At 37.0% G+C, this 72,089-nt stretch overlaps 2 protein-coding genes across 2 annotated transcripts; one reads left to right on the plus strand and one right to left on the minus strand.

Moving 5' to 3' along the window:
* The first annotated feature begins 12,538 nt into the window (after nt 1-12,538).
* LOC142617120 (polyadenylate-binding protein-interacting protein 9-like) lies at nt 12,539-23,946 on the plus strand. Its single transcript, XM_075789823.1, has 10 exons — nt 12,539-13,309; nt 14,112-14,222; nt 14,345-14,389; nt 18,167-18,239; nt 18,340-18,452; nt 18,548-18,607; nt 18,807-18,857; nt 18,966-19,034; nt 23,523-23,584; nt 23,667-23,946. Exons 1-10 carry the CDS (start codon nt 13,040-13,042, stop codon nt 23,722-23,724), a joined length of 912 nt encoding a protein of 303 aa, XP_075645938.1. The 5' UTR covers nt 12,539-13,039; the 3' UTR covers nt 23,725-23,946.
* A 12,243-nt stretch (nt 23,947-36,189) lies between these two features.
* LOC142616180 (exopolygalacturonase) lies at nt 36,190-39,606 on the minus strand. The gene is made up of 4 exons (XM_075789046.1): nt 39,463-39,606; nt 38,227-38,535; nt 36,850-37,365; nt 36,190-36,417 (listed from the first exon to the last, which is right to left on the minus strand). The coding sequence occupies exons 1-4, from the start codon at nt 39,604-39,606 to the stop codon at nt 36,190-36,192; spliced, it is 1,197 nt and encodes a 398-aa protein (XP_075645161.1).
* Between the last annotated feature and the right edge of the window lie 32,483 nt (nt 39,607-72,089).

A 72,089-nucleotide genomic window follows, 5' to 3' on the forward strand; every position in this document is an offset into this window, starting at 1 on the left:
TGCTTGGAACGCGTATGAGGCCCCGGGGTTGATCCGAACTTCATATGTCATCATTTAAGGGTCAATCCAACCGTAGTGCCGAGGAGGCAACCACCTCGGAGGTCCTCAAAGGAACATTCGGAAGCCGTCAAAGAGGAAGTGCTCAAACTCAAAGCGGCAGGGCTATCAAAGAAGTGTTTTATCCCGAATGGTTAGCCCATACCGTGGTGGTGAAAAAGAAGAATGGGAAGTGGAGAGTATGTGTAGATTTCACAGATTTAAACAAGGCTTGCCCAAAGGACTCATTCCCGATGCCTCGGATTGATCAACCGGTTGACGCTATCGTTGGACATCCTCGGATGAGTTTTCTTGATGCTTTCCAAGGTTATCACCGGATACCTTTAGCCGTTGAGGACCAGGAGAAGACAAGCATTCGTCACTCCTACGGGAAATTATCATTATAAGGTAATGCCTTTTGGCTTGAAAAACGCAGGGCTACCTACCAAAGGATGATGACGAGGATGTTTGAGGCACGGCTAGGAAAAAATATTGAGGTATACGTGGACGATATGGTAGTAAAGAGTAAAGAAGTTTCTGCACATCCGGAAGATCCGAGCAACACTTTTCGAAGCTAAGAGAGTATAAATTGCGGCTCAATGCCTCTAAATGCTCTTTCGGTGTGGGGTCGGGCAAGTTTCTAGGATATATGGTGACTCACCGAGGAATTGAAGTGAATCCCGCTCGTGTTAAGGCAATAAGCAGCTTACACCCACCTCGGAATCCTAAAGAGGTGCAAAGGCTAACAGTATGACCGTCGCTCTCAACCGATTTATATCTCGGTCCGCGGACGGATGCGAGGCCTTTCTTTCGGTTATTAAATAAATGGAAGGGTTTTGAATGGACCGAGGAGTGTGCAACGGCTTTCCAACGGCTAAAAGAATATCTCTCGCGACCACCGGTTATGTCTCGACCGCAGGTTGATGAGATTCTCGTTTGCATATATTGCGGTGGCTAAACATGCGGTTAGTCCGGTTCTTATCCGAGATGACAATAACATCCAGAGACCGGTGTACTATGTAAGCAAATCTCTGCATGAGGCCGAGCCGAGTTATTTGCCACCGGAAAAAGCTATCTTGGTCGTGGTACATGCTACACGAAGACTTCCCCATTACTTCCAGTCTCATACAAGGTTGTTGTTCTTACACAACTCCCTCTCAAATCAATTTTGCGAAGTGCAGATTATATGGGAAGAATTGCCAAATGGGGAACTATCCTAGGAGCTTTCGATATCAAGTATATGCCTCGCACCTCTATAAAGGGGCAGGTCATCGCGGACCTTGTGGCGAGTTTGCCGAGCCTTCGTTAGAAGACTATCAAGAAGGCATGGGTAAAAAATCGCAGGCATGATTTCGTGTGAAGGGCCTCCGTTATGGAAAGTCCATGTTGATGGAGCAGCAAATCGAGAGGGGATCGGGTATCGGATTAGTTTTGATCTCCCCAGAGGGTATTACTTTTGAGAAATCCCGAGATTAGGATTCTCGGCCACCAACAACGAAGCGAGTATGAAGCGGTCCTCGCAGGGATGAACATGGTTCATAAAATGGGAGGAAAGGCGGTGCAAATGTTCTCGGACTCACTATTGGTGGTAGGCCAAGTAGAAGGGAAGCTAGAAGCAAGGGATTCCGAATGCGAGAATACCTAACCCAGGTCGGGTTTATGCAATCTAAATTTGAGTCTTTTCTACTATTGCATGTATCCGGATGTGGCAATACCCATGCCGACTCATTAGCCACGCTCGCGACGTCCTCGGCACAAAGTCTACCACGAGTTATCCTCGTTGAAGATCTGTTGAAGCCCACCGGGACGGATGGTAACTCCACTCAAATTCTTCAAATTAGGACAGGACCTAGTTGGATGGATCAAATAGTAACATTTCTCGAAATGACATCCTACCTGGAGAAAAAGCCGAAGCGGATAAGGTTCGCGAGAAAAGCCACTCGTTTCTGGTTATCCGAGGACCAAAAATTGTACAAACGTTCCTTTTCGGGACCATATTTGCTATGCATACACCCCGAGGCAACAGAGCTACTTTTGGAAGAGCTACACGAAGGGATTTGCGGAAGTCACACGGGAGGAAGGTCTTTAGCTCACGGCGCCCTTACTCGGGGCTATTGGTGGCCAAATATGCGAGAGAGAAGCGCAAGATTATGCAAAGAAATGTGACCAATGTCAAAGGTTCGCTCCAAATATACATCAACCAGGTGGAGTCCTAAATCCTCTATCTAGCCCATGGCCTTTTGCCCAATGGGGCTTGGACATTGTTGGACCCTTCCCCAAAGCAACGGGAAACCGACGGTGGCTTCTCGTGGGAACATTACTTTACCAAATGGGTTGAAGCCGAGCCATTATCAAACATCGAGACACGGAAGCAAAAAAGTTTGTATGGAAGAATATCGTTACCGGGTTCGGCATCCCTCATACTCTCATTTCAGATAACGGTTTACAATTTGATAGCAAAGCCTTTCGGAAATACTGCTGTGATCTGGGCATTACGAATAGATATTCCACTCCGGCTTATCCCCAAGGAAATGGGCAAGCCGAAGCTGTCAACAAAGTAATAGTGAGCGGACTCAAAAAGAGGTTGGGTGACGCCAAGGGGAGGTGGGTGGAAGAACTGCCACATGTCTTGTGGACGTATAGAACTACACCACGAAGATCCACAGGTGAAACACCCTTCGCCATGACTTATGGAGCCGAGGCAATAATCCCCTTAGAAACTGGGTTCCCAACTCTGAAGAAAAGCTCCTTTATTTCATATAGCAATGATGATCTATTAATGAGAAACTTAGACTTAGTTGAGGAACGGCGAGAAAGCGCCATGGTTCAACTAGCTTATTATCAACATAAGCTCAATCAGTGATATGATTCTCATGTGAAACTTCGACCTCTTGGACCAGGTGACTTAGTATTAAGGAAAGTTTTGGGCACGATGAAGAATCCTGCGTGGGGAAAATTGGGGCCCAACTGGGAAGGACCTTATCGTATTACTTCGGTCGCAGGAATAGGGGCCTACAATCTGGAAGATTTGGACGAGAATGTTGTACAACGTCCCTGGAATGTAAATAATCTACGAAGGTACTATTACTAAATAAAGGGCACTTCGGCCGTTCTTTGTTGTAAACTACATTATATTCGTTATCTTCATTCGTCTAAGTATCAAGCTGAAACTTGGTATGCCTGGATCCTCGGACCACATACCTCGTCTAAATTGATATTCTTTACTAAGTGTTAAACAGAACCTAAGTTACGTCTGGTCCTCGGATCATCTACTTTGGGAAAATTAACACTTTAAATTTATTCATCTAAGTATCAAGCTGAAACTTGGTATGCCTGGATCCTTGGACCACATACCTCGTCTAAATTGATATTCTTTACTAAGTGTTAAACAAACCTAAGTAACGTCGGTCCTCGGATCATCTACTTTGGGAAAATTAACATTTTAAATTTATTCATCTAAGTGTCAAGCCGAAACTTGGTATGCCCTGGATCCTCGGACCACATACCTCGTCTAAATTGATATTCTTTACTAAGTGTTAAACGAACCTAAGTTACGTCTGGTCCTCGGATCATCTACTTTGGGAAAATTAACATTTTAAATTTATTCATCTAAGTGTCAAGCTGAAACTTGGTATGCCTGGATCCTCGGACCACATACCTCGTCTAAATTGATATTCTTTACTAAGTGTTAAACAGAACCTAAGTTACGTCTGGTCCTCGGATCATCTACTTTGGGAAAATTAACATTTTAAATTTATTCATATAAGTGTAAACAAGAAACATGGTATGCCTGGATCCTCGGACCACATACCTCGTCTAAATTGATATTCTTTACTAAGTGTTAAACAACCTAAGTTACGTCTGGTACTCTGATCATCTACTTTGGGAAAATTAACATTTTAAATTTATTCATCTAAGTGTCAAGCTGAAACTTGGTATGCCTGGATCCTCGGACCACATACCTCGTCTAAATTGATATTCTTTACTAAGTGTTAAACAGAACCTAAGTTACGTCTGGTCCTCGGATCATCTACTTTGGGAAAATTAACATTTTTAAATTTATTCATCTAAGTGTCAAGCTGAAACTTGGTATGCCTCGATCCTCGGATCAATTACTTGGGAAAAATTAATACTTCTGTTCTTTTTTTTTTGACATAAACATCAGATATTTGCATAGACCATATGTCTTATCTTTACATAGTTCAAACTAGAGATCCAAAATGAAGAATCAAATACTCAAAAAAAACATCACTTAATGCAGTTCCCGGCATAATTAAACCCTCCTGGAGTATCAAATTTCAATTCAAGTTGTTGCTAGTAACTTTGGTAAAAGACAAGAAGATGATATTTATGGAATGATATGATCAGCATAAAAACAAAAAAAAATATATGTATAAGAATCATCTAAAAACAAACATTCATTCTTGTATTAAAATTCCAAAAAAAGTACTTTTGCACCTATACTTAGGTATTACACTTGGAGACAAAATAAAAATAAAGAAAGGAAAGACAACAAGCAAGTCACTGTTTCAGCTTAATCTTCAGAGGGCCTTTGGAGTCTTGAGGAGATGGAAGCTGAGCCGAGGACTCAATGGCAATTCCTTTGCCTTTGGGATCATCTATCAAGGTTATTGGGTTAGCTTGATCACCCAACTCATCCTTTGAAGATTCCCGAAGATCACTTGAAGGCTGTACGTCTTCAATTGCCTTTTCTTGTGCAGGGTCAAGTTGTTCAGGGGCATCTTCAGGAAGAGTTGAGTCTTCAGCCAAATCACCCCCTTATCCTCGGATGATCCCCGGCGGCTTCTTGTGCGGTGTCGGGAATGGAAGAAGAGCGAATTGCAGGAGGATAGTAGACACTATCTGCTATCCAAATAGTTCAAGAGTCATCAACCACACCTTGGGAAAGTGCCTCATTCCACACTTGGAGGCGTAGTGCCTACATACCTCGGGAACCTGAGCCTTGAAGGTTTCAGTGACCTCCTTCACGCCTATATCATAACCGTCTTGTTCGGCTTGGTCCCTCGAGTTCTCGGCCTCTTCCTTTGCTTTCTCAGCCTTTTTCTTCTCCTCAATGGCTTCTTCTTTGCCCTTGATGGCTTCTTCTTTGGCCTTCTCAGACTCGTGCAGATCTTTCTTAAGATCCTCTACGAGCCTTCGTGCTACTAAGAGGTTATCCTCAGCTTGGCGAAGCATTAGGCACTGATCCTCGGCCCTGTTTAGTCGTCGTTTTCGAGATCAGCCTCTAAGCCCGCCTTGGCACTCTCAACCTTATCCAAAATTGCAGTGACCTCCTGCAGTTTCTTCTTATGAAGGTCCGAGATCTTTTGAGCAGTTTCACGCCTGGACTCCTCGGCCCTCAGAGACTTGTAGGAATTAATGGCAATCTCTTCCGCCCTATGGGCAGATTGAACGGCCTACAAACAAAACATATAAACCTTAGACGTATAGATATATATAGGAAATAAAAACAAAAGTCAAGGTTTTAGAGAAAACTCACCATTGCAAGCTCCTTCTTCAAAGTCATGAAGACGGTGTGGTCCCTTTTCTTTCTCAGCTCAATCATATCCTCGGGGAGTAACAGTGCTTGCTCCAAAGCATCTGCGACGCATGCCGCTGTCCCTTCATCGGAATTTCTAATGGACGCATCCACGGTAATGACCTCATCGTCCATAGAAAGGTCAGGAAGCCATACAGGGGCGCGTACGACCGCCTGTTGGTCGGTTCTTCTTTCCGACCTAGTCTGTATGGTGCGGGCTTGCTTTGCACCCTTTTCAACCTCGGGCTCCTTGGATACAGAACCCTTTCCTACCTCCACAACTTCCTTCCCTTTCGGCTGATCCCTTTTTCTTTTGAGATCAGCTATGTTGGCACGTTGAGTTTGGGAGGATGGAGGAGGAGGAGGAAGCCTAGCTTCAGGGCGTTTGTCAGCACCCTTTTCTTGAGTCCGAGGGCGCACCTCTTTTGGAGGTTCTTGGACTCTAGGGTCCTTGTCAGCGCCCTCAAAGACATCTTTCAGGCTGGGTTTAATCTTTCGTTGAATGCCCATAACGTCAAGTTCTTCAGTAGTAACCTTTGAGATTTGGGTAGAAGTGCCGAGGATGGAAGTTGAGTCTTCGGGAGAGTAGAGTTGATTAAAAACCTCGAACTCGACCTCGGAATCTGGTACGTCAACTTCTTCTTCTTATTCTTCTACATTTACAGTAAGGTAGGAAGATGCGGCTTCACCGAGAGGTTAAAATTGTGGAGAAAGGAACTGTGGGAATCCCAACGTGATCAAATGGTGGCGGTTGGATTGGTTGGGTGACCAAGGTACCTTGAGGAATGGTAGTCCCCCCCGGTAGCAAAAAACCCTCCACAGCAACGCTAATCCGAGGAAGACGAGGATCGCGGGCTTTAATCACGCACTTCGGCGCCTGAAAGGCTTTTGATATTGGAGTGTAGCCGAGGATCAGATGAGCCGCACGAAGTTGACCGTCGGTGTGCACGAAGATCTCGGCTTGTAGGATCCTATCCAATCGCCCGAAATCCACAAGGTTAGGATGACGATCCGCTGCGTGTGGATCTGCAGAGTTGTCCAAGTAAAAGTGGGTAAGAGTAAGTAAAAAGACGAAAGATAAAAGTATGTAAAAGAAACTTCACCTGGAGTCCCTTCCCTTGTCGGACAGGGGAGGCCGTCGTGCCAATTTCTTGATATGATCAGGAAGTCATTTTTTAGGCCCTTATTTGATTCAGGCAGACATTGAATTAGCCGACTTCGGGTGTCTAGACTTTAGGTAATATTCATCTTTTTTGCTTAGGTGATGGAGGTTATAAACCCAGTTCACGTCGTGGTGAGTGAGCCCTAGGTTCATCTTCTCATTTAAAGCGTCTATGGAACCTAAGATCCTAAAGACATTTGGGGCACACTGGGTGGGAGCCAACCTAAAAGCCCTAAGATAATCCCTAGTCACAAGTTCCCATGGGGATTTTCATTCCCCCTTCGATGAACGCAATCATCGGGATTACAACTTCCCCGTTTTTCTTTTTGTATAAAACTCTTCCTCGTTACGGTACCTAATGGATACATCCGAGGGAATTTTGTACTTAACCTTAAACTGTTCTATTTTTTCGTTTGAATCCACCGGGACGCAAATCTACCCATTCTTTTTGAAAAAAGGGGGGTGTGTAGAAAAAATAACTATGCCGAGGATGAAAGACACAGTGAAAAAGAGAAGATGGGAAAGAAAAGAAACAAAAGAAACAAAACAGCTGATAAGGAGGGGCAGAGTATTGAAGAACTTACTTTTAAAAAGGAAGAAAGCACGGTCACCTCGGACGGGGTACTTGATAGACGAGAGAGAGAGTACGGGGAGATGAAAAGTGTGGCAGGTACGTTATGAGGTTTCTGTAGTGTGAATAATTTTGAAGAAAATTAGTAATTATATGTCATAAGATGTTTTAAAGCGGGCGAATTCCCGCCTCAACCCAGGAATCGCTCTCGACCGTTGGATATGTGTCATATTAATGAAACGTGGGGGACATAGAAGCGCCAACAATCAATTCGGGGGCGTTTCGCATACCGAAGCATTGGGAACACGCGATGGGTGATTCAGAAGTTATTTCTGTCAACAATGTTGCCAAAAGTCTCAGGTAACAGGTCTTTTTAAGTCGAGATTCTATTTTTCTCCCGAGGTGAAAAAATAAAGAAACTCGAGGGGCTATTGTAGGGGTATTGGGCCCAATAGTATATGAAGGATGGCCCAACGAAGTATTTTGGGCTGGAAACCCAAAATCCGAAGACATCAAAATGGTCGTGGACTATTTACATATCCAAACACGTCCGAGGAGTAGATTTGTCCTCGGGTTTCAAGGCCGAGGACATAGAAAGAGAAGTTTGGTATCCCCGGGTTATATTATAATGAGTCCTACAATTCTGGGGATCCACGGTATACTTGGAGGGCGAGAGAAAGCACGCTGCAATGTCTAAAAATAAAGCCGCTACCACCGCCCATACATTAAAAGCTCGTAAATTGATACGCCGATCGTATAGATGGAAGGATGGGACACGAACATCGAGCTTGGAACTTGGTCCCTAATCCCAGCGGGCTTTAGGGAAGAATGGATGGGACAAGTATCCAAAAAGGGGGATTGCAACCAGAAAAGTGGAAGGTGATGAAGGGAAAGGAAAGGATATAAATAGGAGGAAAGGCATACGAAGAAGGGGAGGACTTTTCTGAGTAAAAGAGATAGAGCCAATAGTAAATGATAATCAACACTTGTATCCAAACTTGAGAAATATCATTAGAAACCATCCTCGGACACAATCCGAGGACGATTTCTCAGTCTTACTCTTTGCAAACGATTCTTTGTTCTGTTCTATTGGGCCCAAAGCCCGTTCTTTTTGTAATTGTCTAAACCATCCTTGAAATCTAAATTACAAGCCCATCCTCTACAAATTCATTGTAAAGAAAGGCCTTTCAAGCCCATTTTTCTCCCAGTCGTAGTTTGGGAACTTGAATTGTGTCCTTACACCAATAATTATCATTAAGAACTTACTTTATTATCTTATGAACGGAGTCTTGTCGTTTTTTGTTCGTTATTATAAATGAAGTCAAATTTACCTCTATTTATAGGCCTACATTTTTAGGAAATTTGAATCCAACCATTTTGGATCTTATGCATGGTTGTCAAAATCTTGATTTGGATCATACGATCCTACGATTTTATGATTCTATCTGCCCAAAAAACAATACAGGTCTTTCAAAGATCTTTGCGATTGTTCAAGATTAGTAGGATCGTACGATTCTAACGATTCCAAATGATTTTAGTTTCTTGTAATCTTCTTTAATTTAACAGAAGGCTCAGTTGGACTTAAATGAAAAATAAAATCTCAATAGACCAAGTTTTTCCACTCTAATGTAGAGAGAGTGTCAGTTGGACCCAAATAAAAAATATTCTAATAGAGTGTCACTTTTGAGATTTTGGGCATCTTTAAAGAATGCTTACAAATGGATATAGTGATGTATGGTAATTATATCAATGAATGTATAATTTATGTGATTATTTAACATACCAATGTGTATTTTTTGTTTTTTTTTTCTCAAATAATGTAGAATCATACGATCCACAATTTAATCCTACAATTCATGATTCCACCTACCTCTCACGATCCTACGTAGGATTCCAGTTTTGACAACCTTGATCTTATGACACTTTATCAATATGACTATTTTTTTCAAATCTATTAGCAAATGAGGCGATTTGAAGATATGTTTCAAAAAATGATCGTCAATCGACAATATTTATTATACAACCCATCTCATGAATTTTTTAAGTTAAATTTTAATTAAAACATAATGTTTACACAATGTTATTTGTTAATAAATTTGGACAGATTAAGGATGGCATTGGGGTGAGACGATGTTGAAGGATAGGATCTTCACCCCTACCATGCATGGATTTGTCTTGCTCCATTCCCACCTTACCTCACATGAGAGGGCAAACTGCATTGCTTCATTCTCGCCCCTTGGGGCTCTAATTTATGTTAATTCGTCTCACCCCTCCCCACACCTATTACAATTTGTTTTTATTTATTTTTTTTATAAAAGTTATTTTCATTAATATAAATATACTTGAAAATACAGAAAAACAAATGTCTTTATACTCATGCATTCAAATACTTAGTAATACAAACTAAGTCTTTAACATTAACAGTGTTGAGCAAGGCAAGACAAGACTGAAAAGCCCAAACCCACCCCTGGTGTGCCCCGGGGTGTGGGGCAAAAGTCTTGCCTGATCTTTGCCCCACTACCTAATTTAAGAATTTATTTGACAATTTTAAAAAAAAAGTATAGGGACTAAATTAAATTTTAAACTTTATTTTTTCATTAAAAGGATGATGAAGTACATGATTAAAAGAAAAAATTTTAAATATTTTTTTAATGAATGGCCCAAGAGAAGTGGTTAAGAAGCATTTAATACTTTATTAAATAATATTTTTATATTTTTTTTTCAAAAAATAAAGTCAGACTGTTATACATACATACATATATTTAAAAAAGTACACATAACTATAATGAATTTATGTGTGTAAGCTAATGAATTATTGACATGTGTATTTTATTTTTTGAAAAATTGTGCACTACAGTTTATAATTGCGTATTTATTAAGGCTACTTATTAATCATACCCTCAAAATGTTATTATTCATTAAAAAGAAGATAAAAGTTTCAAATAAAAAAAATTGTAGGTACTTAAATAATAAAGGCCAAAGCCCACTAATAACAGTAGTACCTTGTCATTCAAATCAAGTTCAAACAATATAATTTATTTAGAGAGTGAGAAAAAACTCCAAGTGCAATTCTAAGCTAAGTTTGAGTCTATGACCGAATAGCCCCAAATAACAGGTAAATGTAACTTGAGTAATAATTGAGAATAATATTCTCCTTGGGCTGGTCCGATGACCAGTTTCTTATATATGATTAGTACAAGTGTTTTACCAGATCATACACTATTCACCTTCTCGTTTTTCTATATCACAAAGAAAGTGTCTTTTTTTTTTCCTTTTCTAGGAGGTTCCTTTTCTTTTATATCCTCCCTCCTTGTATCATGACCCTCCACCTGTATGCCTTAAAGCATTCCTCAGGATATTTGTCCCATCAAAGCTCTACTGATGGTGGTAGAAAGGGCTGCTACTTGTGAAGTTATTGTTCATGTGTCATTTTTCACATTAATGCATTTGATATGGTTAGTGTAAGGCATTCAATGCGGAGGTGAGAGATATATCTTTTAGGAAACTTCCCCCCACGTCCTTTGCTCCCACTATGGTCCTTTCTTCTCTTCCTAGGCCTTCGTAAGATATTAACTACCCTATTTTTGCTTCCATCCTTGAGCCGGCGGAATCCTTGGAGCTTACTTACCTCCTCGGGCTAGCTTATGGAAGCTTTTCCATGGTCTAATCCTCTTCGCTCCTTGGAACCCCCACAAAAATAATTCCCGAATGAAAAAGTTAATGAAAATGGAAAAGTTAATGGATACCCTAAGGTGGTGTTTGGTTTGCTGTGATGTTACATTACGCCGTAATATTACATTATTATAATTTTACATTAATGTAATTTCAATACAAGAATGCAACATTACGTTGTTTAGGAAGATGATGAGATTAAGATGATGTAATATATTTTGTAATTTTAAATTATGTAATGTTATAAAAAATAAAATAAACTAAAAATTTTAATGTCACATCATCGTAATGTATATTATATCAAGGGCACATACGCCATCTAAAAATATTAGTTTAAGAAGTATTTGTAGACACTCATTTTTTTACAACTTTTTATATTTTTCATGAAATATTATCAAAATTTTAAAAAAATAATCTGTTAGCATTAACAAATGTATTAAGGACACCTGTTAACTAAACTAAAAAAGAATCGGGAAAATTTGGAAAAGTATTTTAGACCATAATTCACACGTGGCATTAAGAATTCCAACGCATGGACCGGACGCTCAACAGTGGAGATATTAGCCCCACAACCAATTGTCAAAGCTTTGTTTTAGGCAAGCAAATGTCAAACACGCCAAACAGAAAGTGATAAAAACTACACCTAATCTTAATTTGTATGCAGACTACATAATTAAATAGTATTAACAATAAAGTTCATATAAAAAAATAACAAAAAATATTCTTCTAAAAAAAAACTAAAAAATTCGAAATATTAAGATTCAAGTTTTTAACCAAGAGTTTAGCAAAAAGAAAAAAAAGTTATTAACCAAGAAAAGCACCCACCCTAGTTGGCATTAAACAAAAACTACAGCGAATAAATCCAAAATTAAAAAAGATAAAAGGAAGGCAAAGAGATAAATATGCAGAAATGGGAATCCCAATTCCCAAGTCCCAACAAACTCCCGAAATTGCATAATCTATACTAAAAGTGCCCCTTTGACTAAAATCCAAAGCAAGTTGTCTGAGTGTTTTTAGCAAATAATTTTAATTTGTAGATTTTTTTTAAATAAGCGCATTTTAACAAACATTTAATATAAAAGCTATAAGAAATTTATATCTTTTTTGATAAATTTTATACAAATAAGTTATCGAAAACTACGGTACCAAACAAGCTTTAATAGTTAAAAATAACTGGTCAAATGCTAAAGTTACGATTTTTTACAAATTGTTGATCTGGTAAGTGATTATTAGTATGTGAAATAGTGATGTTAGTCATAAGTGTAGGTAAGTAGTGAAATTTTAAGTGACAAATTATCCTTAATGAGCAAAAAAGTAATTTCAATAATAAATTCTACAACTAATAACAATTCTATTTATAATTTGTTATGGAAACTTTTCATATAAAAATCCTATAAAATAGGACATAAACATTATCCAATGATTTATTTTTGTTAACAAAAGCTAATGCCTAAGTCATCTTTTACGATAATGTCCTCCTTTTCTTCCCAATTTTAACGTCACCCAGTCCTCACTCACTTTAATACTCTCTCTCTCTCTCTCTCTCTTTTTAAAAGAAAAAAAAAAAAAAAAACCAGAAACAAACTAATAAGAATCAGAAGAAGAAAACAAAAGAAAGAAAGAGAAAGATATACAGAGGTTGCAATCAGCAATAACCAAAAACCAAAGCAAAACTGTTTGCCTCTCTCTCTCTTTTTTGATCATATTCTTCTGCAAAACCCTCTTTTGTTTCTCTCTCTACAATCTTTTCCTTTACTTAAGCATATATATATTTTTTCTTCTTTTCCCTTTAATGAGTCTCCATTTTTAGACCTCCCTTTTCTATTCTTGTTCATAAAAATCTCAAACCCAAATCAGATTCTCATTCTCTCACACTCCCAAATCCATAAAATTCTTTAAACCCATTTCCATTTTCTCTCAGAGACCCCCGAAAACACAGTGTACTTATTAATTTATTAATTAATTCTCTCTGAATTTTTTATATACATATAGTTATATATATATATAGTATATTACTGTGGGATTTTTTTTTTGTGTGGTGGGTGTGTGTGTGAATCTAATGGCTGCGGTGGCTGAAGTGTCTGGTGAGGCAGTGGCTGCCAAGACCTTAGACACCAAACCCACATCGGAATCTGAAATCAATGTGCAAGTGCAAGAACTTGTTGCTATGTTCAAAAAGTTGAATCCTTTAGCCAAAGAGTTTTTTCCTTCCTCATACCCAAACCATCAAAATAGCTTTTATTTTCTGAATAATGGTCAATTGTCTCCCGACAATTTTGCTGACACCAATAAGCCTTCTGGCAATGATTTCTTTCCCAACAACCGCAGGGTAATCATCATCCTCATTTGATCTCTTCTTTGTGGTTTTTGGGTTTTGTATCATTGTATGAATCATTGTTTGGATTGTCTTTGTTTTTTCGAGAAATGGGTTGTTGTTGTTGTTGGTTTTGCTTATTTACTGTTTCTTTTGTTTTGTTTTGTTTTGTTTTTGGGTATAGTGTGAATTGAGTTGAGTGTCTGAATTGTTAGATTAATGGGTTTTTGGATTTTTATTTTTTATTTTTATAAAATTATTATTATTATTATTATTATTATTATTATTATTATTTCTGTGATTTGAATTGAGTATGAAAATTGGTATGCACAAGTTATGCTTACCACTAAATAGGTTCTAGCATTGATACTGTTATATCCATTTTCTTTTTAGGAAGAAAATTTGGAATGGTATACTTTTTTAAGAAGAAAGAAACTGAATTGAACAGAATTCTCGGTTTCAATTGATCGTTTGAATTATATTTTGGTATTTGTTGATGGTGGTGTTGAGTAGAGTTTCTGGGTTTTGTTATGTATTAATTTTAGTATAGGTGGTATCTGAGCCAATTGTGTTTTTAACCTATTTGTGGTCTGAGAGATGAGACTGAATATGTCCAATTGTGGTCTAATTACGTATTTCGATTGAGAAGCTGGAACACTTAAGCAAGGAAGGGTAGTTTTTTCTATCTGATTTTATTTTGGTGATGATAAAACTTACCTGTTGGAAATAAAGAGAGAAAATATTGAGAAATAGGTTTTGAAGAAGTTTCTTGCCATAAACATTGACATTTGCTAAAATTTCAACTTTTCATTTCCAGAGAAGAAACAACTATAACCAGGGGAGGAGAAGGTTGAATGGGAGAGCTTTCAAAGCTCAACGAGAGGATAGCATTAGACGAACAGTTTATGTTTCTGATATTGATCAGCATGTAAGTGAAAATTTTGGGAATTTCTAATCATCTTGATGGTTGAATATATAAATATAAGGTCTTTATTTTGTTCTAATTTTTGAATAATAACTTTAATAAATCCTTTTATTATGTCAATTTAGGTCACTGAAGAGCGGCTTGCTGCCTTATTTAGTAGTTGTGGCCAGGTAAGTTGCAATGCTCATTTGAACACTGATCAATCCATTGTTTTTTCAGTACTTTAATATATTTGAACCTAGGAGCTTCATTTTGATTCTTTGATAATATTTTAATTTACACCTAGAGAATTCTTTTCCGTTATAACTTTGAATTCATTTTAATTTTTAATTTTTTTATTTCATCCTAAAGAACTATGCCAATGGGCTCTAGCTCAAAAGGCATTTCCTTCTCCCATAAGAAAGATTGGAGGATAAGGTTATGGATTCACAACCCACTGCACGTGTGTGCAAACTTATCAAAAATAAACAGAAGAATTAAATCATGTCAGGGGGAGTTGTCACAATTTGGCTATGTGATCCCCTCAAGCTTTCACATTTTAAACTTTTTGTCAATTAGTTCATCACAAAAATTTTGTGGAACATATTTGGCAACTATATATGTTTTCTTGAGTCCATTGTTCCTTTGAATGCAATGAGAAAATTTACACGCTTGACCCATTGCAGCTGCTGCCTAGTGGCTACCCTTAGATGCCCCTTGATCCATTGGTAGCCCCAGCACGAATATCATTATTAATACAGCAGTCTCTGATACTACTTCTGGCATGTAGCCATTGTAAGGGCCATTTCCTAGCATGCTACCTAGGCTTGCAGCTTCTAGCAGGCTGCTTGAAATGACACTCCCCCATTCTTTGAAACTGTCTTCTATACTCTACTAAGCAAGTAAAATTTTTTACTCTACTGTTTGGCTGTTTTTATTTCACTTTTATTTCACACTCTTCTTAATATGAGATATGCTGACCCTAATTTTTTTGTAATAAGGCTTGGTTGTTGTTATTGTTATATTCTTAACATAAGCTATATGAATTTGTTAAGGGAGCTGGTGCCATGAGCCTTGTAGCTCAATTGGCGCTTCTTGGTGTTTCCAACGGAGATGTCTAGGGTTCAAAGGTCCCCTTCCCCTTTGTAACTATAAAAAACTTGTTAAGGGAGCTGGTGGTTTTCGTTTTTTGGTAGTTGAATTCTTATGAGTATAATGTAGAAGTATTTGTGATTGTTATGATGAAGTATCTACCTGACTCTCAATATGTGTACCTGGGCATGCACTAAATTGTAGTTTTTGAAGTATTAATTTATGTAATGGAACAAGTATATGTTAAAAAAAATCCATTAGAAGATGAATGGTAAAGCTGTCACTAGAAAAAGTAAATACTCTAGTTGTGATCATCACCTAGAAGTCTAGAATGGTTATCTGAATATGGAGTGTTGGGATCTGATGCATGGCAGAGATTGGTTCTCTCCATGCCCTTTTTGGGTCTAAGAATGATTCTTGGGGTTTTTATTTTTAACATGTAAAATCGGAAGTGGCCGTGTTGCTATTACTACCTCATTGATAGGGCTAATGTACTCTATCAATGGTCTAGCATTACTTGCAGTCTGAGCTGTGGCTGTCCACCGAATGATTAGTATGGATGTCTTTGAAGGGCTTTAGTAATTTTATAAGCTGTTAAATCTGATAGTTTCATTAATTAAAAGCCAATAAGCTACAACTCAAATGGCACTTCTTTCCCTTGTAAGAGTAAGGTGGAGGGTGAGGTTGTGAATTCAAGACATACAGGGTGTGTGTAACTTACCAATAAAAAAATAAAAATCATTGATTAGAATAAGAACCAATCACGGTTGGGATGTTTATAATTATCTTTAACTGCTCAAATAACATAATGGCTTAAAAAAAAAGCAAGCCACATATGGTGATATATGACTGTTGAAAAAAAGAAGTGTATATATATATATATATATATTCTTTTTCTGCTCTATCTTTGTTTGTTATATACTTTCCTTGGTAGGTGCAATTTGATAAAAACAAAATTCATCATGTTTCATTACTGTTGTGCTATGATGCACTGACGCAGCAAAATGGCCGCCGAACCCGTGTCCGATGCGGGGTGCGGTGGGCGACGCTGCTGCCTGCGCGTCAGTGCTGTGTCTTTCTTTTTTTTTTTCGTTCCCGATACGCTCGCCACCTCGTTCTGGTTTCCTGAAGAACAATCCCAGCTCATCGCAGACAACACAGAATCGTAGATCAGGCTTCTTCTTCTCTGTTTCCTCTTCACTCTTTCGTTCTTTGTTTTTGTCTTTTTGAGTCTTCTGACTTTCATGAGTTTCATCTCCTGCTCTTAGTTTCTCTGCTTTGTTTCTCTTTTATCTTTCTTTTTAGTTTTGTGAGCTTAGTCAGTAGTCACGTGACAAAGCATTGAAAAGTAGCAAAGAGAGTTTGAACTTTGAAACTCTCCAACTTTTTTATTAAGTCTAACCCTTCCCCCAAACGTAAATGTACTATCTTTCTTTCTATTTTTAAATTTTTTTAACTTGTGGCTTTTTTTTTTTCATTAGCTACGTACATACTATATTATTGTTTTAAACTTTTAATATTCTAAAAAGTGATAGTTGTTATTAACTTATTATTATAATTATAATTTAGGTAGATATTTAGGCATAATATTGATATATTAATATACTAGTTGAAACATAGACTTATAATTTTAATATTTTCAATAAATTATATAAGAAATATATATATATATATATAAATAAAATAAAATAAAAAACCAGTAATATTGATTTTTTATTTGGTATATGTTTATATAATGTGAAAAAGTATGCTTAGTAATATATTAAAAATATTTTTAATAATTTTTTAATCGCCGCACCCCGCTGGACTCTACTTTTTCAAAAATTGTTGAGTCCTACACCTGCACCCGAATCCGGAAACGCACCCATGCTCTTTGGTATCTTTTGACTATTAAGTCTTGCCATCTCTTTGTTACCTTTTTTACTTTTACTAAATTTAAATTTACATTCCATGTACTTTGATTTAGTCTAGTTTCATCCCACTAAAACTATATCATTTGTAAAAAGAACCTTCATCCCTTCTCTATAAATAGAAAAAAAAAAAAAAAATAGAGATTAAACCAAACAAAATAAACCAGTTTGGTTTGTTCTTGATTAAAATGGTTTCTCTTTCCCCATTCTTATTATTAGTGATAATTCTTGTTTGCAATCTACAATAATCACGACTCATATCATACTTTTATTTGTTTTAAGTGACTGATGTTAACTTCTTTATCACCTGGTTCTATTTCCCAATAGTTTTGATCATATGACTTCATGTATTTTGTTCTTTTTAAACCTTGTGCCTTCATAAAAACAAATTAACCTTTTAGCATCTTTATATAAACCAATATCATAATTTGAATATCTGATGAATGTTTTCTAATTCTTCTGCTACATTGTCCAAAAGTGTGTAATTTTAAATCTCTAACATAGAGCGCTCACAGCCCTCAAAGCTTCTTGTTTGGAGTGTGGTCTTTTGTCATTTTTCTTGTTCTTCCCTTCCTGTTTTGCTTGATCGTTGTAACCTTGGTCCTTGATTTGTGCCCCCTTAGTACATTCCCAATGTACTCGGGTTGGCTGTTTTTCTTAGCTTAATATAATTTTTCGTTACTTATCAATTTTTTAAAAAAAAAAATCTTTACAAAGTATTTCTAGTAGCTTTCCTCTGCCTGTATTATGTGTGGTCCATGTGGAGTAAAATGCTTTGGTTTATGCCTTTTCCTATAAGAACAATAGTAATATGTCTTTCTCTCTGAGTATGTTTTGTATTTATGAGAGAACTAGGTTTTTTGATAATTGCATTTTCTTTAACTATATGGTTAATTTGGTTGAAGAGATAGTAAAATCACTTTTCTCAGTTATATTTATCTATTTATTTATTTTAAAATTTTGAAGGTTAATGATTGCCGAATTTGTGGTGATCCGCACTCAGTTCTACGTTTTGCATTTGTGGAGTTTGCTGATGACCGTAAGTTGATTGTTCTGGCCCGCAAGTCTTCCTTACTGGTGTTCTTTTTCCCCCACCAAAACATACTGATATAATGTGAATATGGGATTTATGCCAACAGATGGTGCAAGAGCAGCTCTAGAACTTGGAGGGACGATGCTTGGGTACTATCCGGTTAGGGTTTTACCTTCAAAAACTGCCATCCTTCCTGTGAACCCTACATTCCTTCCCAGGGTATGAATCATTAACTCTATCTAGTTGTGTTAATTTCATAGCTCTATGAAGTTGTTTGCTGTATTGGTGTTTTGATGACTGAAATTTAACTGCAGTCAGAGGATGAACGGGAAATGTGTGCCAGGACAGTCTATTGTACAAATATTGATAAGAAGGTATTCCCTTTTGTTTTATTTGGAAGTATTAAGTTTTACATTCCTGCTGATACTTTTTTTAACTGCGTCTCTGTTCTGGATGATGCCCATCATAGTGGTCATATGCATTATGCATGCATATGTAGTGATTGTAGTTGATTTACTTGATTCCCAGTCAATCTTAATTTTTTCCCAATAAAAGGTTCATCTGTGTTTGCAGGTTTCTCAAGCTGAAGTGAAGAACTTCTTTGAAACAGCCTGTGGTGGTGAGGTTGGGACAATACTTAAAACACAATTGCGTTTTAATGGATTAGAAAACAATCAAAACATGATGTATAAAGTTACGTGATTGATAGTTGACATCATTTCAAATTTACAGGTTACTCGCTTGAGGCTTTTGGGAGATCATGTTCATTCAACTCGTATAGCTTTTGTTGAATTTGCACTGGTAAGTTTTTGTTTACAACCTTGAAGTTATTCATGTTTTAGAAGTAATTAAAAAAAAAAAAAATTTGCAAAGGTCTCTCTCTCTCTCTCTCTGTGCCTGGTTAAAAACATTATTAAATATTGACAATCTGATATCTGATGATCCATATCTTTTTTAGGAATAAAATAAAATAAGCATGCTTGGGCATGCTTTGTGCTTCTTCAAAAAGCTCCAAAAAAGTGTGCCTAAAGCATGCTTCATTAAGTGAGCTTTTTTTTTTTTTTTTGTGGCTTAGCTAAGCGTTAAGAGCTTGGGGCTTCGAGTTGAGCTTAAGCATGCCTCAAGCGTGCTTTTAACAACACTGGGTTAGAGAATTACCGTACCCTTTGCAGTGAGCATGCTTCATTTTTATAAGTTAAGTACAATGAGTTCATGATTGTTTGCGCATGTGAATAGTGGGCAGTTTAAACAATAGGATACTTATTAACATCTTCAAGGTTTATATCAGTTGTTTGTTGTCCAAATTTGATATATCTCTGTCTGTTTTAATTTGTTTTGGAGTACTTCCCTATACATAGTCAAGAGTTATCCCACTAACTAAACCATTTTGACTTTTGGAATTCATCTTAATGGCCCAACATATTTATGAAGAAATGAAGTGGGTGGTGCTGAATTTAGTTTAACAGTTTGGGAGCATGGTCAATTATCACCTTATCCTACTCTTCAGGATACCGCTTTGATATCCAAGATAAAACGGCATATCCAACAATTTCTTAGGAAATTCAACGGTGGACGTATATTCTTTGGGGCATCAACCTGAAAAGATGTCTTTATTGAAAAACCTTTCACAAAAGTAATTTGATCTAAGTGGCCTGTTGGCTAAGTAAAAAAGGGAAAGTTATGTTAAGAGGATATTTGTGAGGTCTTTCTGTGGTGACACTGGACCTGGCTCCCAGCTGTGCGCTTCAACACCATCCTCTTTTGTATTTATTGCAATATACTTGACCAAATGATAACTAGTGAAATAATCAGTTATGGTTTTAAGTATTAATAGGTCATGGTACAATCCTCTGGTGGAGGTACTACCATTTCAACAGGAAATGTATGTCTTTCGTAATCCCAAAGAACTTTTTCTGATGTGGAATTCCTTCTAATTTCTTCCCTTATCTGCATTTCTGAAAGGTACCATATAAAGGGATATGAGAAATTTATAGATTATGAAGCTTTGGTGCAAAAAGAGGCTAGAGTTGTTGACTTAAAGACTGCTTTATCACATTCTAACTTCTAATTATGAGCTGCAAAATAAGCCCCATTGAGTCCAATTCAGAATGAGTGGTATGCTACATTCTGGTTTCTCTTTTGCAAAAACAGTGATCCTCATTCTAGGTAACATAAGGGTGTTTTTATTTTATTTATTTTTGTGTAACAATGTCAGTTGTGGGTAGTTATTCTTTATTTTCGATTTATGAATTAATTGATCATTGTAATCTGCATGCTTGATTGTAGTGTCCCCATATATCTACATCCTGTATATTTGCGTGACTGTTTTCTGGTATCAATGAAGTTTCATAATTCCATTATTAATAATATAAAAAAGGGTTTGTGTGTGTTGTCCTGTTATCAGCTAACATCTCAAACCATGAGATTGAATTATTTATTTTTATGTCAAAAGTTACTTTCATTTTGGCAATGCTATCTTGTTGAACATGCCATGGATACTTCCGTAGAACACTATTTCATAAATTAATGTCTCTTTTTTTGATTATGAAGTTGCCCATGACCCTATTGTGTCTTTTTTTTTTTTAATAAAAAAAGAAGAAAATAACAGAAAAGAAAAAAGTTATAAGTTACACATTCAGCCTGTGGGTCTCGAACCCATATCCTTACCTTCCATCCCATTTTTAAGATAGGAAGAAGTTTTCATTTGAGCTAGAGCTCATTGACATTGTGTCTTTGGACCATGAACTCATCTTAAGAATAGGGGGAGAAAGTGCAATTTGAGCTATAGATCATTGGCCTAAATCAATGACATTTTGCAATGCATTTGTCAAAGTTATAGTGTCAGACCTTTCTTTCTTGCTTTGGACTCCGATATTCTTGTCAGTACATTCTTGCACTCATTCTGTAGGTTTCAATTACTTTATCAAAATGTCTTGCTTATATTACGTTTATTTTTAGTCATGAATTATATGTTTAGTTTATCTGCTGGCAAGATGGAACATGTCATGTTCATATGTCAAGACATGTCTATCATCAACAAAAAGGGGACACTTTGGTTTGAAATTAGTCACTCACTTAAAATTTGTGGAAATGTGAAATCTAATCAAACCTGATGTTACATTTATCATTAAAAAAGAAAGCATACAAACTACTTTTTTTCCATGTCAATCTTCTTCAAACTGATTCTAATATTTGGTGATTAGGTTTACTTTTCGACACTGGTTCATTAACATAGTAGTCATATTATGACATAGGTATCTTGATTTGTGCTTGTTGCAACTATTTTAATTGGATTTCCTGAATTTTTTGTAAAATGGAGAGATGTTTGATGTTTTCATATCTTATGCACGAATATATTCCATAGATGGGGTGTGGATTTAGTAATTACTTGGCTTAGAAACCAAAGGATAATGAAGATTAAGGTAGAGGTTCTAGTTAAGAGGAGATAAGGACTAGAGAGGAAGTTGCCCTTATCTATGTAGTAAATAAATTATGTGGAGAGAATTTATTGCCTTCTTACAGAGGACATATTTCATTTTAAGAATTGTGCCTGCACTTCCCTTTATCATGAAAACAATTAGTAATAACAATTATACACAATTCATAGTTGCTGAATGATGATTTCCTTTTCTGTGATGTACTGGTACCAAATACTGTCATAGATGGAATACTTGTAAATGAAAAGTCGTTTACAGTTGTGCTTACGGAAACACAAAAATCACCCCTTCCCCCCCCCCCCCTCTCTCTCTCTCTCTCTCTCTCTCTCTCAGGAAGAGAATTATGGAAGTAATTGTGCATTTTCTCTGTGTATGTTAAATATATTCGGGAATGAGTTACATGCATTGTTTACTTGAAAAAGACTGGAAACCAAAATTAGAGGATTTTTCTCTCTTTTTGTATATGCTTTTGGGCATCCTGTGGGATGTCGAAAATCTGCATTAAATAAAAACAGCAAGCTTGCTTGTTGCTTTAGAAATGTCATTTTTTATATGCACTCTACACTTCTATTTCACCTGCCATAGTTGGGGGGGGGGGGGGGGGGTTGTTGCAGACATTTTCTTTACATAAATACTTGTTTTCCTACCTAAGAATAAAGAAACACTGCACATTGTTTAATGTTACTTAGGTATGAAGGATCTGTATGATGCAAATGAGCTCGAGGTTATATGACACCTCCAGAAGAATGGGGTCTGGGTGTAGTCATGGGTACTAATTGAGTGTGTGTATAGCTTACTAATAGAAAAATAATAGATCCATGAGATAACATCACGGGGTAAGAAATAATGATGTTTACTTGTGATCTAATATGCTTGATGAGACCTATATAAAAAAAAAATTATATGCTTGATGAGTCCCCTTTTTGTGTGAATTATTTATGATGAAGGGACGGTGTTTCATCTTTATGGGTGAGGTGTATACACATTCCTGCATTTAGAAACCAAATTAATATTTGAGAAAAGGGAGGAAGATCATAGCAGAACCAACACTTTTTTTTTTGAAAGAGGATTTCTATAGTTTGTGCAATATAATTTACTGTATGTTACATGAATCATTTCTAGTTTTTGTGGTTATTATACATTGTTTTTTTTTTTTTGGCCTTTTTTTTCTTGTTAAAATTGGGTCATTCAACACCCCCCTTCCCCCCCCCCAAAAAAAAAGAAAAAGAAAAAGAAAGAAGAGATCTATAGTTTGTCTCCATAATATCTGAATTTTTTATTTACAGTGACATTGAGCTATCAATTCTAGATTACATGAGACACATTTGCAAACAGTTTTTTTTTATGATTTATGCTTTTGCTTAATACTCCCTTTGTTCCAATTTGTTTGTCCAAAATTCCATTTTGGCAAGTTTCAAAATATTGTCCAGTTTCTAAAAATAAAAGTCATATATTTATTAATGTTCCTATCATACCCCTACTTTAATTTTAAAACTATTTGAAAAGAAAACTAACAAACATTTAAAAAAATTAATCTAATTAGGGCACCTTTTTAGTTGGCTCATTAAGAATAACTCTTTTTTTTTAATAAAAAAAAGCTAATAAATTTATTTAAGGATAGTTTTGTAAACTTATACATTTTTATAAGGCAGATAAGACAATAAATGATGTTCTTTTAAAAGGTTTGATTTTTCAAACAGGACAAACAAATTAGGACGGAGTGAGTAATTAATTAATTTTTTTAATGATTTATTGATGTGTTTGAGTCATCTAAAACTTTATGACATAATGCTGTGATTGCAGTAAATGGCTCTTGCTTAAATCTGACACGTTATTTTATTTTCCTGAGCAGGCGGAAAGTGCCACTACTGCACTGAGTTGCAGTGGGATGATAGTAGGAGCCCAACCCATCAGGTTTGCCCCTGGACTGGATTGTTCTTTCAAGCCCTTAACTAAGTTTGATGTCACTTTATCTTGTATATTGTTGATTTTGTAGGGTAAGTCCATCAAAGACACCTGTGAGGCCGCGAGTTACTCGCCCAACATTGCATTAACTAATCGTCATTGTCCAGAACACATGGATGGAATTGGGTCAACTTCCCAGTTGAGAGAAACTTGTGTTGAAGGGGTGGTGAAACTTTAATTTTTTTTTTTGGTCTTCAGTATTTCCATCTTTTCTGTCGCAACAGTTACTTTTTCTGTGACTGAACATATCGTGATCCTGCCTCAATTGAAGTTTTACTAGACCGGGTCTCGGTCTGAGAATTTTTCCTTCATCCATCCTCTTTGTTTTGACAATTTCATCTATTAACTTAATAGTGTTAGTTTCTGTTACTAATGTGTTGATTGCAAGCCTTGCTAATACTTTGCACCGGTAAGCCCAAGCTTAAAGTACTATTACTAAAAAGTTTAACAAAATTGCCAAGAGCCTTTTAGCTCATTTGGCTCCTCTTGATATTTCTTACTGAAACATTCAGGGTTCAAATCCCCCACTCCTAACTATTAATGTAAAAAAAAAAAAAAAAAGAAGTTAAACAAAATGAATGTACTATCACTACTAGTTAGTGAGGATTGTCATCATAGAGGCAAGTCTGTATGAATATGGACCTGCCATCAAAGAATTGGGTTCCATCCCAGCCCTAGTAAACATCCCTTGACTCTTTTTTTGCTTATCTGGACCATCCAAGTTTCTGGTGCATGTAGTATATGCGATTAGTGATGTATAACGTTTCCCTATCTGGGTGTAAGTTAAATTAGTTAATGCAGTTGATTTGTGTTTTTCTGAGATATATTGATATGCTTTGCGTTGTATATATGTTTTAGGGGAAATTACATTTTACCCTTTTAAATTATACCACTTACCTTTCTAAATTATGAGAATACACACTTTACTCGCTTAAACTATTACTTGCATAACACTTGTTCTGCTAAACTATGTGAGTGCACACGTACCTTTCTAGACTATTACTCGTGTAACACTTTGCAACCCATTCCATAGGTAATAATTTAGGAAAATAAGGGTGCATTTTCATGGTTTAGGGGGTAAGTATAAAAGGGGTCATAGTTTAGGGAGATAAAGTGTGCATTTTTATAGTTTGTGGAGAAAAGTGTAAATTGAAGCATAGTTTAGAATGGTAAAGTGTAATTTTCTCATATTCGGTATAAATTGTGTTGGGCTGTGGGCGATTTGGTACACATCATCTCCAATTTGCCTGGACCTTGGTAAAAAAAAAAAAAAACAAAACGTTGTCATTGCTTGAGAAATGTTTCACCATTCCATCATGTTCACGTGTATGGGGAATACCATGGTCTTGCCATTCATCAACAAATATATGAACAAAGTTGGAGCGAATGAATCTGAACTCACAGGTTAGATATCAAAGCTTCTTTCCCTTCTTGGTCGCCACACCCTCATCAAATCAGTGACTGAATCCATTCCTGCTCTTTGCATGCACTATTCATCTCTTCCTACAAAATATTGTTCCTCCCTCTTGATATGGATCACTTTCTTCCCTTAATTCAACATTAAATGCTCAAGGCCTTAAGTAGTCCTTTAGTAGCAATCCCACCCTCTCTTTATGATCATGCGTTTCACAAGGTAAGAAATCAAAGTAGATGACTTTTGCCCTTTCTATAAAGCAAAATCTGAAAATCCTACCCATCTCTTACCTAAAACCGTTGGAACAACCTCCAAATCCCAGGGCATTGTATTGGACCCTTCTCTTCCACTTGGCTACATTTCAATTGCACTTCCAAAGCTCTCTCCATAACCATTCCTTGAATTCCTCTTCCCTATGGGACTCTCTTTGGCTCACCATAAATAGCCCCATCTTATTTCGGCATGACTGACCCATTCATGGCCACTTGCTTCCAAAAAGATTTAAACCTTCCACCAAACTCAACACAAAAGTTCCTATCTCTGTGAAATGGAAAAGTCATTCCCTTGTTTAGTTTAAACTTAACACGGACGGATCTTTATTATGAAACCTAGGCAGATCAGGTTGTGGGTGTTTAATTAGTAAGAAACTATATTGTGTCGTGGGTAGCTGGCTTCTCAAGATCCTTATGGAAGGGAACTAGTGTTTTAGCAATGCTTTGGGTAGTTAGAGATGGTCTTTTTACTTGCCGAAGCACTTGGACTCACTCTGGTAGTGAAACATGATGCTAAACTTGTTTTACATTTACTAACTCATATTGTTGCTGTAAAAATTTTTAAACTGGTATTGTTGGAGACTGCAGATCCCTCATGAGCTCGATATCCCACCTTGAGCTAATCCATTCCTACCATGAAGATGACCAGGCAGCAGAATTTTAGCAAAGCTTGGATGCACTCAGGACCTGCTCTTTGTTGTGCGTAGTAGTACTCCTCCACTGCAGCTGCAAGCTTGGTTATATTTTGATTATCCACATGGTCTCTAACTACCCTTCCAAGTTACATTGATATAAACTCTAATTGCTGCCCAAGCTAAACTACAAAAACCGCATAAAATTCTTAGAATTATAGTTAAAGTAGTGATTAAATTCACTATTTTCTAATTTAAGTTTTTAAGTGAATCAGTAATTTATCGTGATGTCAGAACAGTTGATCTAAAGTTAAATCTTTGCTTTCACTCTATCTCCCATTTAAAATGTTAAAAATTCCACACATTAGGCTTCACTTATTAATAGAGGGAGTTTAGGCCCATATGTGAAGGAGAGTGTTAAAATTATGGTTAAGTGGTTAAATTTACTATTTCTTAATAGTTTAAACTTTTGGAATAATCGATAATTTATCAATTCTTATATATTGAAATATTTATATTATACATTATCAAAAGAACTAGCAAAATTTAGAGCAAAAATCCAAATTCAAAGTATCCACTCCGTACCTCCCACAACCAACAAAAAGCAAAGCAAAAAACCTCCATTTCCCTGAAAACCAAAAGCATCCTCATACCATAACCATTTTTTAATCCTATCAAGTCTCAACTAACACAAGTTTAAGTTCCGTTGATAGTTCACTTCATTAATGAAAATTCCAAGGTATTCAACAACGACAATGACAACGACAACGACACAACTGCTCAATGAAAGCGACGAGGAGAGTCCGTGAGTTCAGAAGAACATGGTGGTCATTATCGCGTTTGTGAAACACCAGTGATCGTTGCCATGATTGTAAAGTGCTCAGATTCAAAAATCATTTGCTCTATATGTGTTGGATTAGTTAAATATGGATGGTGTTCATGAAAGAACATTAAATACGCACAAATTTGTTAAGTTTGGTTATTTTCCATATTAAAATGTGTTTTTAAGCATGGAATTATGACTTAATTTTATAGTAATCTTTTCATGATATTGGAAAAATCATTTTCCCATGCCATACTCGTGGCATACATCTTAACATGTGCATAAGTGCATTCATCGTATGCTAACATGATAGCTCATTGAATAATGATATCATCTCAATGTTATATTAGCTTATGTCAATATTGTTGTGGATTTTCTATTGCACCAGAGATTAAGATGTTTTTCAATTCCCATTTCTTGAATTAGAATGGTCTTTTCTTTTTGTTTAAAAAAAAAAAAATCTTGAGATTATTTACATGAAATGATATTGTTCATGCATTGTATTAGATGATTTTCAGCATGTTAATGTTGCATTACATCCCATGAAATTATGAAAAAAACAAAAATACATTTCGATTTTCTTGCCTGCATATTGTTAACATGTTATATTTGATTATGTCTATTCACTTTCTGTGTAGCATGAAAAATTCACATAAAGTAATGAAGAATTAGTTGAAATGACAAAATTTCAGATTTCTGCTAAATCAATATAATAACTAATAGTCAAAGCGTTTGACTTTTGTTGATCATGTCTCATTGCGTTATGTGACTACATAAATTTATGCCACGTATACATTTAAAAACACGAATAGTTATGACATTTCATTTTTCAATAGACACCTTTTCAGTTAATAAGCATATTTTCATTCAATAGACACTTTTTCGGTCAATAGGTATCTTTTTACTTTTTGCTAACCGCTTCTTATTGCACCACATGACTACATAAATGAATCTATATCTATATATAATATAAACCCGACACGTTTCAGTTTTTATTGACTACTCCTTATTGCACGACATGACAATTGAAATTCATGCCACGTATATATTTAAAAACTCCAAATAGTTATGCCTTTTCATTTTACCCGTTAAGTTTCAGTATCTACTCACCATTTCACATAAGATGCATATATTAAAATAACAAAAAAATTATTTTATTTGCGTAGCATAAGTAGATTTGAGACGTTTGTATAATGGTTGACTTTGTGATATTGTATTGAATAATAAACAAACGGAAACCATAAAATACCTGTTGGGTTTTTGTATTGAGTGGTTGCCACATTTCGCATGTCCTCTTCAGATATTAACAAAATGCAATAATGGACAATGATTTCAGTAATGTATGATGGTAGAGTAATGGAGAAAAGATTTGAGTTCAAATCTGATGAATTTTATTTTGGTCGGTGGCCTCCTTGGTTCCTTTGCACGTCCTCAATGGCTTAGATTGCTTTACAGTTTGTTTCCAAATTGAAGAAAATAAATGCAAGGAGATGGAAGAAATGGTTACCACAAGTAATTGCTAGAATTAATAGTTTAAATTTATGGGCGATTGAAGGAATATAGAAGAGTTCGAAAACCAAGAGAGTGGTCCAATTTTTTAGACAATGTTTTATGAATTTTATTAATTCCTGGACCTTTTCACTGTTTAACAAAAAAAAAAAAAAAAAAAAACCGATTTACAAATAACAACTTTAAAGAAAACTCATAGGTTTCCTATCTTTTTAAGAAGATGAAAGAGAAGAAGTTGAGAAAAAGTTACCAAATGAATATGAATCACTATTTATACCCCCAAAAAATTATGACCCCTCAATAGACACATTTTTATTCAATAGACACATTTTCATTGAATAAACACATTTTTTGTCAATAGACATATTTTCATTCTATAGGCACCTTTCGGTCAATAGGTACATTTTCATTCAATATGTACCTTATCATTCAATAAGCACATTTTTGGTCAATAAGCACATTTTTGTTCAATAGGCCTTTTCGATTAATAGACATTTTTTTTTTCATTCAATAGGCATATTTTCAGCCAATAGACACATTTTCGTTAAATAGCCACCTTTTTAGTTAATAGACACCTTTAATACATATTCAATATTATATATACAATACAAATTAAACTAGAAACATAACATCATGTCTCTTATTCCTTCTCATAAAAAACTTATAACAATGTTGTTTTTTTTTTTCCTTAAACACATCCAGTAGTTGATTCCCGTGCATCGCACGGGTTAGCGACTAGTTATATATATATATATAGTGGTGGCTCTAGGATTTTTTTTTTGTTTAACGGTGATCACTAAAAAATTTAAATTATATTAAATCTAATAAAGCGATAACTTGAATATTAGCTACAATTGTGAGTCGAGTGACTAAGGAGAGTAAAATTGTTGTGACTTTAAAGCCAAAAAGAATATAATTGTAATTACCATTAAGGAGAATTGACAACCACAATATTTTTCTTGGTACCATTTTTTTAAGGAAAAATGAAATTAGAGATTATTTTTATTGAATAGGTTGAACGAACTACCTATTTGAATGTTTAGCGATTTTTATCTTTTTGTTTTATAGTAAGCTTTTTGTTGAATAATTAAATCACTTGTTGTTGTTTGATCTTATCTTGTTTTTGTTTGGTTTATGTTTGTTATTATTTGGGCTAGTATTTATTGTTGTTATTTAAGTTTTTTTTTTTTTCTAAAATATTATAAAAGGGATTAAGGATTATGTTTGGGGGACAGAATTAATTTTGGAATAATGCTACGTTCATAATATTTTTACAATAAATCTTATGTAAAAAACTATTATTGGTGGGTAAAAAAATAATATTAGTATTGAGCCCAAATTAGAATTAGTAACAACTTACCACATTGGATTTGTTGTAAAATTATTATGAAAATGTTGTGAATATAGTATTATTCTTATTTTTTTGTACCAAACTTTTTGTAATTCTCAAATTAAGATGTTCAACATATTTATTAGGGAGGTCACAATATGTTAGTTTAACATATAATTTTTTTTGACAAGTGTATATATGCCATTTTTTGTAAGTCAGGGTGGTCTTGTTACCACCTTGGCTTGCATGCAGAGTTGCCAGTGAAATTATATTTTTAAGAATAGCCATGGAATATAATATACTCATGCAATCCTGTAGGAATTAATTTAAGGTGTGCATAACCCCTTTACATGCACACGGTGTTCATTTTTTTTTATACTTATTTTTCCTTTTCAAAGGTCATTGTGACTAACTCTTTTTTTTTTTTTTTGTGGAGAAAGAAGACATTCATTATATGAAATTGAAGGGTGGCCAAATCAGCCTGAACAAAAGGTAAGGTGCGAGACGAAACATCCTTCACACAGTACAATTTGGTGTGATCAAAGCTAGCCTAGCTAAACTATGAGCAACTTTGTTGCCATCTTTCCTAATGTGAGAGTATGACAATTCTGAAAACAAACCCGAAAATAAAGAGACATCATTTATCATAGGGGCAAAAGAAATTAACCCATTATTCGTGTTCCTTAAGGCCTTTATAATCAATTCCGAATCACCCTCCACAATAGCATAGTCCACTCCAATCTTGCTGCCAAACTCCACTGCTCTACACGCAGCAATTGCCTCCACTTCCATGGGTTGGTATGCCTGCTCCAATTGCTAAATTAAGGATGCAATTACCTCACCATTGCAGTCATGAACTACCACTCCAACCCTAGATTTGTTGTCTGCATTTGAGATCGCTCCATCATAATTAATCTTATATTTGTTTGGTGGAGGTGCTGTCCATTTTGGCTTTGGTTGTGGTCTGATCGGGTTTGGTAGGGGGTTGATAGTTTTGATCTCATTCCAACACTCTTGTGCAGCTTGTTACAGATCCTTTGTGAGGCAGCAAGTTTTGATTTCGTTGGTGTGATATAGACCATACTTGGATAGCAAAGAGCTCAGGTGACTTCCCATTCTCTATGATCCATCTGCATAATTGCTTGAAGTCAGCAAACACCTCCATTGTCCGAAAGCTCCATCTGTCTCCATCCCAAACCTCATCCAAACCCGAGCAACCCCAAAGAGCATGCAACGAGTCCTCAGTGTTTGAAGAGCATCGGTCACATGTTGGTTCTCAATGATTGTTTTTCAGGTCAGGTTGAGTTTTGTTGGGAGGGAGTTCCTGCATGCTCGCCATACCAGGTTTTTGTACTTGTTTGGGACTTCCAAGGACCAAATGCTCTTCCAGAAATTTTTATCCAAGTCTGGTTGTGTACCCTCCTCAGATCCCACCTCCAAATCCTTGAGAAACCTATATCCAGACTTGTAATTGTACTGCCCATTTGCCGTGAAAGGCTAGAACAGAGAGTCTTCAGTTTGGCTTCGGGCAAGTGGGATCTTCTTTGCAAGTTCAGCTTTAGCCAGTATAAGAATTCCCTCCAACATTTCAGCATCCCATTTTCCTGCGTTCTCATCAATTAGACAATCAATTGTGGCATCCTCCATGGAATCAATGATTGGAGAAGTGACTAATGGTGGGTGTTTAATGGGAAGCCAATGGTGCTACCAAATTTTGATGTTTTCCCATTGCCAACCAGAATCTTGAACCCATTTTTATGACCGACCTTCCTTTCAAAATGCTTTTCCAAGCATATGACCCGGATGCTGATTCCTTTGCTTCCATGAATGAACAATGCGGGAAAAATGTTGCCTTGAATATCCTGTAAAAAAGAGTATCTTTATTGTGTAAAAGTCGCCAAGCTTGTTTGGCAAGATGCAAGTCATTGAACAATGCAAGGTCCCTAAAGCCCATTCCTCTAGCTAGCTTCGATTTTGTGGCTAACTCTCTTGGTCTTATATTCTTGCTTATTTTAATTTTTGGCATTTTTTTTTTTTGGGTGAATGGCTAATGCATGTGAAGCGTTATCTCTTTCAAACTATGTATGTGAAGCGCTATCTCTTTCAAACTTTCATTGCTTTAATTTAATTGTGTTTTTTGATGAGTAAGTTTGTTGCCGTGGGACTTAGTTTTAAAGTTATTTTTTGAAAAAAAGTAGTTTGCAAGTCATGTGAATAGTTCACGGGACCCACTAAAAAAAAAAAGCATTGTTGGGAAACGCAAAATATGCTTCCCAAATAGAGCTATATTGGTCATTATAGCCTAAAAGACTAGTTCTTAGATTAGTTGGGGTGGGCATCTAACACCCTCACTCCATAAATCTCTTTTGAACAAAGTTTAAGAGTCCGTTTGGTCGGAGGAGTGGAAAAGCGGGAGGATGAAAAATTAGTAGGAGGATGGAAAAGTGGGAGGATAGAAAAAATTTTTGTTTGGTTAGAGAGAAAAAGGGGAGGGTGGAAAATGTAGTTTATATAAATTGACTATTATGTCATTATTATATAATAGTGAAAAAATGAGAGGGGTAGGTGAGTGTAATAAAGTGAAGGTATTTGTGTAAAATGCAATTCTCATCACTTTTCCCTCCTCATTTTCCTCCCAATTTGGGAGGATAAAAAAAGTGGGTCCAGGAGGGAAAACTTTCTCTTATATTTTTTGTCTCTCCTATTTTCTTTTCTTAATCAAACAATAGAAAACCACATTTTTCATCCTATTTTCCATCCTCCCTATTTTCACCCCAACCAAACACACCCTAAATGACCTAGATTAGGTTTTATCCAAGTAATTTCCTTTTCTCAATCTTTCTCATCAGATTGTAGTAGGAAAGTTTTATATCTCTTTTTCTTGTTGCTTATGCATAGGATGCAAAGCTTTCTAATATTGTCTCTTGGAAACATTTTGTAATTTATTTCTTTTAATATTAATTTTTCTTTAAAAATATTCTTAATTTTTATTCATAAAGCACTGACTCTATGTCAATTATTTAAGGTAGGAAGATATATCCACAATTAATATGAAACTAGTGGATGTCCCGCGCGATGCGCGTGTTCGTTATTAGTTATTTTATAATACTCATGTGTATTATAATGTTTGGAAAATTAATTTCAATTATGTATTATACATCACTAAAATAATGAATGAAAAAAAATTGTAACACAATATATCCATAAGTAACAATAATTAATTAGACTCTAAAAATGTTACTACATGCCCTTTTTTGTTTGATCACGTGTACATGCATATAATTCTTACATTTGACTGTTTCCAATATAAATTTTTTTATTATTTCATTTTCTTTTTTAAGAAGTATTTATTTATTTTTTTAAAGAAAACACATGAACTTTTGAATTCTAAACATCTAAGATTTAAGGTTTCTAATTCTTAAAACTAAATATACATGTGAAGAGATTAAAAAAAAAATAATAATTGAACAGGGAAATGTAAACTTATACCATTTCGTATCTTAAGTTTAATTATACTTACATCTGAGTCCCTTAATCACTTACAAATATTAAACACTTCTCAAAAATATAAATAAAAACAAAAAAACACATACCTTTTAGAAACCCCATATGTTGTGAAAGCATTGTATCAAGTTTTGATAATGTTGTTAAGGAGTTTAGAGCATATGCACCTGAAACCAAAAGCAATTTCATACTCTTTTGACACTAATTTCTCACTCTTTGTCTCTCTATCTCTCCAGTCCTATTTTTCTTTTGGCCTTTTGATATTTTGTGAAACTGGAATATATAAAAGAACATGAAAACTAACATTGAATGGAGAAAACCTTTCATTTATTAAATTAATGAAATTAAAAGTGGAAGAGTTCAAGAAGTTGAAAAAGGGAGTAGAACCAAATCATTAATTTTCTACATTTATGGCTTAAACTAATCATTGCTAAGAAGATAAGAGGTGAAAAGCTAAATGAGAAAGTACTCATACAAAGCGCCACGTGGCAGAACCTCATGCACTTCTGCATGAGGTCTTTGCTTTTATATATATATTGATTTTCAAAATAAAGCACCGACTCTATGCCAATCGTTAAAAATCTTGGTCCCCTCCTCTTTTGGTTCGCACAATATCCACAGGTCTCCCTAGCTCCCTTCATATCGTGGTTTTCATAGTTTAGTATAGGTTTTTGGAATTACACAGATTTTGAAATTGTTTGAAATGCACCCATTTGGTATAGTTTGAAATTACACCAATTTTAGAAATACTCTATTCGTTCCATTTCGTAGGTCTTTTATTTCAATTTAAGATGTCCCGAAATAGTCATCTTTTAAATATTAATTAATTTATGTAATTATGATAATTTGATTTTACTAATCTAGATTTTACTTTATTTAAGATCTGTTTGGGATTCGTTTATTTTGCTGAAATTAAAAACTTTTTACTGAAAGTAATATAGATAAAAGTAAAAGTTAGCTGAAATAGTATAGTGAGACCTATGAATAGTACTAAAAAGTGCAGTGAGACCCATGAACCCATGAATAGTAAAATAAGTTGGCAAAAATAATATTGCCAATAAATAGACACTTAGTCATTACCCCTCCCCTCATTCATCATATGTATGTGCACTGTTTTGAAAATTTATGTCTTTTTATTTGAAAAGTAGTTCATTAAATGATATTCTTTTAAGAAGTTGGATATTACCTATTTTTTTGTCAAAGAAGAAAAAGAAAAAAAGTTGGATATCCTAAACTCAACAAACAGAGGAAGTAATTCTTTTGGATTTGCACCAGATTTTTCAGAATTTAAGTACATAAGAGAAATTACACAGAGTGCAATAAGGTATGTAATTTTTATAAACAGCACATCCCTTAAAATCATTGCATACAAATAGGTTTTTTTCTTTTTTGGTGTGTGTGTGAAAGGAGAATAAAATGACTAAAATATGATTGGGAGACGCAATACATATAATTGTGGGAAGAGGCAGAAGTTTTCCCACATTGTTGGAATGAGTAGTTGTGAAATAGATGGGCACCTTATCATCATATTCAATGTACATCATTATTTAATTTATTGACCGGTAGCATTTTACAGAAGATAATGAGAAAATATATATATTTTAAAAAAAGAGTTTCTACCGATGGCACCTGTTCTTGGTGATGGCTTTATATTATCAGACCAAAACACCAATTGGTTTTTGGTGTAGGCGGGAATTGAACTCCCTTAGATTTCTTATTTAACCATGAGAGACTTTACCGTTTAGCACCAATTGGTTTTTATTGTAAGTAGTGATTGAATTCCAAATCTCTTATTCAACCATCAGAGATTTTACTAGTTGATCATACTAGCTAGAACCCACATAATGAGAAAATATTCCTATACTCATTTTACATCTATTATTTTACACAATATCCACAATTAGCACATTGATATACACATTTTAAAAGTCAAGAAGAAAATGTCCATTTTTAAAACATGTTAATAGATGTGAAAAAGTGGATGTAAGAGCAACATTACCTTAAAATAATACAAAAGAGGTTAAATGATACGATTTAAACCTCATGTGGGTGATGTATCTTTACAAGTAAACCAAATATGAGTTTTGAGTAGTTTTATTTAGATTTAAGAATAATGCTACAGGCACGAACTATTTTACAACATTTTTACAAAATGCACTTATTGGTTTTTATTTAGACTCACCGTTAATATCACTTTTTTATTTACTAATAATTATTCACCACATCAGTAGTTTGTAAATTTTTTTGTAAAATAATTTGTATCTCTAGTATTATTCTAAACTTAAATAATAAACATCAAAGAAAATGTTATTATGTATTATTATTATTTTTATAATAGTTACAACAAGTGGGGTAGGCGTGATTTAAAGTTTCAATCCTAATTTTATCATTTTAAGGAAGACTTAGCCAATATCAATAAAACTCTTGGCACCAAAAGTTATTGATGAGCATGGATGTTGGCGGGTTTTGTTCCAATTCTTAATGCAGCCATTAAAGAGGAAATTTTGTAACATTGATGGTGACTAGTTATAAAAGCATGCTACTTAATTTAGAGATTTGTTTGACATGTATTAGGAGTTTTTTTTTTTGGGCTAATCGTGTACAAGGAGTTAATATAGTACTATTATCAAAGATAATGCCAATCCAAAATCGCAAGAACAGCCTAAAATAATAACTTTTGAAGCTTTTAAACAAATCAACCATTTATTGCTGAAAGCCCAGCTAATTATTGGTCAAGTATATCTTTTTTTTTTTTTTAATTTTTTAAAATTTTTTTATTTGAAAAGTGAAAGATAAATAGCTATGTATATCTTAGTCTGCAGGACTAGGCTAATTAAGAATGGCAAAACTATAGCCGGAAAACCATGAAACAATCTCTCCATTCTCCAATGTGCAAATTAAGCATACAACAGTATTTGACATGTTAAAATCTAAAAGTCTTGAACCTGATAATAAGCACAAGAATGAGCCATTAGAAGAAGGGGATCCTCAAGTCTACATTATTTCTTAACATTTTGGTATATATATATGGGAAAGCACACTAAAATGGAACTTGCTAGTGATAGCAGGATTATATGCACGATGCAGGATTTTGAGGACCAAGAGATTCGCCTTTGACATTATTGCAAATAGCAGTAGAGCCCTCTCCATCACGGCCATGATAATGCAAATTGATGTTCTCCATCACTAGGTCTCTGCATGGTCTGCTTTGGCTGCATCGGAAAGTTACTGCAACTTTCGAACCTGAATTTCCCCAGATGTTTCTGTATGTGACATTACTAATTTGAACACGAGAGGGCTGTAGACAAGAAAGGAGATCACAAGTTTTATTAGTAATTAAGTACACTTTGTTAATAATTAATTGGCAATGTGTGGAACTTGTGCATGCAAGTTGAAGACTTTTCCATTGCAGTTTTTTATTCACTGGCATGATTTTTGGTACCACTAATATAGAGATCATAAATAACCATAAGGTGTTTTGTGAAAGTGAAATGCTAAAAGTATGACCATTTTTTTAACAAAAGCTTTACAAACTTATATGTCAAATCAATATATTAATGTCACATTAACAACATAATAAAAATGTCAATTTTTTAACCAAGAGCCTATTTTCTCTCGGAGTCCATCTCATACATTAGCATCTACATTGCAAAGTGGATATCATAAATTTACATCTATCATAATTATAAAAAAAGAAAACGAAGAAAAAGAAATGGATTATTAAAATTACCTGTGTTTTGCAAGGAGGGTACGGGCAATATTCTTGATCTATAATGATGGGATTGCCAACTTGATTCATGAAAATGTCTTCATATATCAAGCTGGAAACCTTACCAATTCCAGGAGAAGCCCAAGTTTTGATTCTTATGCCATCAGAAGTATTGTGAAATGAGCAGTTTCTTACCTTTATATCAAACAAATCATTTTTATCTCCATCTTTGCCAAGGCTCCCAATACTAATTCCATGCCCAGGTCCACAAGTAACATTAAAAATACGTACTTGACTGGTTCCGGCTAGCATGGCTATACAATCATCACCAGTACGAATCGTTGTTTGTTGGATTTTGATGCCCCTAGAATTTGCCATTTTTATCCCATCCGTGTTGGGGCTGTCAGCAGGGGCTGATATTCTAGTGGTAGTGATTCTTACGTCCACACATCCGAAAACCACAATATGGGTGTTCTTGCTGTTGATTGATCTCAAGTGATGAACCCATGCATTGGTCACAAAATCAAATCTCATTGTCTGAAAATATATTTGCAATGCATAACTAGACGTTAGTCTCTTACATTTGGAACAAGATAACAAATTAAAAAATTTACTTTTTAATAATACTATTGAGAAATTTAAAAATTAGTATTAGTTATAAAAAATATATGCATGATTAGTAAATTCCACTGGTTTTGGTTTTGGATCTTCCAACTTCTAAATTATTCTCGCAAGAGATGTGATGGAAGATTAAGAATATGGGACATCCCACAATTTGAGCAATGTAAAAATCTATCGAAGAATTGTATGTATAGCTTGTGTTTTTATATGCAAAAATATATGGTACTATTTTTTTATTTATAGGTAAAACAAAATCATAGTAATAGAGATGTATGTCTCATGGCCAGTCCCAAGAGGTAAAGGCAGCAACGCTGCTCCACAAGGCAATGGAATATGAGACCACTCATTGACGGAGGAACTCCTCCAATGAAGGAAGAGGACCATCAACGTCAACTAGCATTTATATGTGACATTAACTTAGGAATTTGCAAACACTAAACAAAGTTTGCTCCTATCAAGTAAGGCATCTGATCTAAAATCCCGTGTCACGTTTTTATAAAAAACTCCACTTGACTTTAATCATTGTAACGACACCAGTACATACATGCATATGCATGTATTAACACACAAAAAGAAATCCACACATCATAACATAAACCATCAGAGCCAGGAAGAAAGACCAGAACAATAACTTCATGGCTATGATTATATACATACGACCCTTTATCATAGTGATATCTACCAATAACCATTTGTAAATTTGACCCAAAATTCCCAATCCACATGGTAGACCAACATGTTTTGGAACCAAGGAAATCCCTATAGATCTAAACTTACCGTTGGTAAAGAGGGACAATTGGGATTCTTGTTGCAGTCATTGTAAGCCCAAGCCTCCTTTCCCTGACCATCCAAGACGCCACCACCACTCACTGTCAAATTGTTAACATATCGAAAATTGATCCAGTTCTCGGTGATAAACAGGGATGGTTCAGTAGGAGCCTTGAGATACCCCTTAATCACAAAGGCTATTGGACCCTTGCATGGACCCTCAAATTTTGCTGAGTTCACCCTGTATGTTCCCATGGGGATCCAAACCCTAGCCCTACCTGTCCATTCACATGCTTCCTTCCATGCCTTAAGAAATGCCTGACAAAAACATCCAAAATTCAAGTTTGTTGATGCATGCACATGTTTGTTGATGCAAAAAACATTAAAAAAAAGGTTTGATTAAATTCATTATTTTCTAATAACTTAAATTTTTAGGACAGTTGGTGATTTTATATAGTATCAAAGCAAAAGGTGTGTTGGGTGCCAAATAATAACGGGTGGTCCACATATAAATAAGGAATGTTGGATTATGTAATTTCTTTCACTAACTTAATAAAATTTCAGTCTTCTTATAAAAAAAAAAAAAAGTTTAAACTTTTTAAGACACTGGATAATTTAGCAATTTTGAAGAACTTTTTTTTTTCATCCCAAATCAACACCAAGTCAACCTTACTAGCTTCAATTTTACAGGATCAAACTGAAACTATATTTAATTCTTTTATAAGTTGGTTTTATAAGATTCCAAAGATGTGATTTATCATATAAAAAAAATAATATATAGTTAATCATTGTCTGATTATTAGGTTCTACTGTTCTACACAATCCCATGAAGAAACCATAGACTTCTTTAGGTTAAGGTTCTGGAAGTTGAAACAAATCATGGATTTGAGGAACTAGAATTGTATCCTAAACTGTTTTTGGGTTTTCTGGGCATAAGAAATAGTGACTAAAGCCACGGTTTTTAAGGAATTCAGACTATATACCGTTATCTGTTTTACACATGTTACACCATCCAGAAAATTCAAAATTGATTTACTAAACACTTGAACTAATAGTCCTGCTACAAACAATGAACAAATCACTAACTTTTAATATTTTACTAACATAACCTTTGAGATTGAGATAGGTCTTGATACCATCATAATACAAAAACACAAGAATAGTGTGAAAAAGTGTAAGAAACTTTAAGAGTTGAGAGACTTTTCACTACGAGTAAAAGAAAAAAAAAGAAGAAGAAAGAATTACCTTACTGTTGTCGGTCTTTCCATCAGCAATGGCACCATAGTTCTTCACGTTAAAATCCTTGGTTTGGCCTTGAGCTTCAGTAATACATACAGACAAAGATAATATTAACAAACAAACCCAACCAAAAGTAAGTTTCAAACCCATTTATCTTCTTTTTTGATAAATGAGTTTTGTCTTCTCCTTCTGGCTTTAGGTTTGTCTACTCTTATGTATGGGATTATCGTTCTATTTAAACGAAAAAAAAAATGGTTTCTACATTAGATGAATCTAATTTGTATTGATTTTATTGATAGTATTTCTTGGTATGGGAAACTTGAGAGATTTCTTTCTGCTTGAGATGGTATTTTCATATTTTGAGGTATATTAATATGGAAAGTTGACAAAACATGTATAAGAAGGAAGGGAAAAATGTCCTCCACCATATAAGCATTTCCATATATAATAAATCTGATCTGAGAAAAAAAGAAAAAGAAAAGATTTTAATAGAGATTTCAATTAACATTTATTCCGAAAAGGGACCTTATATATGCCATGTCTGACTCAACCCCAAATCCATAACGGATTCTCTCTTTATTTGTAACATATAGATCTTTTTTTATTAACCGTGAGGATTGAAAACTTAACTTTGGGGGGGGGGGGGGGGGGGGAATTTAAATGGGGGCAAGAATCACGTAAGATAAGAATAATATAATTGATTTTAATTATATTTAGTTCACCACTGCGGTGGTCACTTTACAAGTACAAGTGCTTGTAGGGTGTAAATGGCAAGGGACAGGGTTCAAATCTCTACCCACATATATACTTAGATTAGGTTAAAGTAGAAATTCTATCTTGTATAAAAAAATATATATTCAGTTCTGTAATTTTTTTTTTTCTAGTATATAGAAAACTAGTTTAAAAATGTATAAGATATATTCCCTTAAAAAACTAATTTCGAATTTATTTATATCAGATATTCAGATACATATGATACATATTCCCTTATCACTTTTGATTAAAAAAAAGCATAATCCAAAAAAATAAATGAATTTTAGAATTTTGAAATGTTCACGTATGAGAGCAGAAGATACATATTCGGTTTTCCTACAAAAGATGTTTCTAACCTAAGTTCAGAGTATCTAGAGCTAAGTATCAACTCAATGGATTCTCAAAAAAGAAAAGAAAAAGAAAGAAGGTATTATCTCAACGTTTTAGATTCATAATTTTTTTTTCCTTTTTAAGTTATTTTAGTGCTTATCCATTATCAGACATGCCAAATTTGTGTTTCCAAAAAAAGAAAAAGAAAAATACATAATTTTATTAATCAATGCTATTTAGTATCATCTTCTCAAGAAAAAAAAAAGAATTTATTTAGTATCAAATCAATAAATCCATGCATCTTAGATTTCTAAAATTATAATTATAAAAATTGATGATGCCGAGAAAATCACTAGTAAGCTGCGAGGACTCTCCAAACCGAAGCAACACCTGCAAAAGGAGAATAGAAGAGCTAACAGAGAGCACCGGTGTGGTGCCGGCCAAAAACCCTCCGAAGGTCAAGTTAGAGTCTTTTTCTAACAACCCTAGAGTGCTAGAGCTGAAGTGAATTATGCGTACCTTGGCTTATGAGGTTTTGGGGTATATATAGTGACATGGATCCGAAATAAGCGCCTTGGTGAGGACGTACTTTCCTTCTAGGAGAGTAATTTATGGATTTTGCGTATCACCTAGAGCCCTTTTCCTTATAGGAATCTTCTTGACTAAGGCCGAGCGTGTAGCGCAAGAACTTTCCTTATATGCACGTACGTAGAGGACAAAACAGGTTAAGGATGAAGGTTGGGTTACCCCTTCAAATTTTACCTCCTAAGGTCGTCACCCTACGTACGTCTCCTATACAGTCGTCAGCCTACGTATGTCTCAGGCAAGGTCGTCAGCTTAGGACCCTCAGCTTTGGCTCCGTCAGCTGATACTTCAACCCAACGCCGTCACGTATGGGGTGTAGCTGCGAACGTCAAAAGGAGATGTTCTAGTGACTATCGCTGACGGGCTCGATACTCCTGTCAGCCTTCTTAAAGTATTAGTAACTTGTAAAACCACCACCATCAGCTGCCCCCTACTCCATTACCCTGTCAGCTGTGGCTGACGGGTTATGGAGTTGACGTTATTGGGGAAACCATTCATGCGTGGTAATTCGTGCCATCTTCATTAAATGGTGAGACACATGGCTTGGACTGATTGGCTCCGTGTCTAGACGAGCGTGTCGCTTCGTCTTTCGTGCCTTCTTTCGCCTATATATATTTCATTTTTCCACTTATTTCCAATTTTTCACATCCTGTTCATTTTGAGAGAAAGAGGACGTCACTGCTGATCTTTTCACGCCGTCAACCAGATTGCCGTCAGCTTCTTGAGGCCGTCCTTTTACTCGTAAGTTCTCTTCACTTTACCTTTTTATTTTTTTAGTAATGCCCTTTAGTGAAGTCGTCTTCCTAGGATCTTAGAATAAAAACCCATCGTTTGTAGGTAGTTAGATGTCTAGGGAGACGACGAGTGATCAATTGTCGATCTGCGACGGAGCGGGTTACGACGAAGTCTTCCAATCAGGCCGTGAGCCCACGGAGGGCCTATCCTGGTCGTCCGAAAGGGAAACATTAACTCCTTCTGACGGGAAAGTAGGGAGTTCTAGAGAAAGTGAGGTGAGCGAGGATGGTGGAGAAGAGAGGGTAGATGACGGAGACCAGAGGATTAATGAAAAAGGAAGTACCAGTGACGAGGGTGAGAGTGACGGCGGCGAGGAAACCTTAGAGAGTATTTCAAGGGCTTCTGGTGATGATCGTCCCTTCATCCTACCCCCAGAATGGTCCGTCAACAAGTTCCTTCCGACGATGTCGGAAAATGTTTTCAAAAGTTTGCGGTCCCGTTACCAAATACCAGACGACATCCCCATCCGCCTTCCCGAGGAAGGTGAGAGGTGTTATTCGGGACAAACCACGGATGTCGGCATGTATGATGCCATGTTCGCTGCCGGATTAAGGCTACCACTGACAGCGTTGCATCGTCAGCTGGCTAATTTTCTGGGGATATCCGTCAGTCAGATTGCCCTTAACGCCTGGTGAACCTTTATTGGTGCCGAGATCTTATGGGGTTGTCTGAGTGGTGGGAACCGTTAGTTAACCCTGGATGAGTTCTTTTGGTGCTACCGCCCTCAGCATATCTCCTCGTCAAAGGGGGTGTATCATTTTGCAGTGAGGGAAAAAGAGTTAAAATTGGTGTCTGACATGCCCGATTCCAATAGGAAGTGGAAGGGCAGGTATTTCTTTGTAGAGGGGACGAATTGGGTATGCCGTTAGGAGGAATGGGAGTCAATGCCCAATGGTTTTGACAACACTTGGGCATATGTTAGAAATTCAGGTTAGTCCCGTCAGCTTTCTTTCTTCGTCTACTTATTCGGTCCTCTAACCCGTCCTCTTCTATTGCAGCTAACAATCGTCCGCGCATTACCGCGGAACAAGAGGATTTTATTCGTCGAGTGACGGCCATCCCCTTGGACGACCGAAAGTGTCGGGACTTAATCACGCTAGATACTCTGCACTTGTATTGCGGCGATCCCGAGCCGACGGAGGAAGCTTACAAACTAAACGCTTATTCTTGTCGGCGTGAGTATCTTTCAATTTCTTTCGTCTGCATCCTGACGCTGTCTTTTTTTTCTAACCTTCTTTATCTTTTGCAGAAACGGAGTCAGCTAGGCAAAGAGTACGAGCTGCCGCTGCTGCTAAGAAGAAGGAACAAGAGAAGGCTAGGGGTGAGTTAACCCCGCCGCCTGCCCCGAAGCCCGCCGAGAGGACAGGAGCCAAGAGGAAACCCGTCGGCAAGGATGACCATCCCGGGAAGAAGGTTGCCACGACTTCTGGGGACAAGTCTTTAAAAAGGCCTTCACCTCCTAGGTCCGTCCACGGGGCAGGTAAGGGGCCGATGACCTCGTCAGGCCCCATCACCCAGGGATCCGTACGCCGCCTGTTAACCCACAAAGACTATGCTGTGGAGGTGACGGAATCCATCTTGAAGGATGAAGAGATAGACCCTTGTGCTGAGCAGGCCATTGACGAGATAGGGGCGTCAGGCCTTTTCGATCTTACTAGGGTATGCCTCTCTCTTTACTTTGGTACCCGACCAATCTTAACATTCTGACGTCGTTTTATCTTTTTCTATGTAGGCTATGGTTCGCATGAAGGCTTTGTCAGATAGGTGCTCTGCCAAGGAGGGGGTGATTGCCCGTCTGCATGAGCGCATCAAGTATCTGGTTGACGGTCAAGCGCAATACAAGGATGCAAACCATATCTTGGGTGTGGAGCTGAAGGATTTAAAGGAGAAACTGGAGGAGGAAAGCCGTTGACGCAAGCTGGAAGAAGAAGCCAAGCTGACGGCGGAAAAGGAGCTGAAGTCTATCCTAGTCCAGGTGGAAACGGCTAGAAGCAACGCAGTGACAGAGTTTAAGGACTCGTCATCCTTCATAGACGCTTGTGCCGCCTACTATGGTGACGGGTTAGAGGACTACTTGAAACAAGTAAAATCCGTTCATCCTGACTTGGATTTATCTAAGATTTCCATGGATGAGTCCATCCAGTCAACCCTTGCAGGAGACGCCGTCAATGAGGAAGGTGACGATGATAATCAAAGGGATAATATCGTCGTTCTTGCTTAGCCAGCCGCAGACCAGTCAGTCACTTTGACTCCAGCAAATCCTCATGGTGATGATCCAAATGCCGTCAGCCCTTCTATTCCTTGCGCCTAGCCCTTTATTTCCGAAGATGACGGGAGGTCCGAAGATCCCCCTACTTCATGAACCTCAGCACTTTTTTTTTTTTTTTTTAAAAGGTGTAGACGACTTTTAATGCTTGACGCCCATTTCTCTGGGCTTTTGTAAAGACAATATTTGCGCTAATCTTAATATGTCGTTTTATATTCCAAGTATGTTTCTTTCTTGTTATATTCCAAGTTAAAACCACTTGCTCGTGACGAGCCCGTCAGCATAGGGGTGACGGCGTTGTTTCTCTGTTGTCTGTTGAGGTAGTAACGGCGTTAGCTTCTTTTCAGCTGAGACTTCGAGTTGTTTTTATGATTCCGTCAGCCTTATGGGCGACGTCGTTGAATCAAAACTTTGTTGTATGCCTGTCAATTTTTAACGGCGTCAGCTTTCTTAGCTGATTCAATTCGATTTATCTATTTGCCATATATCCGTCACTTTTATGAACAATGCCGTCAGCTTTTCTTTTAGCCGATTAATGACTTATTTTAAGATGTTTGCCATATATCTGTTACTTTATATATGGCGGCGTTAGCTTCATCGACTGACACAGGTAGGTGACGGGTTCAGTATAACGTTCAATAAAAAGGACAAATCAGTACTTTGTTGCCCCTGTGCACTTTGTGTCCTTAGTGATAAGGTCGTCCACTTGGTGGACTTAGCAATAAGGTCATCCACTTTGTGGACTTAGGAATAGGGTCGTCCACCTTGCAGACTTAGGCGTAAGGGCGTCCACCTTGTGGATTTAGTCATGGGGCCGTCCACTTTGTGAACTTAGCCATGAGGTCATCCACTTTTGTGGTCCCAGACGTAACGTCGTCCACTTTGTGGACTTAGGCGTGAGGCCGTCCACTTTGTGGACTTAGCCACGGGGCCGTCCACTTTGTGGACTTTGCCAGGGGGCCGTCCACTTTGTGGACTTTGCCAGGGGGTCGTCCACTTTGTGGACTTAGGCGTGAGGCCGTCCACTTTGTGGACTTAGCCACGGGGCCGTCCACTTAGTGGACTTAGCCATGGGGCCGTTCACTTTGTGGACTTAGCCAGGAGGTCGTCCACTTTGTGGACTTAACCATAAGGTCGTCCACTTTGTGGACTTAGGCGTGAGGTCGTCCATTTTGAGGACTTGCTGTTTCATTGAAAACATAATAAACTTACTAGTCGTTTTTGAATAAACCTCCTCTTATTATGATGAATGCATAAGTAGAACTTTGTTTGAAAAGATAAACTTTCAGCCCCTTGGGCTTAAAATATATTGTAGACAAGAATAAACTAGGACAAATAATTAAAGAACATAAACTGGTAATGAGGAGTAGTGTTCTGCTTGCTATCTTTTACTGGTAGTACTTTCTGAGATGCTCGGCGTTCCATGGGTGTCGTAGCTTCTGCCCGTCAAGTGTTTCTAAGTGATAGGTGCCTTTTCTTAGCCATGATATAATCTTGTAGGGTCCTTCCCAGTTTGGGCCAAGCTTTCCCTACGCGGGATTTCTGGCGGCGCCCATCACTTTCCTTAAAACGAGGTCTCCGACTTTGAAGTCTCGGCGCCTGACTCGGGAGTTGTAGTGCTTGGCCATGAGGTCCTGGTATCGTATGAGTCTCTGCTCAACCATCGCCCTTACCTCGTCAACTAGATCCAGTTGTAGATGTAGCTCTTGATCATTTCTTCCCTCGTCGTGATTGTCCACCCTGTAACTCGTGAGTCCTATCTCGGCTGGAATGACCACTTCACCCCCGTATGTCAGCTAGAACGGAGTTTCTCCTGTGGGAGTCCTTACTGTCATTCTGTATGCCCATAGTACGCTGGGTAGCACCTCAAGCCATATGCCCTTTACCCCCTCGAGCCGAGTCTTGATGATTCGAAGCAAGGATCGGTTAGTGACTTCAACTTGTCCGTTTGCTTGAGGATGGGCTGGGGAGGAATAATGGTTCTTGATACCCAACTCTGAGCAGAAGGCTCGGAAGGAGTCGTTGTCAAATTGTTTACCATTTTCCGAAATTAAGACTCTCGAAATTTCATACCTGCAAACAATGTTTTTCCATACAAAACTCCTTACATTCTTTTTAGTGATCGTGGCTAAGGCTTCAGCTTCGACCCATTTGGTGAAGTAATCGATGCCGACGACGAGAAACTTCAGCTGCCTTGCTGCTATTGGGAATGGTCCCATGATATCCAACCCCCACTGGGCGAACGGCCATGGGTCGGTTATGAGGGTCAATTCTTCCGCCGGCTATCTAATGATATTGTTGAACCTTTGACATTTGTCGCAAGCTTTCACATAAACCTGGGCGTCATTTTGCATTGTCAGCCAGTAGTATCCGGCGCGAATCAACTTATGTACCAATGACCGTGACCCTGAGTGGTTGCCGCATATCCCCTCGTGTACTTCTCTCATAATATAGTCTGCCTCTTCGGGGCCTACACATCTTAAGTACGGCCGAGAGAAGCTCCTCTTATAGAGGACGTCCTTTATCGAGACGAACTGTGCTGACTGGACCTTCAGCTTCCTTGCGGCCTCCTTCCTATCAGGCAGCGTGCCATCTTTTATGTAGGAGATCAGGGGGGTGGTCCAATTGTTTTCGGAACCAATTTCCTGTATGTTGACCATGTCTATTAGTGGTGAGGGCTGAGTAAAAGAAAGTACCTTGTCAATGGTGATCATGGACTCTGCAGATGCGGTTTTAGAAAGACGGTCGGCCTGTTCGTTTTCACTTCTTGGGATTTGGACTATCTTGGCTTGCAGCCCATCTATCCTCTTCTTCGCTTACTCCCAATAATTCTTCATTTTTTCGCCCTTGCACTCGTACTCACCGTTCACTTGGCTTGCAACGACCTGGGAATCGCAGTGAACAACTACGTTCGCGGCCTCTATAACTTGGGCAAGGTCTAAACCTGCTATCAGGGCTTCGTACTCAGCTTCATTATTAGTTGTAGGAAAATCGAGACGAATCATACATTCGATCTCGTCGCCTTCCAGAGATTTAAGTACGACCCCTACTCCTCCAGCCTTCTTGTTGGACGACCTGTCTGTAAAAATGTTCCATTGGGGATTTTCTGCCTCTTTGCCTTCCGTGCTGGTGAACTCCGCAATGAAGTCGGCAACCGCTTGTCCCTTGATGGTGATGCGGTGGTGATATTGTATGTCAAATTCGCTCAATTCTATTGACCACAATACCATTCGTTCGGCGGCTCCAGGGCTGCCCATTGCTCGTCGTAAAGGTTTGTCAGTTTGGCGACTATTATATGGGCTTGGAAATATGGCTTGAGTTTACGGGCTGCCATGACCAGAGCGAAGGCAAGTTTTTCCATGGGGGGATATCTCTCTTCTGCACCATGCAGTGCCTTGCTCGCATAGTATACGGGCTGTTGAACCTTGTTGTCTTCTCTAACTAAGGCCGCACTGACAGCTGCCGGGGAAACGGCCAAATAAAGGAATAGTTCTTCTCCTAGTTGCGAGGGACTTAGTAATGGTGGCGAAGAGAGATAGACCTTCAAATCTTCGAACGCTTTTTGACATTCGGCCGTCCATTCAAAGGATTTTTTCAATGTGCGGAAGAATGGTAGACATTTATCCATTGCCTTCGACATGAATCTACTAAGCGCGGCGACCCTGCCATTGAGGCTTTGTACTTCCTTCATATTTTTAGGAGGTGCCATCCCCATAATGGCCCGAATCTTGTCCGGATTGGCCTCGATGCCTCTTTGGGATACCATGTACCCTAAGAACTTTCCCGCCGTCACTCCGAAGGCACACTTGCTGGGATTGAGCTTCATGTTGTAGGAGCGAAGAGTATCAAAGGTTTCCTTGAGATCCTCCAAATGATCTTCTTCCCTTTGACTTTTGACCAGCATGTCGTCGACATATACCTGGACGTTTCTTCCAATCCGTCATGCAAACATCTTGTTCATGAGCCTCTGATAGGTTGCGCTAGCGTTTTTCAAGCCAAAGGGCATGACTTTGTAGCAAAAAAGGCCTTGGCTTGTTACGAACAAAGTCTTCTCTTGATCAGCTTCGTCCATTCGGATTTGGTTATATCCGGAAAATGCATCCATGAAGCTCAGCAGCTGATGTTGGGCCGTAGAATCCACTAGGATGTCGACCCACAGGAAGGGGTAGCTATCCTTGGGGCATGTTTTGTTTAAGTCCGTGAAGTCGACACACATCCTCCATTTTTCGTTGTTCTTTTTGACCATTACGACGTTTGCCAACCAATCAGGGTAGTATACTTCCCTGATAAATCCCGCCTCTTGTAGTTTGCGGACTTCTTCTGCTACTGCCTGATCTCTTTCTTGGGCAACGGTTCTTTTCTTTTGTCGGACGGGCGGGAAAGATGGCGACACGTTCAACCTGTGTACCATGACTGACGGGTCGATTCCCGGCATGTCTTCGTGGCTCCATGCGAACACGACCCGGTTTTCTTTCAAGAAGGTCGCGAGTTCTTGACGTACCGCTGGGTCTGCCAAGGTACCGATTTTGGTCTTTCGCTCCGGGTGGGTTTCGTCAAGAAGCACGTCTTCGAACCTCTCGACGGGCTCTGTCGCCACCCGACGTTCCTCTATGTTCATGGCCTGAATGTGGTTGTCCATCTCTATCATGGCTACGTAACATTCGCGTACGGATACTTGATTTCCTCTTAATTCTCCAATTCCATAATCTGTAGGGAATTTTATCATCAAATGGTATGTCGATGTTACGGCTTTCCATGAGTTGAGGGTTGGACGTCCTATGATGGCATTGTAGGCCGATGAGCAATCGACTACAAGGAACGTTACATTCCGGGTGATCCACTATGGGTAGTCTCCAATGGTTACTGCCAAAGTGACAACGCCAAGTGGAAGTACCCTTGCTCCTCCAAAGTCAACGAGCGGGGCGTTAGTCGGAACTAGTCGTTCCCTTCCAATTCCCATCTATTGGAAAGCAGGCTAGTAGAGGATGTCTGCTGAACTACCATTGTCGACGAGGACTCGGTGTATGTTATAGTCTCCTGCCTGTATGGTGACGACCAAAGCGTCGTCATGGGGATGATGAAGGCGTCGGGCGTCTCCTTCTAAAAATTCAATGGGGGGATTGTCAATTCGTAACCTTTCAAGCGCGGAACTTGTCATCTGGACGTTCTGAGGTATGTCTTTCGGGCTTTCTTGGATGACCCGACGGTCATGGTGCCCCCTACAATCATCCTTATATCTCCTATGGGTTGCCTGGGACGATCATTGTCTTGTCGAGGGGCTTGATTTTGTGGCGGGTCCGCCCTCTCCTTGTTGACGAACCTCTGTAGCCTTCCTCATCTAATAAGAGCTTCTATTTGCTGTTTCAAGTCGTAGCAATCAGCGGTGTCATGGCCATGATCTTGATGAAAACGGCAGTAAATGTCCCTTGGTCTCTTGTTGGGATCTCCCTTCAGTTTGCCAGGAAAGGCCAAAGTTTCTTCATCTTTAATCTGCATTAGTACTTGATCGATAGGAGCGTTTACGGGAGTGAAGTTTGTGAATCTTCCTGTAGGCGGTTTGGGTCGTCGATCGTCCCGCCGTTCTCTGGTTCTAGCCACTTTTCGTCCCTTGTCCGGTTGTGCATCTTCTTGCCTGTCCCTCTTTCTGGGTTTGTCCTCTCGGGCCAACAATGTGTCTTCTGCGTTCATATACTTCGTTGCCCTATAAAACACATCAGACATAGTCTTTGGGTCATTCTTGTACAAAGAAAACAGGAACTTACCCTTTTGTAGCCCGTTTGTGAATGCTGCCACAAGTATCTTATCATCTGCCTCGTCTATCGAGAGGGCTTCCTTGTTGAAGCGGGCTATGTATGACCTTAAGGTCTCGTCTTCTCATTGCCTGATGTTCAACAGACACGCAGTAGACTTCTTATGCCGGTGACTCCCGATAAAGTGTGATACAAACTGTGCACCTAATTCCTTAAAAGTGCCGATGGAATTAGGTGTCAACCTACTGTACCAGTCCCTTGCAGGCCCTTTCAACTTGGTGAGGAAAGCCCTACACATGATTTCATCTGGTACGCCCTGCAGATGCATTAGGGTCTTGAAAGATTCCAAGTGGTCTAATGGGTCCTTGGATCCGTCATAATTCTCGACGTGAGGCATGTGAAACTTTGGAGGAAGGGGGCATGAGTTCACGAGCGCTGTGAAAGACGAATCTGTTCTATGGACTAGGTTATCCAGGTCGTTGGAGATTCATCCTCTAAGGGCGTTCATCATCACGTCCATACGTTCCCTCATCTCCTGCATCTCAGCTGCGATGTGAGTCGGCAAGGTGTCGGAGACGGATGGCCGGTTGGTCTCCTACCGCTCCGGTCTAGTCGGAGCGTTGCTACCTTCAGGCCCTTTTGCGTTCCTTCCTTCCGGACTAGCACCTTCCTGGTTTTCCTCAAGTGCACTTTGGTGTGCATTCCTTTGTCGCAGCTGCTCTTCCAAATCATGATTCTGCTTGGTGAGGCGCTCAACCGCCGCTGCAAGTATTTGGACTTGCCTCTCTAGAGCTGTGGTGTGCGGTTCGTCGCCTTGATTGTTGTTTGTTGCCATCGATCAAGTGAGTACCATGCAATGTCTTAGGAATAGAGCAAAGGCTAAATAATCCCTTCCCACAAACGGCGCCAACTGATGATGCCGAGAAAATCACCAGTAAGCTGCGAGGACTCTCCAAACCGAAGCAACACCTGCAAAAGGAGAATAGAAGACCTAACAGAGAGCATCGGTGTGGTGCCGGCCAAAAACCCTCCGAAGGTTAAGTTAGAGTCTTTTTTTAAGAACCCTAGAGTGTTAGAGCTGAAGTGAATTATGCGTACCTTGGCTTATGAGGGTTTTGGGGTATATATAGTGGCATGGATCCGAAATAAGCGTCTTGGTGAGGAAGTACTTTCCTTCTAGGAGAGTAATTTATGGATTTTGCGTATCACCTAGAGCCCTTTTCCTTATAGGAATCTTCTTGACTAAGGCCGAGCGTGTAGCGCAAGAACTTTCCTTATATGCACGTACGTAGAGGACAAAACAGGTTAAGGATGAAGGTTGGGTTACCCCTTCAAATTTTACCTCCTAAGGTCGTCACCCTACGTACGTCTCCTATACAGTCGTCAGCCTACGTATGTCTCAGGCAAGGTCGTCAGCTTAGGGCCCTCAGCTTTGACTCCGTCAGCTGATACTTCAACCCAATACCGTCACGTATGGGGTGTAGCTACGAACGTCAAAAGGAGATGTTCTAGTGACCATCGCTGACGGGCTTGATACTCTCGTCAGCCTTCTTAAAGTATTAGTAACTTGTAAAACCACCACTATCAAAAATAAAAGTGAAAAGTTTAAAGTTTTAAACATTTAGGCTTTGCAATTATCTTAATACTAGTATTATGCACTTAGTTAAAATTCATATGTAAACAAAAAATGAATGAATAATTTACTTAGTTATGTAACTGATAATGAATGCATAACTATAACTATAGCTAATATAAAAGGTGATCCACTGTGTGTGTGTGTGTGTATTCTAAAAGTTTTAAACAATTGGCTAATCGTGAATGTAAACTTTTCTAGATATAGATTCCTAAGTTTATAGGTATGATGATTAGACAATACTCAAGGTGTTGCAAGTCAAAATACAAGAATAAAGATGCTGCAGTTTTAGGAATTCAAAACATGCTAGGTTCGAACGATTGAGAAGAAGGCTTGATCGATCGAGACACAAATCTATAGAATTTAATTTCGGCCCAACAGCACATTAAGCTCATAAAGTGATTAAGGTTTCAAATCTAATTCTTCTAGTATTTAAAGGAAACCTTAAGGCACGTTTTAAAAGACTTTGGAGGTGCTCTTTTGAGATCTAAAAGGTATTGTTCATTTTTCTTTCAAAATTATTACTAGAATTTCATCTACACATTAATAGAACTGGTAGACTTAAAGTTACTGCAACAAGATCATACATAGCTGATGATTTAAAACTTTGAGTAGGATCTTAGAGTCGCTATATAAATTGCCACGAAAGATTGATTTATCGAATTCCTAACTGTAGATATTGCATTTTGTACCTCTTACGATTTGGGCCCTCGTTCCCCAATGATAGTAAAACTCTAAAGTCTAAGGTTGGTTTAGGGCCTAATCAGACTTAATTTAACTTGAGGAAGGTTTTCACGGAAAATAAACTCTTTTATGAGCTGAATAAAACTTTTTTCGGAAAATAAAAACCACAGAAACCCTAAGGCATGCATACGCAGACATGTGAGTGTACACATGCCCCAGCCCTATGTATGCAATCTTCATGCATGTGTAGGCATACACAATATGAAAGACAAGTTTTCAACATTAAAGACTAAGGTTTGGTATGAATCCCATATCGTCTAGGAGTCATTTCACAACCCCATTTTCTCAATATAAAAAGCCATGCATAGTACCTTTTCAAAACACAGAAAATCCTACGAGAAAACTTAAGATTCACTAGTGAATCAAAGAGGGAGTTTTTCACAAAATATCCTCAAGTCAATTTTCTTTGATTGAAACATTTTCTGGTCTTAATCTTTGAGTTTTGAAGTTTACTAATCAATTTTGTTTGGTTGTGAATATATTTGACTAAGGGAAACTGTCAAAATCAAGCCAAAGAGCTTTTGTTATTGATAAGTTCTAAACTTTCTTTTTTCATTTCCTTGCTTTTCTTGTTTTAATCTTCTTGTTTTCTTTGTTTTTCTTGCTTATTTAAGTTGTGATATGTCTGCTTAGCTTAGGCTTTCTTTGTTTTATCATTTAAAGCATGTTAGGTTGTCAGATTTATTGTCTTAAGTTTCTACTATGTTTCTTTGTTCTTGTTGTTTATGGGTTAGGGTTATCGGCATGTATGTGTACGCATGCTCTCTACATGCATACGCATACTCGTAGTATGCATATGCATACAACAAGGCTGTGTACACAGGCCCTATATATGCGTATGCGTACTCAAGCCTAGAAACCCTAATTTAACTCCTTTTTGTTTCTGTTTCTTTGTTTCTCTTATTTAACAAGCTTTTGCTTTGTTTGGGTTTATGTTTGTAAGTCTCTACTTCTATGTTTGTGTGTTTTTTTATCCTTCACATACTAGATTATGGTTTCCTTTTACTTTGTTGCTTTGCCATGAACATGCATATGATATGATCATGCATTGATGCATAGGTGTTGTGATGCAGCGAGGTAAGTGAGGTAAGACATGCATTCACATGAGCATGCATTTATCTTGTGCTTTGATGAAGGATATGGATGTGTTTTGATTGAATGATATGTTTTTAGGATGTCTACCACATGTTTGTTTAATCTTACTATGCCTATGTTTCTGCCTTGATTTGATGTATATATGTTGCTGCCTTGGATGATATATGAGATGGTATATAGTTAGATGCATGTTAGGGTTTTGGATGATTGATGCCATGTGTATGCTTAGATGTATTCTAGTATGTATGTGTGTGTGAGTTTAAGATGCAACATTGAACATGCCTTTAATGGGATTAAGGCGTAAGACACAATGAGTGAAAGCCAACCCACGAGTCGAGTGCTCTTAGGTGCCTAACACATTCCCAAGCCGTACCTAAACTCTGAACCCATACTTTGGTGGTAAGATTAGTTTTTCCACGTAAGGGCGCTATATACATGGTTTATAGGCCATAAAACTAGGTGGCAACTTCATTACCATTTGCTTTGCCCCAATCCACTTGGCCGAGGCATACTCCCCTTGTTACACCCACACTAACCCTATACGGCAGCGATGGAAAGCTCGCCGCAATAAACAAAAATTCGCTGCTAAAAGGTACCTATATAGTGGCAATTCTTATTAACGCCGCAATAGGTCTATTGCGACACTCTAACTTTGGCATGTTGAATCGCTGCTAAAGGTCAAATGTGCCTTTAGTGGCGCTTTTATTGGTTTTAGCAGTGCTTTTGGAGCGCCGCAACATAATAGATCGTATTTCTTATAGTGGTACTATAAGGGTAGCTTTAGATTTTAGGGAGAAAATCTATTTTATTCTATCATAGTGAATTTGTATACCTTGATGATTAGTTAGGTTAAATCATTTCCAATTTTTTTTACCTTGAAGCTATTGGTTTCATTGGTTTTCTAGGGTCATCATATCGCTATCTTCTTTATATTTTTGCACTTTGTGATATGATTGCTTGAGTTTAACCTAGATCTGAATAATTGGCCTAAGTAACTACTTGACTAGCAAATTAATTACGTTAAACAAATCTGGTTTACAAGGGTCTAAACAAACAAACAAACAATATATATATATATATATATATATATATTTATATATATGATGGGGATCAACACTAAGAATTACTTGTCCTTATGTCATCGTCCAAAGATCAACATGAATTATATCAACTCATCCAATAGTACTCATCCATTGATGACTAGGTTATATAGTGTAGAGAGTTCTCTATAGACGAGATGATCTATGGACGACTAGTACGTGGACGACCAAATTATACTTGGTGAGTTTTGTGGAAAATCCTCTATTATATTCACATAAGAAAAATACGACACGTTGCACGATACGTGGAAAGAATTCTACATACAACGCTCCATATAGCCCATTTTCTTTATAAACCACCAACATTACCCACGATGGTGGTGGATCCAAAAAAGTAGACTCACGTCTAACTCTCTATAAAAAGCGTAAATCCTATTCACCCAAGGTAAGTCTAGATGATTCACTATTTTCTTTCCTTGTGTCCTAGAGAGAAAATTGATTTAACCGTCAGAGGGTCTTTGGCCGGGTCACACCAGTCACCTTTGACAGTTCTTTCTTTCTTTTTAGGATTGACAGCCATTACCGTAACCCAAAGTATTTTAGCATATTGATTTTCGTGCTTCATCAATTGGCGCCGTTTGTGGGAATAAGAGAGTTTCCATCAACTTTTTTGTTTACCAAGATAAAAAGGTTGCATGGTTCGGACTAGGTCAATGGCTACTAGTCCAGGACACCAGGAGAGTGGAAATGCCTCTAGTCACCAAAATCGCACACCACCACCCCCCATGACCGTCCAACAACAGTTACAGTTCATGGCGGTAGCAATGGTAGAACTGACGCAACAAAACGAAGAGTTAACTAGAGAAGTTAACGGGCAATGTCAACAGCAAGGTGGAGAACGAGGCCAAAATTCAAGATGTGAAGGTATTGAGAGCAATGCAGAAGGGGACCAGTCCAGGGGCACCGTCACTTGAAGGGTACCACATTTGGAGAGAGAGATGGACCAGATGAAGAGAGCTACGAAAGAAATGAAGGATTCCATGAGAAGAGTGAACCATGTGGATGATCTCATCCATAGGACAGATTCCCCCTTTGTTGCGTCCATCACTAGTCATCCTTTGCCTTCCAAATTCAAAATGCCAGCCTTGGATTTGTATGACAGGATGCATGACCCTTGTGATCACATTTCCACGTTCAAGACAACCATGCATTTTCAAGGTGTTCCGGATGAAATTATGTGCAGAGCCTTTCTTACAACTTTGAAAGGTCCAGCTAGAGTATGGTTTAGTAAACTACTACCAAACACTATAACTTCCTTCCAAGAGTTAAGTAAGTTGTTCATCAACAACTTTGTAGGGGGACAAAGGCAGAAGTGATTCTCGTCCAGCTTTTTGAACATTGAGCAAGGAGAAAATGAGAGTTTACGCACTTTCATTAGCCGTTTTAATAGAGAAGCCTTATTGGTAGATGAGATGGATGACAAAATCCTTTTGGCAGCTTTTTACAATGGAGTCAATTTAGACTTGTTCATTCATAAGCTGTATGATTAGGAGCCACAAACGGTGGCTAAGTTGATGCATTCAGCCCAAAGTTTCATGAACACAGAAGATGCCATTATTGCCAAGAAGAAAAAGAAAGGAGAAAGGTTAGAAAGTGGTTATGTGCACCATTCAAAGCATGGTCCTCATCCAAAGAAAGCTAAGAGCATCTCCAACAGTCTCTTCAAATTTTTGTACTGTTTGGAGAGTGAACAGTTTATTTTACCTTTTTGCCTACTTACTTTTTCAAATACACTTTCCAACAGACTTTCTATTCCATTTAAATATTATTTCTTCATTCTTTCTTTAATATTTATTTTTCAATCTTCTTTCATTCATCTAATTTTAATGAGAAGTGCTACGTTATGAACATTTTACAATATTTTCACAATAAATCATATGTGGTAAGTTATTACTGATTTTAATTTGAATACATCACTTAAATTTTTTTTTCATCAGTATTAGTTAGTAATAACCCATCACTTAAGATTTATTGTAAAACATATTGTGAAAATATTGTGATAGCATTTCTCAATTTTTATTTCTTATTCTTTATTTTATTTTTCCCTTATCTCTTTTTTGTTCATCCACACATTTCTTTTTCTTTTTTGCCTCTTTTTTTCTCCTCTCCACACGTATTCTTTCCCTTGTCTCTATCTTCACTTTTCCTTTTGCTTTTCTTCTCTACCACTTCGTCTAGTCCATAACATTCAAGAAGCTTTCTCTTTTTCTTTCTCTCTCTAACACACAAAGATCGTCAATGGATGACAAAGGCTAGAAAGGACAACCTTTTAAATTGGCATTTACGCATGCCTATCCTCTGTTTGTCCTCCTCCCACCACCGCTTGTCCTTCTCCCCATCGAGGCTTTAGATGGGTCAGCTTTGCTCTTTTTATTTGTTTATTCATTTATTTTTTCTTTTCTTTTTTTGTTCTAATTTGATTAGTTTTAAAATTGTGATTTGATTTGTATTTTGATTGATACTGAATTTAAAGATGTTTGAGAGAAAAGATCTAGAATAGCTTTGTTGTTACCATTGTGATTATTGAGTAAAAACCAACATCGTAGTTACCGATGTTAAGCTTAATGGAGCTAAAGTCAACCTCAGGGAAATGTTCTACGGCGTCCATACGAAAGTCTTCAAAAATAGCAACGTAGTTCTTATCTAAAAGATCAGTGAACTCGCTGGACGCCCTAAAATCCTTGATGGCATCTCCCTGGGCCTTCTCAAGAAGGATGCGAAGCCCGTTATTCCTCTTTTGTAGCTATTCAAGATGAGTGTTTTTTTCAACAGCATCCGCCTTAAGCTCTTCGACGAGGTTCTTTAGCTCCTTCACCTCGTCCATAGCCTTAGCTGTTACCTCAGCTCTACTCCTACAGTCCGCCTGCACTTCGCGAACTCTTACTTCTAGCCTAACCCTTTCATGATCCATCTCAGTAGCTTGCTTGGATGTTGCTATGAACTTTGACATGGCCTATATGTACAATTTGTTAGGGACATATTTATGTAATTGGCTAGTCCTTTGATAAAATGCACTTTACTTGTAATTGTGTAGATCTAAGATGAGTTTAGTACTTCAAGAAAAAAGTGTTAAAGTTAAGTATTGAAGCCATGCAAGTCTGACCAAGAAACAAGTGAAGGAAGTACTGTTTATTAAAACTCGACAGAATCCTTTCTATCGAGATTTAGTGTTTAAGCTTGACAAAAGCTGTATCTGTCAAGAATTATGAAATCATACTTTTTAGATCTGATTACGTGCATATGCTTATGTATTTGTGTAGGGTTTCTTTTCTCACAACCCTAGATATATATAAGGCTTATTTTAAAGGCCGTCTCATTATGCACAATGTATGCAAAGTGTATGCCAAGAGAATACAAGCATATTGTAACCTAGTTCATCATTCTCTCTGTAGAAGTTACTGTGTCTTACGCCAAGGGTTTTATGATCAAGGAGCTTTCTGATCTTTATTGTTGATGAACTGAAGAACTTTGTAGCCAACAATCTTCTTTAAGTTAGTGAGTTAGCCACGCATTGAGATCTGTGTATCATTGGTTAGTCACGTATTGAGATTCGTGCATTGAATAGAGAGATTGCCACTACAATACAAGTCCAATTGGGTATTGGGGTAAGGTTTCAACTATAGGTTGGTATTTTGGGATAGGCCATAGGGTTTGGTAAGATTTTTTATACTTGTAACCGCTTGTGATTGATAATAGTGGATTCTCGGGAATGGTGACCTTAAATTCACCCGGTGGGGTTTTGCCTCGGTGGTTTTCCTCATTCATAAACAAATCACCTGTGTCAAATTTATTTTCTGCTGCATTTAGTTATTTGGTGATTTGTTTGTGCTAACACGCTATTGCATGTAATTTGAATAATTGATTAACTTAGGTAATTAATTAATTTGCAAGGGGTCAATTCATTTTAACCCAACACAATTGGTTGGAAAAGATGATTAGACTAGATCATGAACTGTAGAGTGTTCAAATTCTTTCAAGGACATGTCATAACACACAGCAATATCCTTGTCAGTCACAACCTGTTGAAACCTTTCCCAAGCAAGTTCCTCATTTTCAAGAAGATTCATAGGAGCTCTTTTGGGAGGCTGGGACAAAGTGGTTACAGCAGGCTGGGACAGAGTGGCTCCAGCAGGAATGGACGAATCCAAGTCATGTATTTGAACAGACGGTTGTTGAGAAGAAGCAGGAAGGGCAACAGAACCAAGCTTAAGGACTCCAAACTTAGACGATCCATGCTTTACCTTCTTGTGACCTCAACGACTTGGAATATTTCCCAAGTTAATCATCTTGGACAAGGTCTTCCTCTTATCTCCAGCAACTAGACGAGGCTGAGATTGGGTCTCTGGCATGGTCTCTTCATTCGCCAAGCCCTTCCCCTTATTTTCTTTCATAGTTGATATCCCTGCAAAGAAAAAGGATGTTAGAGCTTGGGTAAAACAAGTAAGGAAAAATTTTCAAGCAAAAAAGCTTACGTCTACGTGTAGTGAGTTCGTGAGTTAAGGCTTTAGCAGAAGGTTCAGGCCTAAGTCCCCAAGTGCCAAGATGCTGAAGAGTGACTAAAGAATGGAAGCTTTTGTTAGTGAATAGAGGAGCTTGTTGGACGCGCTCAAGATAGAATCTGCTTAGAGAAGGTCGTCTTACAACTGTAAAAAAGAAAAAGAAAAAAGAAAAGAGAGACAAAAAGATGGTTAGACGAATTCAATAAAAGATAGAAGATATTGAGTAGAAAATAAGCATACCTTCTGGATGAAGGTTCCCTAGAGATGAAGAAGAACTCCGTCTTCTAGTTCCTATTAGATGCGAGGAAGGACTTAATCAATCTATCTGTACCCCTGGCTGAGAACTAATAAAAACCTAGGAATTGACTAATTTTGGAAGGTTTGTAGCAATAGAGGTACTCGTCCACAATAAGAGGATGATCCCCCTCAAACACTTCCCTCCATAAAATCTGCATAGAGACGATGAGCCTCCATGCATTGGGGTTAAGCTGACAAATTCCTAAACCTAACCTAGAGAGTAATTCTTTGGCAAAGGCATTGAGAGGCAACCTAAATCCCCCTAAAAGGTAGGCCTCATAAATACCTACTCCAAAACGAGGGTCACAACACCACTCACCACAGATGACTAATCTAGGGTTAAGCTCGTCTGGAATTTGGTACCAACTTCTAAGGGAAGTAAGTCTTCTTTCATTAGTCTTAGAAGGGACACCTACAGCACAGCTATAGACGGTTTCTACTTCATCTAGGGTGGTGGACAAAGGAGCACTGGTGGAGGTACCAACATGTGACCTCGAAGCAACCCTCTTCCTTAGCTCCTCTTGAAGGACCTCTAAAGGAACCCTTGGAACTCCGGACGTATATTGCTCGTCCGTAGTATTCCCTTCGCTACTACCGCTACCACTACTTCTGCTACTATTACTACTACTAGAGCCACTATCACTAGTGCTATTATGATACTCGTCTATCTCCCTATTATCGCTATTGCTAGACGGAGATACCATGATTTCAGACATCTTGAAAAACTATAGGAAAACCTAAAGACGAGATGGAGAAGATACCTGGCTCTAAACGAAGATGGCCTAAGGATGTAGGAAGACTTCTAAACGAGGCGCTGGATGACAAATATGAAAGAAGAAAATATTGGGAATGTGAAAGGGTAGGAGAGGAACTCTACTATTTATAGGCAACGAAGCTGGTCATAGGAAATGATGCGACCAACCAAAAGAAAACAAGTGGGGCTTTTCTTAAAGGACGAAATGACATGATTGATAAACCTCAAGATCGCGCCATGTGTCAACAATCAAATATGAAATTCAAAAATTTGAAATTAAAAAAAAAAATTGATTGATTGACAGACAACACAAGGACAAGGGGGCAACTGATGGCGATCAACACTAAGTATTACTTGTCCTTGTGTCATCGTCCAAAACACAACATGAATTATATCAACTCATCCAATAGTATTTGTCCATTGATTACTAGGTTATATAGCGTAGAGAGTTCTATATAGACAAGATGATCTACGAACGACTAGTATATGGACGACCAAATTATACTTGGTGAGTTTTGTGGAAAATCCTCTATTATATTCACATAAGCAAAATACGACACGTTGCACGATATGTGGAAGGAATTCCACATACAACGCTCCATATAGCCCATTTTCTTTATCAACCGCCAACATTTCCCACGACGGTGGTGAATCCAAACAAGTAGACCCACGTCTAATTCTCTATAAAAGGAGTAAATTCTATTCACCCAAGGTAAGTCCAGACGATTCACTATTTTCTTTCCTTATGTCCTAGAGAGAAAACTAGCTTAACCTTTGGAGGGTCCTTGGCCGGGTCATGTTGGTCACCTTTGACAATTTTTTCTTTCTTTTCAGGATTGAAAGCCATTACCGTAACTCGAAGTATTTAACCTACTGATTTTTGTGCTTCATCAATATATATATATATATATATATATATATATATATATATATATATATGTATGTATGTATGTATGTATGTATGTAAAAGGAGATGCCTAAAAAAAAGTATAAAATAAGTTTGTGTAATATATTGAACTTTAAGTTTAAGGCTCAAGTAATCAAGAAGGTATAATTAAATTAAAACCTTAAATTTAATAATTAAAAATCATCCAAAGCAATAATTGAAAAGCATTTTAAGTGGAAGCCTCCATCAAATAATTAAGAAAAATCTAAATTACTTAACATTTAAAAATTTGAAGTAAAAAGGCTCACATGAAAATTGAATTTTTGTTCTTAAAAGCAAGAAAAGAGACACCGAAACTTGGGTAAGTTTTACCCTACCATGAGAATGTATATATGCGTGTGTATAAAGCAAACATCATATTTTGCATTCTGAGCAATTAATTGTATGATCCATATTAACAAAACAAAATATTACCTGATCAAAGCAAGAATAAAGTTGCTTAAAAATACATATATTTGGTTTGACAATTTAATGACCACCGTTCATAATTTATAAATTTTATCTTTGATTTAAAAAAAGAGAGGTTAAGTTAATAACAAAGTTATATCCATCATGTCATGCATTTTAGCTTGTTGCCACTCTCTAATTCCCTATGTGAATAACTGAATTCGAATCCTCCCCTACTTATTTTCTGAAATTGTGCTTGATCAACTATAAAACAAAACTGCTAGAATTTGCTATCTAGTCCTCCAAAATGAGATTTTTCAAAGCAGTAGAGGACAAAGCTTAAACTACATAGAGACACAATACGCCAAGCAATATTGAATAAAGCTTAAATTACAAAGAGAATAATAGAGAACTGTAACCATAAAGGGGAAAGAAAGTTTTTATTTTTATTTTAACGAAGAAAATTGGTTGAGTTTTATTAATATGAAAACTAAAAAAAAAAATACATTAGAGCTTGTTTGGATAGCACCAAAACTGAGTGATATCAATCAGTTTTCATGATCCATCATCCTAAACTCGTGGGTCCCACAGATGATGTAGTGTTTGGCTTGGTTTTGGATGTTTGTTTCCATCACTCAAAAACTTAAAATTTTGATTATTCAGTTTTTATGATCCATCATCCAAAACTCGTGGGTCTCACAGATGATGCAGTATTTGGCTTGGTTTTGGATGTTTGTTTTCATCACTCAAAAACTCAAAATTTTGAGTTTGGATGATGGAAAACGGAAATAGGATTTTGCTGTTTTCAAAAGTTGAAAACTTTTAGCTTCCCTGTTTACTTTCTTCTCCACAAAGAAAAGAAAAGAGAAAAGGCTTCCCTGTTAACAATATGGGCAATCTAGGATATCTTCTAATTAAGCTCTAAAACTATGTGTTGTGAATACCGTGCAAGAGTTTGCCCTGTTGTATTTGCTTTCCATTAATTTACATGCTGAAAACTCCAGTTTCTCAAACCTTTTACAACCATGTTTGCATCTTCACTGATGTACCCCAACGGTGATGTTTTCTAAATGATCCCGCAGAGCAGATATAAAAAAGTTGATAATAACTATTAAAATTTTTTGCTTACCTTAAACATTGACAAAGTGTACAAGTTTTAGAACTGATTTTACCGTTGGAATAAAAAGAAGCGAAGAAATTTGATAATAATAAATAAGGTTTTTTTTTTTTGGGTATCTATCCAAAAAATTAAAATTTGATAAAAATAATTAGACGAAACTACACTATTGGTCTCTAAAATTTACTAGATAAGCATAATTGATTCTTCAAATTTTAAGTGAACACTATTAGTCCCTCAAGTTTTAAACATGAACATTAGAGCATCCACAGTAGTGGAGCTAAATAGCTATATTGCTATTTTAGCTCCACTCAAACCCCAAAAACCCTCCTGCAGCAGTGGAGACAAAGCTAAAAAATTTTAGCTTTGCGCTACAGTGCTCATGTATCAATACATGAGCACTGTAGCTGAGAGTTATAAAAAAAAAAGAATTTTTTATTCGGGTATGGGATTAAAAAATAATAGAACTCTCAGGTCTCTCCATTTCACGCTCCCCTCTCTCTTTCTCTTCACAGTCACTCTGGAACTCTCAAGTCTCTCCATTTCACTCTCTCAAGCTCACCGCCGCCGACGCCGTCTTCAACGTCAGCTGAGCTCCACGCCGATCAGCTGAGACCCACGCCGATCAACCCTCTCAAAGCTCTCAACTCTCAACTTTCTCAAGCTCACCGCCGATCAACCCTCAGCCCACGCCGATCAACCCTCTCAAAGCTCTCAACTCTCAACTCTCAACTCTCTCAAGCTCACCGCCGATCAACCCTCAGCCCACGCCGATCAACCCTCAGCCCACGCTGATCAACCCGATCAACCCACCAGCTGAGACCCACCGCCGATCAACCCTCTCAGCCTCAGACCCACTCCGTCCCAAGCTCTCAAACCCACGCCGTCACCGACCCTCCAAGCCGCCGATTAGCTCAGACCCATGCCACCGATCCTTCTGAGTTTGATTTGGGTTTTTGGTGGAGTTTGACCGCCGATCCTTCTGGGTTTTGCTCCATTTTTTTTCCTTTCTTTTATCACCGTGCCTCTCTCTGTCTCTCATTCACTTTCAGAAAGAAAAGTACAGAGGATTGAAGAAATGAAGCAAACATCGGAAAGAAAATTACAGAAGAAACTTAAAGAAACTTAAATAATGGAGAAGCATAAATAAGAAAAATAAAATAAAGAATAAGATAAATAAAATAAGATAAATAAAATTAAGAATAATAAGAAATTAAAATTAAGAAATGTTCTATAATATTTTTGTAATAAATTTTAAATGGTAGATTATTACTATTTAATATTGGTGAGAAATTTTGTTTTTGTTTTTGATGGTGGCAGTTGCAATGGCGGTGGTAGTAGTAACAGTGGTGATGGTAGTGGCTGTGATTGTTGTTTATTGTAGAGAATATATTATTCTATTACGTGACGGCGGTGGCGGTGGCGGTGGAAGAGTCGGTGGCGGTAGTGGTAGTGATAGCGGTTGCGGTTGGTTGTGATTGTTGTTTATTATAATGAATATATTATTTTATTGTAGTAGATATATTATTTTATTGTAAGGTTTATATTATTTTATTGTGTTGAAAGTTAAAATAGATTCACTGCTGCAGCATGTTTTGTAAAATATATAAGTAAAATAGATAAAATAACTTTTTGTGAAGTTAAAAAGCTAAATTTTTAACTCCACTGCTGTGAATGCTCTTACTGATCTTTCTGTTAATAGCTAACAAAGCCATGACATGAGCATTAGTCTCGCTATCTACGTAGCTAACAAAGCCATGACATGACATCTTTTTATGTGATATGACACTTTTTTCTATAAAAAAAATTACACTTATTACTTCACATCCCTGTTTTGAGATAGGTTGCTCAACCCGATAAAGAAAGAACTAAGCTCTAAGGCTCTAACCCATGACACGGCTCCACCCATGCCACGACTATACAGTGGCAGTGTGTAAATCAGATGTCAAATTGTTGTGTGAAACTGGTTGGAAAGGGGATGATGTTGGGTCTCTGTATGGCTGGCGAAGCTGTCGCTTGGGGTAGAGCTGTGGTGAACAATATGCAAATAGGGTTATGCCACTAGGGTGAAAATAAATGTTTTGTGAAAATATTGTAACATTTGTTGTTATTACAATATTTTCACAGTTGTTAAGATCTTAGTTTCTTATAGATCAAATAAAAAAATGTTAAGTCCACAACATTTTTACATTAATTTCACAACAAATCATATGTAAGTTATCATTGATGAATAAAAAAGTGATTTCAGTCGTGGATCCATTTTAAAATCAGTAACAACTTGTCATCTAGAATTTGTTATGAAAATATTATGGAGATAGCATTTTTATAAAATAAATAATAATATCTAAACCGAAACTTACCGCGGCTGAAATTAAAAGTATTGTGAAAATATTATGACTTTTTTTGTATTCCTAGACTTCTTTTTTGGTTTGGTCAAATTGGTGAGCAAAAATTCACTGTTTCACACACAGTTTTCTTGTATTGGTTTTTTGTTTGTTGTTTCTTTTAATGCATAGTTTAAAGTGGTTGTCCTAATTAAACCAATAACAATTTACCACTTAGGATTTGTTGTGAAAATGTTGTGAATGTAGCATTGCTCTAATTAAGTTATAAAAGATCATACTAGGGTCCACTGTTGCTAAAATAAAGGTATTGAGAAAATATCGTGACATTTATTGTGTTCTTGACTTTTTTTTTTTATACCCAATTTGTTGAGCCAAAATTCATAGTTTTACAGACAGTTTTTTTGAGCTGGCTTTTTTTAATTAAAAAAAAAAAACACATTGGTTAAAGTAAAAAACAAATAGTTTTACTAACAAAAAAGAATTATGGAAAAAAGTATTTTTCCCCTTTATGTTTGAGGTAGTTTCATCCCCTCAATGAAGTTGGATAATTTCCTCTTTTATATTTTGTAAGTATATAGTCCCTACTATTACTCTTTTAGTTAAACCTTAACAAAATTTTATGATTCCTAGAATATTTAGTTGTGCAATATCTAAAATGCCTCACGAAATTTTATAATTTTAGTTGTGCAATATCTTCTAGATTTAGAATTTTATATAATAGAAACTTTAATGACATATGTTATTTTGTTATTTGTTTTATTTGTTTTCTTTCTTAATAAGGTGTTCATCAAAAATTAAGTAAGCTAAGCATCGTAGTTAGACTCCTAGAATAAAATGATAAAGAAGGAATTATGAATAACAAAATATTCATTGCAAATGGTTGTAGGTATTTAATTTGATGAAGAGTTTCAATTGTAGTATATGTCATCATTTATTGTGAAAATTTAAATATTGTGACAATATTTTTTCAAACCTTAATTGTTTATTGATGGGAGATGACGACATTTGTTATCATTCTTAGTAAATTTTTTTGTAAGTAGATATATACTGTTTTTAGTAAATAGTTTCTACGAAATGAAAAATTATTTTATATCAAATGATACCACGTTATTTGTATCAAAATCTAATAAACGAGAGACATGTGTACAAAATTAAAAACCTACTGATACATGTCATTTAATTGTTAATGGGTTAGTTATTTTTTACTGACATGTTTCACACTTATTGAATTTTGATACCGCTGACATGGTATCATTTGATATCAAGTACCTTCTGCTAAGAAATTATTATACTAAATAGATAGTCATATGTTAAATAACTATTCTAAATTCAAATACATGGTTTGATACTACTTCAAAAAAAAATATATCTATCTTAAATTTTTTCACACAAAGGGCAGCACGTACGTTGCACGTGCAACCCTTACTAGTAATCTTTATAAATTCGTATTTCACTTAAACATTTTGTCAATCACTTTTAAGGGTGATTGCCGATTGGGTTGGTCCTTCTTCACAAAGAGTAAATATTTTCATTCGTTCTTTCAAGTATTATGCCAGCAAAAAGAGAAAATTAAAGGAAATTAAAAAGGGGCGGGGAGTGGGGTGCATCACAAAGTTGGATATGGCACAATATAAAGACATCTTCAGCTAAAATATATATATATATATATAATATTTTTTTTAAAACCTATGATATTCGCTTCATGATAATTGCTATTTTCATCAAACTAAGACACAAAATTAGTTTTTAGTTATTTGTTGTATTAACTAGAATCCACATAAATAATGGAAGTCATTAAGGGAGATTGAGGAGAATAATACATATAAATTCCTTAAATTTTATCTAGAAAAGAATTTTTTTCAAAAGAAAAGAAAAGTAAAAGGGTATGGAATATATTTAATTTTAGATTGTTATAGAAATATAACATCATAATTCAAGCGCAAGATTATAAAGTTTTATTTTTTATTATTTGGAACCCTTGACAATTGCCTAAACTGTCTAGGGGTTGACCTTGCATTGTATGCAAGTCTTCAGGTTATTAGCTGATACACATGCTACCTAAATCCGCATTTGTTTCTCACTCACTTTCAAATTTTGACATTTTCCTCAATAAAAGCGCAGTCTATGGAACATTCTGAAGTAGACTTTCTAGACAATTTAGAAGTTCAGACTCGTAGTCTCCAATAATCAACATTCCTAATGTTCCTTTTATTTATTTATTTATTGAAATATTGACTTTACAAATATTTGTATATTCATTTGGAACGATCAAAAAATATATAATATACAATGAGTGTTACATCAATTCCGTTCAAATTGGTGTTAGGTAAAATCGGAACATGTAATTTTATAGAAATATTCTGACTGCACTGTACATTTCTATCCTAATTCCTACCAATACTTTGTCAATAATTTAGATAGTATTAATTATATTGAAACGGCATGAATTTTAGGTGCACATCATAGGCACGTACGTCACTCATGCATAAGCTTGATTTGGGTCTGCACATATTCATTCTATTGGGATATATAATATGGTGGTGTGGGTCAGGGATTTTACCGTGGAATTTTCAACTTATGATTGAATTTAAAATTTTGTCGAAGAGATTTCTTTGTTTGGATGAAGCATCAGAAATTCAAAATTCATGAGGAAATTTTAATCAGAATCTTAAAAAAAAAAAAAAAACCACTCCTACAATTTTTGCGCATTGACACATTATTTCTAAATTTGCTCCAAACTCCTCCGCTAATTAACTATCACAACCGAGAAACCAACAGTAAAATTTTTAAAATGCCTATAACAATCATCAATACTGATTAAATTATAAATTTTGTTAGAATCTCAAAGTCTACAGAAGCAGCTTTAGTGGCTGTGGCTTGGACATCCCGACATGAGTTGGAATCGGACTGGGGCAGAGGTTGGTTGAGGTCGTAGAATTTGAGGATGGTGTGTTGACCTTGATGTTCACTGTTGCTATGTTGTTGGCCTCAGCCTCCAAGAACTTCAATTGTCTTGACAAACTCTTCTAAAACAAGAGTCTCAACTAATTTTGTAGTCTATTTTCAGAGTTTATATATTCGGTGCATATTTTATTATAGGCTTCTTGAATTGTCAACTTCTCGAGTACTTTATCATCAGAAGAATCCTCACTATTACTAGCATTCTTCACAATCACCTCATCAGTTGTGGTGGTAAAAGCTATATACTTACAACATTCATCCTCATACTCATTAGAAAGATCACTCTCAGTATCACTCATGGTGGCATCCAACACTTTACCTTTTGATTTATTGGTCTTTTCTTTCATAAGGTAGTTTGGGCACTCTATCCTTATGACCAAAACTTCTACACTCATGGCACTGGATGAAGGGTTTCTCACTCATACTCTTCTTAAAGGATTTATATTTCCTAAGAGCTTTGTTTTTATCCTTTTTCCTTTATTGGAGAAGCTTTCTAATCTTCTTAGCTATGAAAGTTAAGTCCTCATCCTCATCTTCATCTTTATCTTTAGAGTCATCACTTCTTGCTCTATAGCCTTAAGAGCCATGTTCTTACTCTTTCTACCTTTTCCTATTTTACCTAATCCTATCTCATAGGTTTGAAGGTTCCCTATAAGCTTAGTCAAAGGAATTATATCAATTTCTTTTGCTTCTTCAATGGCAGTGATCTTGATATGAAATCTTTCAAGTAGGGACCTAAGGATTTTTCTAACAATTTTGAGTTCTACTATAGATTCTCCAAGATTGAAGGCAGAGTTCACAATATCCTTGAGTTTAGCATAGAACTCACCAAATGTCTCATTCTCTTCCATCCTTATTTCTTCAAAACTACTAGTGAGTCTTTGAAGCTTAACAGTTTTTACTACCTTAGTACTTTTATTGGTGGTCTCAAGCATGGTCCATGCTTCCTTAGCAAGTTTAGTGGATGATATTTTCTTGAACTCCTTATTAGGCACACCACTATAGAGAGCATTCAAAGCCCTACTACTGAAATTTGCCTTTTTGATCTTCTCATTGTCCCAAGTAATAGGTGGTGATAGGCCAAAAATGTATTGACCTCTTGCGATAAATTAACCAATTAATTAGCCAAGTGAATTAATTAAGTTAATTAACATGCAATACGCGTGGTAACATAAACAAATTACCAACTAAGTTAAATGCAGTAGAAAATAAAATTAACATGGTGATTTGTTTATGAATGGGGAAAACCTTCAAGGCAAAAACCCCACCGGGTGATTTTAAGATCATCACTCCCGAGAATCCATTATTATCATAACAAGTGGTTACAAGTAAAAGAATCCTAGTACCTTATACCAACTTATAGTTGAACCCTTACCCCAATACACAATTGGACAATCTCTCCTTTTCAATACACAACTCCCAGTTCGTGACTAAACAATCGATGTGCTGATCCCTATACGCGACTTACTCCTTTGCAGGAATCCAAGTACGTGGCTAATCACCGACTTGAGAAGGATGTTGGCTACAAAGTTCTTCAGTTCATCAACACGATGAAGATCATGAAGCTCCTTGATTACAAAACCTTATGGCGTACAAACGCAACAGCTTTTTCAAAAGAAAGATGAACTAGGGCAACTTCTGTCTCTGGGCACAATTTTCTTGAACAAAACCTTTGCATCAACTTTCATCTATTTACAGCACCTGAGACGGTCCTTAAAATAATCCTTATATATATGTCTAGGGTTGTGAGAAAAGAAAACTTAAACACATACACATGGATATGTGTGAAATCAGATCTGAAAAACTGATTTTTGTAAATCTCGATAAATAGGTTATTTATCAAGCAGTTGTCGAGCATCCGGCTAAAGATCCCTTTTAAACCTCGATAGATGCTATCTTTCGAGCTAGCTATCGAGCTTTATAATACCGCATTTCTTTAATTGTTTCTTGGACAGATTTGTATGGCTTCAATACTTGGACTTGAACTCTTGTTCCTTGAAGTATTAAAAAAATCCTAGATCTACCCAATTACAAGTAAAGTGCGTTTTGTCATAGGATTAGTTAGTTCTAAATGACATATATTTTTAACATGATTCACATATGTCCTAAAAATCTCTCCATTTGGTAGTTCGTGACAAAACCACAACAAACAAATGAACATATGAGAAAAGTCATAAATCACTCAACTCATACTCATTTGTTGAATACAATAAAATCTATCCTAATACAAATCCTTGAAAAACTTTGCAAGAAGAGAGTCCATGGCAAGAAAGACTTTGACAACCTATATTTTAGAAACACTTTAAACAAAACTCATCACAACATCTTAGTGTGAAATGGATATAAAAGATTACATACAAGTAATAAGAAGCATGTGCATGAAGAGAGAAAAGAAACAACACATAAAGAGATATGTGAAAGAATGTAATAACAACCTCAAAATATATATCAAAGGGAGTACAAGGTTTTCTATCACAGTATAAGAACAATGTATCTTAAAAGAAGGAAATGAAAAGACACAAAGAGTCCTCACTACATCCCTCATAAACAAAAACACTCCCCCTACCAAAAATATCTCTTATTCTAACTCTCCTCCTAAGAACATGACTACTCTCTTATCCAAAAATACTTCCCCTTTTGTCACGAATGACAAAGGGTAAGTCACTAAGAAGTAGTCATCTCCTTGTCGCCGGAAGAGCTAGAAGCCTCATCCTCATCAGCATCACCACTATCGGAGTTACCATCATCGTCCTCGCCCTCAGAAGCCTCTGGAAAAGGAGAAGGAGACTCGACGAAGCCACCAAGGTGAGCTTGTCGTTGTGCAATATAACCGACACTAGTGTTCACTTGACACAACTCATCACTGAAAGTGTCAAGGCGAGCATCCATGCGCTGAAGCTGCGCCATGACCACCTCGAGGGTCACACCACCCGCAGAAGAAGAAGGAGCGGATGTGGATGGAGCTGAAGAAGCCGGAGGAGTCAGTGTCTTGGTCCGTGGCCACTTTGGTTGAAGCTAAGCCTTTCAATGGCACATATGACGAAGAAGTGATCCAACTCGAGATAGGAGATAGAAAAGTGGCGAAGGATCCGCGTGATAGTAGAAGGAAAGATAAACTTATCACAGGTCACCGTATCCTTATAAACATCTATAAGGGAGAGTATGAAGTAAAAAGGGAAAGTTTATGATAAGCCTCTTAAGGAGGGACAACAAAATTAGAGCACGAGGCTTAGTAATCGAATTATAGTAAGACAAGGGATGTAAAACAAATGTCATCACCATATTCAGGAACCTCAGACCTTTTGCAAAGGTCGAACATGAGCTGTTTTGATGTCTACCCCATGATGAAGGTGTCTCATAAAATGAAGACATGAGCTCGTCTTTAGACACAGTCTTAAGACGACGATAGCCGAGGTAATCAAGATGCGCTACCCTCAGAATGTGTAGCACCTCGGATATAAGATCTAGAGTGACTACAATACGCTTACCTCTAATAAGAGTAGAGAAATGTGGTACGGTGTAATCAAAATCCGTACATATTGGAGTAAAACTCCTATATGATCACGGAGGGACAAGTGACAGGGATGTTACAAAGGGACTCTCAACCCCTATTGTAGTTAACAGTAGGAAGGTCAGTATCGAAAAAATCTGAAAGAATGACTTGGCGTTCTGAATGAATGCAGCGTTGAGAAAAGTTCTCCGAAAAATCCTTACGGGCTTTATCATCACGGAACCGAGCGTGAGAGGTGGTAGAATCAGAAGTAGATGCCTCGGGACGAAGAGGATTCTGGGATGGAGTAGACTTATGCTTAGGTGTCATGACGCAGACTAATTGAAAGAACGAGAGAGAGTGAGAGACAAGCAGAAGAGTACCAACACAATCAATATAAAAAAGATAGAAAAGAGAGGTACGTATGCACGAAAAATGCATGAACATGTGATATGTAACAATAAAAACATCATGGGCTCAGCCTAATCCAATCCTACGAGCACACATAATTTCAACATAATAATCACACATTTATTATGCATGAAACATTATTAAAATATAAATGTGATGCAATGCATGAGCATATAGGATCATTTAAACAAAATCCCAACCCAAAATTTTGCAAAAACCTCATCAATTTTGAAAAACCCTAAATTTTTTTCAAAAACCCCAAAAGTTAGGTCAAAACTGATGAAATGCTTGATAAATGTAAGAAGGAAGATCATACCAGAGGAAGAAATCACTCTTGAGGCCGAAGATTGAGTGGGGAAGAGGTTTAGAGTGAGA

Source organism: Castanea sativa, chromosome 11 (genome assembly GCF_040712315.1).
Source record: "Castanea sativa cultivar Marrone di Chiusa Pesio chromosome 11, ASM4071231v1".
NCBI lineage: Eukaryota > Viridiplantae > Streptophyta > Magnoliopsida > Fagales > Fagaceae > Castanea > Castanea sativa.

Bases quoted from the DNA above. Each gene is read 5' to 3' on its own strand.
- LOC142617120 (XM_075789823.1), top strand. From the start codon at position 13,040: ATGGCTGCGGTGGCTGAAGTGTCTGGTGAGGCAGTGGCTGCCAAGACC. The intron at 13,310-14,111 runs GTAATCATCATC...TTTCATTTCCAG, and splicing joins TCTTTCCCAACAACCGCAGG to AGAAGAAACAACTATAACCA. The intron at 19,035-23,522 runs GTAAGTTTTTGT...TTTCCTGAGCAG, and splicing joins CTTTTGTTGAATTTGCACTG to GCGGAAAGTGCCACTACTGC.
- LOC142616180 (XM_075789046.1), bottom strand. From the start codon at position 39,606: ATGGGTTTGAAACTTACTTTTGGTTGGGTTTGTTTGTTAATATTATCT. The intron at 38,536-39,462 runs GTAATTCTTTCT...TGTTTTTGTCAG, and splicing joins GAAAGACCGACAACAGTAAG to GCATTTCTTAAGGCATGGAA. The intron at 36,418-36,849 runs GTAATTTTAATA...TCTTGTCTACAG, and splicing joins ACCCTCCTTGCAAAACACAG to CCCTCTCGTGTTCAAATTAG.